The sequence below is a fragment of the Triturus cristatus genome, chromosome 7 (assembly GCF_964204655.1).
Source record: "Triturus cristatus chromosome 7, aTriCri1.1, whole genome shotgun sequence".
NCBI lineage: Eukaryota > Metazoa > Chordata > Amphibia > Caudata > Salamandridae > Triturus > Triturus cristatus.
Window position 1 is genome coordinate 1,280,953,873 of NC_140590.1, and position 57,588 is coordinate 1,281,011,460.

Consider the following 57,588-nt stretch of genomic DNA (forward strand, 5'->3'; position numbering starts at 1 on the left):
AGCGCACTGACTTTGGGGCACTTATCTTTTTTCATTCTACTTCAGTGCTGTCCATATTATGCGAGACATGCCATCCTCATTCACCTAAGGCAATACAAAACAAATAACAGCAAAAAACAGCACCTGGTATTCGGAGGCAGTCTCGCATCCAGGTACTGACCAGGCCTGACCCTGCTTAACTTCTGAAATCAGATGAGATCAGATGCTTTCAGGGCTGTTATGCATTAGGCATGAAGCGAACTGACTTTGGGACTCTTAGCTTTTTTCATTCTAATTCAGTGCTGGCCTTAGTATGCCAGACAAGCCATTCTCCTTCACCTAAAGCAAAACAAAAAAATTAAAAGCCTACAGCACCTGGCATTCCCAGATGGTCTCCCATCCAGGTACTAACCAGGACCAACCCTGCTTAACTTCAGAGATCAGACGAGATCAGATTCTTTCAGGGTGGTATGGCCTTAGGTTTGAAGGTCACTGACTTTGGGGCTCTTAGCTTTTTTCATTCTACTTCAGTGTTGGCAACAGTAAGCGAGACAAGCCACCCTCATTCACCTACAGCAAAACAAAAATAAAAAAAAGTGTAGGATTTTGAAGTTAGATGCTGGAAATAGGCTGGATTAAAGTTGCAGGTTTATTCATGAATAAAGATCCCATCTAACAGGAAAGGCAGAAGCCAACTGACACTGAGCCTCCAGTTCCACCAAGTTCTACATACAGGATCTTATGACATGTAGACATTCCAATAAGACATATGTGTAAGGGGAGACAATGCTAACAAGGATGAAGTCGTACCACACACCCCCCTTCCTTCATAAACTATATACAAACTTTAGCAAATAACATAAGCACATAACACATTAAGCATAATCATCCAGGTAACCAGGACGTTTGACCATCCTGGATGATCGTCTAACATTTTCCGCACCATTAGTGTTTTTATCCATTTTCAACAAAGAATGTTCAATGGTATGAAATTTGCCTCTTGCAACTACAACTCTGTTAAGATTCCAAATGCGATGGTCCTGTGTCTTAACAGCATAGCAGAAAACTTTAATGACCATTAGAGGCTTCATGAACTTGGAAGAACCGCCAATGAGACCAGGATGTTTGATCATGACCCAATATCCCACTTTCACCACCACTTTCTTTACAGCCTTTCTAGTATCAAAATAATGTTCCTTTCAGTAGCTTTTAACTCTTCCCTCTGTTGCACATTGCTTCCAACACATAAAGATTCTTTGCCCCTGGATAATTCATACTTGTTAACCCAAGTAGGTTCAAGACAAGCATTAGGCACTCTACCATGAAATAACAGAAAAGGAGTTTTCCCAGTAGTACCATGGGGATTCATCCTATATTCTTCTACTTTCTTAAGCACTTCTCCTTTCCATTCTAGGGACAACGACTTTGCAAAAACGATTGTCTCTTTAAGGACTCTATTGAATGTCTTGACCATCCCATTTAATTCGGGATGATAGAGAGAACATGTTTTGTGAACAATACCTCTTGCAGATAGAAAATCCTCCATCTCCTTTGAAACCAGTTGGACACCATTGTCAGTTAAAATAGTTTCAGGCACACCTTCCCTTGAAAATAACTCTTTAAGACACTGTGGCGGTAGACAAACAACCTCTGTGAGGTATTTGCTGGAATCCTTTTAATGTATAAATAATTCCTTAATACGGACCCGCAGAGGAGCGGTTTCACGCTCGATGACAAAGTCGGGTAGAATACAAAACCAGCATATACATTCTAGAACGTAGAGGGAAGGGACAGTCAATGAAAGGAGAAGAAATACTTACAGGGATGTTACAGACACTTAATAACGCGCCAAGTCGATCATAGATGTAAAGAAAACCTCAGGCCATCGAGAATACATATCAACAATGACCAACAGAAACATTTGTAAACCACTGCTGTGCATCCGACCTAAAATGTCCAATGCAATGTCTTGCCAAGGACGTGAAGGACGCCTTCTTACAATTATGGGTCGCACTAGAGTACTTCTAGATTTGTCACTCATGGTACAAGGAAGACAATCTCGCACCATGCGCTCCACAAGTTTGGCCATTCCAGGCCACCAGTAAGACATACGCAATCTTTCCTTGGTCTTTGTAATGCCCGCGTGAGTTGTATGAGCTAAGACCACCAATTCCCTTCTGAGACTACTAGGTGGAATCAACCTTGTACCTCAAAATAACAACCCACTCTCAACAGACAATTCATCAAGCAAAAGTCAAAAGGGTCTTATAAAGTCCGATCCGGCCTTAACACCAGACCAACCCTTATGTATGAAAGACATTACTTCATTGAGTGTAGAGTCGATAGGCAACTCCTCACGCCATCTTTCTTCAGTGAAGATGCTATTGTCTAACACACACACCCTTTCATTATCCACGTACCACTCAACTTCCACCAGAGTTTCTTTGGGAGTGAGTCGTGAAAGCACACCCGCAACACCATTTTCAACGCCAGGAATGTACTTCAGTGAAAAGCTATACTCTTGCAATCTATGACCCATTTAGTGATCCTACTCGAGATTAAATCAAGACCTTTCTTGATAAATATTTCAACTAGAGGTTTATGATCCGTCCGAACCTCAAACTCTACCCCCCACAGAAATTTCTTTAACTTCTTGATAGCCCAGAATACTGCAAGAGATTCTCTTTCCACCACTGAATAACGGGTTTCAGCGTCCCTTAAGCTGTGAGATATAAACATAATAGTTTGCATGCCAGAGGGGCTATACTGTTGCAGAACAGCACCCAAACCTTTTTCACTGGCATTGATAGTGAGAATAGGCTTAATCCTAGGGTAAAAGCTCTGAAGAGAAGGGGGCGTGGTTTGGACGCCGGGCAAGATGGCAGCATGACTGCGGGGCTCTGTGCCGAGGGTCTTCTCATGGCTCTGTTTTGTGCGGAGAACACCTCGTTTTGGAGTGGAGACACGAGTGTCTGACGTGGCCTTGCTGTGGGAAGCCTCTGGTTTCCTCAGGTGCCGACTTTTGCCATTTTTCTGCATTTTTGGTGAGAAGTGCCGTTTTCCTCATGTGTAGCGGCCGCCATTTTGAGCTCTGAGCTCCCTGCATTGCGCTGAAGATTCTCCTCAAGTGTGCTCATCTCTCAATTCCTGAAAACAACTTCTGGCTGGCTTTTAAAATGGGCAAGTGACCTTTCTTTAATTTTTATTTTCCTGAAGTTTTTCCTGCTACTTCAAGAAGTTTATTTTATTTATTTATTTACGGCCGCCATTTTGTGATTCCTTCTTCTTACTCCTTATCGTCTGAGTATCATTTGAATAACAACTGACATTTTTCCTCAACTGACTGTTGACCTGTGGATGCCCATTGTATTGCTGCTCTATCAACGCTGCAACAGTCTGTGGATATATTCAGAGATGTTTTAAAGCGTCTTTTTCCACATATCTGCGTTTCAGTTTTATCTCTAAATGTGCGCAGTAGGCACATCCATTCCAGTACTGTGCAAAGATGTTTTTGTGCCTTCTTTTTTCGGATTTCCTTCTTCTTATGGCTTGATCCTCCTCATTACTCTAGAAGAGCTTAGGTATCCTCATTATGTCACTTTTTATCACTATTCATGGTGTTTTTGGCTGACTAACAAGGTGGACCCTGCGACCTCTACATAGAACTGAGACTCGATTTTACTGCTCTTTGGAAGTTTAAAATTAAATTTTGCGTATTACGTTCCCTCTGTTATTTTTTTTTCTATGGGAAGATTAAGAAATCTTAAGCTTACTACTTCCTCCAAACCTACTGCACAGTCAGACTCTGACTCTCCTCTTAACGAAATGGAGGACATTTCACCTCAGAAACCTGATCAGGCGTCAGGTACCATTCCAAAATCACATTTGTCAAGTAAACTACCTGCAATTTCCACCAAGCGACCGGAAAAAGAGCCTCCTTCTCCAGTGAGCTCATCCTGGGCCTCCATGGATATAATCCTTGAGGAAATTCGTGCTCTGAAACCTTTCATTGAAGAAACCAATAAAACTTTGCAGCATTTGAATGACAAATGGTCTTCACTGGATTCGCGTATGCTTGTTGTGGAACAGAGAACGGATTCTCTTCAAGTCTCATGCTCTCGCATTTCCTTTCTAGAGTCTGAGATATCCCTGCTTAAGAAGCAGTCGTAGGATTTAGAAATCCAAAATCACAGGAATAACCTTCAAATTGATAGTCTTCCCGAGAATATTGAGGGCTCTAACCCAACCGTAGTTTTTCAAACATTTTTGCCTAGGCTCTTGGACCTCCCTACTACTTCTCTCAATATCCAAAGGGCTCATAGACTTGGACCCAAGATCTCTGCAAAACCTTGTGGAGTCAAATCAAATCAAATCAAATCAAAACAAAGCTTTTTTTCGATTGTGGTATAACAATCATAAAAAGCACATGTGACAAGAAAGTAAACATATTTAAAACGAAGATTATCATCTATGGATTTAAAAAGATAGTTTATATATGTAATAATTCCATATTAAAATACATTTCATGAATATTTACACAAGTTAAAACAGATCAACATTTGTGAAGAAAGTGTTTGCAAAGGGCCTCCTCCATGATCCTAAATAACAATGCTCTTTCTATAGTGGAGAGTTTTGTTTTTAAAACATGGATATCCTCCAGGCAACATGTTCATTTTCTAACAGCTGAAGCTTAATAAAAGCAGGGCAACATTGTCTCAGGCTCCAGTTCTGTAAAATCGGAACTATCCAAAGCTTTCTTGCCTCCGTATAAAATGTACAGAATAAAACCAGGTGCATGGATGATTGACATGACAGGTTATCACATGGGCATAGATGTAACTCACTTGCCCAGTCATTCATCTTGGGGAAGGAAACAAATCTATGTATTATCCCCAATCTGAATAGTAAGAACCTATCAAAACCAGCTGGCATGAAAGCTAAGTATGGCTGCAGAATGAAGGTTGTAAGGACCGTCTGATGGTTCAAAACACTAGGCTTACTGATTTCTCCAGATAGTCTTTTACTTTCAAGGAAAGAGAGGACCTTCTTTCTAAGATTTTTCCTGGAAACCAGGGTGATAGTACGGGGGTTAGTGAAGTATTCCGGGTTACTCCTGTCTTTTGTAAAGTCTTGGATGAACTTAATCCACGGTATCCTTCGGATACTCTCCAACCTCAGACTATCCTGTAGTAGGTCCCTATTAAATTTAGTCTCATCCCTTGACCAGATCCTGTGCCAAAGAAGAATTGGTTCCATTTTTATAAGGTCTGATATGTATGATAGACCCAACTCGGCGTGGCAGACGTAGGTGGAGGTACTAGAGGAAGCTGACAAAATATGTTTAATAAAAGAATTCTCCACTAATTGTATTGAGTTTGTGTTAACAAAACCCCAACTCCCGGCCCCATAGGTAACAGTTGCAACACATTTTGCTTTATACATTTTTAAAAGTTTCAAAGGTGGTTTACGGCCCAATTTGTTCGCGAAGCTGGATAAAGCAGTTGATGTTTTAATTAAAGCTAGCTTTTCTGCTACAACAGCTTGGGCCCAGGTGTCATTATGACTAAACAAGATGCCTAGATAAGAGAAACTATTAGATGAGGCTAGCGATTTTCCCTCCACAGAAATGTCCCTACATTTCTTAGTCCCACGACCACATCTCATTACAAAGGTTTTAGAGATGTAAATCCTAAGATCCAGCTCCTTCATGAAGTTAAAAAAATTATTTAGGGTCTTTTGTAGGCCAATCTGGGTACAGGACATAATTACAACATCGTCCGCGTAGAGTAATGCTGGACTAGGACGATTACCTACTTGGGGGAAATCTTGGACATCTTTAAGGAGGGCCTGTCCTAACCCATTGATATAATGATTAAAAAGGAAGGCGGCTAGGACACAGCCTTGCCTAACCCCACTTCCAATGGGGAAAGAGGCAGTGCACTCACCTCCTAGGCCAAATAGCACACGTGATTTCGTACCGTTATAAAGGCGACAAATAAAATGAATAATATTTTTATCGACCCCAAGAGATTCCAGGATTTCCCAAAGCTTTGAATGCCTCACGCAGTCAAAGTCTGCAGTGAGATCAACGAAAACTAGATACAGGTTTCCCTTTTTGGCCCTGACATACTTTCCCATGAGGATCGCTAGGTTTAAACTTTGCTCCACAGTCCCTAGTCCTTCGCTAAAACCGTATTGGATGTCAGATAGCATTAGGTTTTCCTCTGCCCAGAGCTGCAGGCGTTCCAAAATGATACGTCCAGCAACCTTGGCCATGGAATCCAATAGGGAAATGGGCCTGTAGCAGGTCAGGACCTGACGGTCCCCCTTCTTAAATATAGGAACTATGATGGATTCCACCCATGTTAGTGGAAAAGTGATCTTACAGCTAGCGTTAATTATTTGTGTAATGATGGGGACCCATAAGGTGACGTTGGACTTGTACAAGTCCACGGGTATCCCATCGGGACCTGAGGCTTTCCCTCCTGCGCTTAACGAGAGTGCCCTGCTTACTTCTCTAATACTAAAGCATAGGTCCAGTGGCTGACAGGTAGGGCCTATGCTATCAGTATCATGATTGTTAGTAAAACAGGGGCCGTTATATATCTTAAGAAAATATTCGATCCATTGACCCTCTGTGATCGCTACTTCAATGGTTGGGCCCCCCACCTGGGTCAGGAAAGGTGTTTTGACAGGCTTTCAGAAAGCGGTGCTATCTTTCATTTGTACAACCGAGGTAAGCAGCTCCCAGGCTTCTTTCCTGAGGGTATTCTTCCTCTCTGAAAGCGCTGATTTATAATTCTTTCTGGCTTCTCTGATTTTAATGATGTTCCTTGGGATGTTATGGAGCTCCTGTTTCAGGTGAGAATATGCACCAGTGCACATTAGGTCAAACCACCGCTGGGGGACTTGCTTTTTACCACCTTGTTTAAACATTACATCCCTAACCGCGACTGCTACATCTTGGAAAGAGGATAGAATGCTCTCAGGGGAAGCTAGTTCATTCAGGCAGGTGTCAAAAGCAGATCTACACCTTGTAATTAGTAATTTATTAACTATCTCAGGGTCCATCATGTTCCATCGAAGAGTGTACCCATTAACTTTATCAAGTCTTAAGTTAACTAGAGCCTCGTCTACCACCTGTTTGTCACTTCTCGGACTACTCGCAGGGAGTTCAACCGTAATACATAAGGGGTAATGATCTCTCACTGAATTCATGTCTGCTATAAAGGTGAGTAATCTAGAGGCACACATGTTTGACACCAAGATATAATCTATTGTTGAACTGAGGCCTCTGCCATTAAAAGTCTGCGGCATCTGAATAGGTCTAGTGCATTGGTCGTTGGCAAAACCTAAGTCTAGGTTGAACACCAGTTCATTAAAAAGTTCCCCTGCACTGGAATGACAAAAGTGAGTGCCATGTGTTCCTTCTTCCATATTAAAACCACATATCCTGTCATCCTCATAAGGGCACAGAGCGCAATTAAAATCTCCACACATGATGAGCATATTCTCGGGGCCCTTTGCATTACACGTAGTTCTTAATTCTTTATACAGTGAATCAACTACCCTAGAGACACTATCAGGTGGAATATTATTATAAAAATTACCCAGAGTCATAGATTGAGAAGCAGTTAAATACAACGTTAATACTTGATAATAGGGGGACTCAAGCTTAGGTTCAATTTTGGCAAAGTGTAACAGATTAGAGACATATATACAGAGCCCACCTTTGGCTCTGCCGTGCAGACCTCCTATCGCTTGGGTATTAAATGTTCTGTAACCATTCATATGAATGGGGTCCTTCAGCCATGTTTCTTGAAGAAAAATAATTTCGTGTTTTAAAGTGTATCCTAACCACAGGGGATTACCAAACTTGGCTCGTAAACCTGCTATATTCCATGATACAAGACTGCAGCCAGTGATTTTGTTGGTGGCGGAGATACTGGCTGCCCCTATAACTGTAGGACTATCAGCTTCACATCTTCTCTGCTGCCCTAATTCGGGCCGTATGTTAGGCGATACTGGTAAAGATATCTGAACCCCTTGAGACTGATCTGGTCTAAGTATATTCTGGTCCCCGGGGAGAAGCCCATTGCCCTTACCCTGGGCTCCAACCACTTTGCGTTCCATTGGGGGTTTAGGAGTTGGCTCCTCTAATAAGATGCAGGGTCTATTTACTTGTGTTCTCACCCACACCCTATCTCTCCACTGTTTTTTTAATGCCCGTCAATAGCGCTACAGTGATTACTCTCAATTCGTGGTCAGTCAATATGGTCCAGAGTGTTAAAAATGTCATAACGATTACTAGTTGGGACTGTATACATTGGCTGGCCTCCATGTGTATGCTCCATCTCTCTAGACGTATGCCATGGGTAAATAAATGGACGACAGTGAGATGGCGGGTAAAAATACCCTAAGGGTAATATAACCGGCTCATCTAGTCTAACTGGCGCTTTGCCCGCCCTGTCTAGTATTAAGTGGGCAAAGTCTGGGGTTCTAAAGGATAAGACAATACAATCCCCTTTTAGTGACTTCCTGGACTGGCCCACCCAACCAATTCTGCGTGCCATCTTGTATTAGGAATATGAGAGGTTGGTGTTAATTCCAGTCCTAGCACTAAGAAAGTGGAGAGATTTGTTCCGCAAGATTGACCAGTGCTCATTATTACCAGCCGGCAGCATGGGGACATTTGCCAACACCACGGTGTAAGGTTTTACGTCGGGGGTAAATGTAGGTTGGTAGCTGAGCTCTGGGCAACCTCACGAGCAGGGGACTTTCTCCTCGCCGTGTGGGAAGGCAAGCCTCTCCCCATTTGAGAACGATTATCCCTGCTTATGTTGCTACCAGATGATTCCTGCGATGATATGACCTGACTCTGCAATACACCACCCGTGGACGGAGTGGAAGATACACTTCCGTTCTCCGGGTTATCAGGACCACAACCTACAGCGGGCGTATTACCGGAACCACTACACCCTGGCTGATTACCAGATAAGGGCCCCTCACTTCCCCCATGGTTCTCCATTAACAATTGCGGAGGAGTCAATATGAATTTTTCAAGGTTAACTAGCCTTGCTTCAACGTGGTTAAGTTTTAAAATTACAGGCTCCAGAAGAGTAGATAAAATTGATTCCAGCTTACATGTAAAATCTCCTTGCATTAAATTGCTTGAGGTTTCCACAATAGTTCCCTTGTTCGGCACTAATATGTTATCTTGGGAGTGCTCGCTATTGGGTTGACAGGATTTCCCACCAGCAACTTTTAACGTGGATTTCAGTGTAGATTGGGCTGGTTTATAGCTACTCTGTCCTTTCCTTTTCTTTGGTGGAGGCGCAAGGGAGTGACCCTGCATAGACTTAGCCTTAGCCTTCTGGCCCCTTGTTGTAACTGGGGACATATGTGTTGTATCACTAATTATTGATACTGCTACAACCACTGGGGCTGGGGCCGTAACGTCTAGACCATTACAGGGAGAGAAACCTCTTCAATTTCCACCATGCTAGAAGAAAGTAAAGTGGTGGGAGGGGCATCTCGTAAGAGTGTACTCTGGATATCCAGGGATAACCACCTTTCAGCTAATTCTAACTCATGAGTTAGGACAGATTCAGCCCTTGTGAGGAAAGCGTCCAGAGTCCCAACAACACCCTGCCCTGATGTAAACTTTTTACTCATGTTAAAATTAGCGTCATAAGTCCCAAAGTGCAGTAATCTCCTAGATGAGTCAATACGGCTTTACAACAGTACCTTGTCGAAGTAATTCCACTGCAGGTCTCTGGTGACCCTGCTCATTGGTATAGCCATGCCCGGCCTCCTTCGCCCTCTGACGGGCGCAGACGGGCCTGCCCTTGGCCTGGGCTTCGCCTGGTCTCACCCGCGTGCGTCCCGCGATGCGGGATCCGCGATTGATTTTAAATGCCTCCAGGCGTGGGAAACAGGCGTCTGAGCCTCCGGGCGCGGCAGCAGGGTCTCTTGGGTCTTGAAGTCCCCACACAAAGACAGCAATAGTGGCAGAGTGGTTACCGCGATGCGGGAGCCGCGATTGATTTTAAACGCCTCCAAGCGCGGGAAACAGGCGTCGGCGCCTCTGGGCACGCCAGCAGGGTCTCTTGGGGCTTGAAGTCATCATGGAGTCATCATGTTTTTCTTGTAATATACAGACCTTCTCCAAGTCTTGTCTGCAGTCAAATACCAAAAACAAAATTTTTGGGGAGGGTCAACACCTATTTTTCTCTCAAGATATGGCTAAGGGTACAGCCGTTCGTTGGAAAAATTCCTTGATCTTCGATCTCAATTGCGATCTCTAAATGACAGATTTGGACTTATTCATCCTTGCCTTTTCAAGGTCACCTATAAGGAAAAGATTACCACATTTGATGATCCAGTCGTATTGCAGGAAATCCTTCGTCAACATGGAGCTGTCGCAATGAATACCCCAAAACCTACTTGATTTATTATTTTGCTTCACCTTGTCCGATTGTTTTCTCGTATATGTAATTCCTTGATCGTTGTTTTGCATATATGTCAGCTTTGGCTAATGTATTAAGATGTTGTACTTACCTATTGTTCTCTCTTTTCTCTTACCGCGCATGTTTTATTTCATCTATATGTTTTATCCCTTTTCTTATACAGGTGTAGTTCTTTCTCCCGTTATCGCTTCCCTTATGGTCCCCCCCCTTCTTTTGTCGAAGTTTTACCCATGGTCCCTTTGAGGGCTCGCCGGAGCTCAGATGGTGTCGTCGTCTTCTTCTTCTGGTGTAGCCATCCCCCACTTCGTGTTGTGTTGTAGGTATGTTTCTCAGTCGTCATTTGTATGACATGTACTGTCTCTTTGTTCTCTATCTTATCTTTCTCTCTTCGATATTCTTTTTTAAGGTCTCTTCTCTCCATGCTTTTTTGTATTTCTTGTTCTTTACCTTTTTCTCCCTTCTGTCTTCTCTATTGAACCATATGTTATTTTTCTCCTACTCTCTTTACTCTTATCTATCTTATTTTAATCTTGGTTTGGTTCTTGTAAGCATATTACATGTTCATTCTTTTATTAATAAGTTACATTTCGGGTTACTACCTGGAACATTAAAGGTTTAAGCAACCCTATCAAAAGAGGCAACGGGTGTCATCTCATCTAGCAAAATTAAAAACTGACGTTGCTCTACTTCAAGAATCCCATCTTTCTGTAGAGGAAGCTTCCAACTTGAAAAGATGTTGGGTGGGTCATGTGTTTAATTTTCCTGCTTTAGGCAAGTAAAATGGGGTTGTGATTCTATGTCACAAAAAGTTGCATGTTTCCCTTGTTCAACAGGAACTTGATACTAAAGGGCGTTGGGATATTGTTAAGCTTCTCATAGATAAGATTCCTTTCGTAATTTTTAATGTATATGCACCTACTTCGGTTGATAAGGTTTTCTGGACAAATGTATCTGACAAATTGCTTCGATATGATGATGATGTTTATATTATTTTTGGGGGTGATTGTCGCCAAATTCACGATCCTATATTAGATGGACTCTCTAAAGTTAAATTTGTTCCCTCTAAAATGCACTCACAATTTTCATCTACAATACTTCTTAAATCGTTAGTGGATATATGGAGACTTTGTCACCCTGACCTTCGAGAATATAGTTTGTACTCATCTACACATCATTCACAGTCTCATATTGATTACCTTTTTTTGAGTAAGTCCCTTGCCCAACATGCCATTCAGTCTCAAATTGGCTCAATTTTAATTTCGGACCACGCCCCTTTATTTGTCGATATAGATCGTATCCCTTTTTCTCCCCTCCCAGGAAGATGGCGTTTTATTAATTCCCTACTTCTAGATCCTATTTTTTGGCAAAAATGTAATTCCTTTGCCTCTGAATTCTTTATTATTAACACAACTCCGGAATCTCCCTTTATCATGATTTGAAACTCTTTTAAGGCTGCTGCCAGGGGCTTTTTCATAAAGTTCGTATCACTGAAGAAAAAATCTCTAGAAAAACAATCCACTCAATTACTTAATAAAATTAAACAGTTAGAATATACATATCATCATTCTAATAATAAATCTTCTTTAAAAAATCTTATTGACGCCAAAGTTAACTTTAATAGATTATCCAGAGATGCTGCCTCCAACTATCTACTGAAATGTAGTTCCCGCTATTATGGAGAACTCAGTGCGGAAAAATCTAGGTGCAAAGCCCTGGAGAGATGCTGGAGAACCAGTCAAACCCCTACGGACCGACTGACCTATAAACACTCATTATCTAAATATCATCAGAACATAAAATCAGCAAGGAAATCTTTCATACTAAAACAAATTGACCAAGCCACAAACTCCTCAAAATCTCTATTTAATATAGTTAAAGATTTTGTCCACCCTCAGGCGTGTAGGCTGCCTCAAATGGAGTCACAGGACCTCTGCAACTCTCTTGCAACCCACTTTGAGGAAAAAATTAACCTGATTTACGCAAATTGTTCACCTTTATTAACTTAGACCAAATTCCCCCTCATGAGCTCTGCCGAAACCAACCAAAAGACTTCGGGCAAGCTCAAACAATTTGAACCCCTATCTATAACGGAAGTTAACACCTTGCTCTTATCGGCAAAGTCTGGTTCTCCTAGTGACTTGTGCCCCCCGAGAATCATGGCCCTTATTGCCCCGTGCTGTGCCTCGGAAGTCCAAGCAATCTTCAATAGTTCCATTGAGTTGGGCATTATCCCTTCCATCTGAAGGGAAGCGTTTGTTCGCCCCATCCTGAAAAAACCGACAGCAGATCCCCTCACACTCGCTAACTATCGGCCCATATCATTATTACCCTTGTTGGGCAAATCACTTGAAGCAGCTATAAATAAACAGCTGAGCCACTAACTCGAATCAAATGATCTTTTAGACTCATCGCAATCAGGTTTTTGGCCAGGCTTCAGTACTGAAACTGCTATTCTTGCAGTTACTGACTCACTGAGGCTAGAAATGGATGCGGGAGGATCAGCCATTCTGGTTCTCTTAGATCTCTCCGCAGCATTTGACACGATATCCCATTCTAAGCTGTCGGAGAGATTGAGTTCCTGTGGCATACAAGATCAAGCTCTGAAATGGCTACAAAACTTCCTGGCAGATAGCAATCAAACAATTATGCTAGGTCCATTCCGGTCAAATAAACGTGGCCTGGATAAAGGCGTCCCTCAGGGATCATGTCTCAGCCCTACCTTATTCAATCTATACGTGTCCCCTTTAGCTAAAATAGCCGAATCCTGTGGGTTTGAGATCATCTCATATGACACCCAGTTTATCTTTAAAATCAACCCAAATGCAACATCAGAACACCTACGCTTTGCAGCAGGAATGACCACTATCTCAAACTGGATGACCGAGAATCTTCTCCAGTTGAACCCGAGTAAGACAGAGATTCTATTAGTAGGGAAAGCTTCTCTTTCTTGGTCCAAGGACTGGTGGCCGCAAGAGCTTGGGACGGCTCCAGTTCCTAAGCAAGTAGTGAAGAATCTGGGGTTCACACTTGATCAGGCCCTCTCGATGAAAGACCATGTAGCTACAATCACCAGCTCCTGTTATTTTAGCCTGCGGCTTTTACGGAAGATTCTCCCTTATCTTCCCATCAAGCACCGAAGAACTCTAGTTCAGGCAATGGTGATCTGTCGCCTCGATTACGACAACGCTATGCTCGCCGAACTTGGCCCGTCCCTGTTAAAGAAACTACAGGTCATCCAGAACACCGCTGCCCGAATGATACTCGATCGTCCGGCAGGCACGCCTTTAGCCCCTCTCCTATTAGAGCTCCATTGGCTCCCGATTGTGAAACGATCCCACTTTAAGACCTGTTGCCTTACTTACAAAGCCTTGAACGGTATAGGTCCTAAATACTTGGCAAACAAACTGATAAAAAAGACCTCCATTCTTAATTTAAGGTCTAACGTCATGGAATTTCTGAAGATTCCTAGAATCCGCCGCTCCCGTTCAGGGGCGAGGGCTTTCTCATGTCTCGCGCCGCGTTACTGGAACTCGCTTCCTATTGCCATTCGAAACTGCCCCTCTCTTACAATCTTTAGGAAAAAATTGAAAACTTTTCTATTTCTGACTCCTTAGTACTTGTCGTGGCTTCTTCTTCCTACTTTTTCCCTCTCAGTGAATAACTAAGTATAGCGCCGAGATGCCCCCGGGTGAGTCGCGCGCTCTAGAAGTGCCCCTAACATAACATGGAGGTCAAAACAAAAAGGGGACGTTATTGGCTAACTACTTAAAAATTAGGAAGGAAAGAACGAGAATAGAATCTCTGCAGAGTTCTTCTGGTACTCCTATTTTTAAAGATACTGATATTTTAAATGAATTTGTTACATTTCATAAAAACCTTTACACACCAGAATCTCTTCCTGAACAGTCTGATCTTTCTTCCTACTTTCAATCCATTCCTTCTCCTCCTTCTCCTTCTAATCACATTGATTTTGATTCTCTAGGGATTTATATTTCTTTAGCGGATATCTCCCATGCAGTCTCGGTTTTACGTCGTGGGAAAGCTCCCGGGCCAGATGGTTTTACTATTGAGTTTTATGATCATTTTGCAAATATTATTTGGCCCAATCTTTTGCTCTTGTTTAAATCTTTTTCCGACAATGGCTCATCTCAAGGTACGTTCCAAGATGCCTTGATTTGCTTAATTCCCAAGGAAGATAAGGATCATTCTTTGTATAAAAATGATTGCGCTATTTCCCTAGTTTATACAGACTATAGGATTTTTGCCAAGATCTTAGCTCTACGCATTAACCCCGTCTTACTGGACCTGATTGGTCCCGAACAATCCGGCTTTGTTAAGGGAAGACTAGCCTCCAATAACTCTTGAGTCTTTTTTAATGTTCTAAGCAAGGCCTCATCTTTAGGTCATCCCATGGCTGCTATTGCTCTAGATGCAGAAAAAGCCTTTGATAGGATTCAATGGGACTTTATGTTTCAAGCATTACATTGGGCCGGTTTTCCTCCTAAACTGATTGCCTTAATCTCTTTGTTATACTCAGGCCCTAAAGCTTCAATATTTGGTAACGGTGTGACTTCTGATTATTTCCCATTATATAGAGGTGTGCGAATAAGATGCCCCTTGTCACCATTGTTGTTCATTATTACATTAGCGCCTTTTCTAACTAAGATTAGACAGGATGATCGTATTTCAGGTTTTCAATTTGGTCCGCATCAGGTTAAAATGTCAGTTTACGCCGACGACATCCTTTTATATTGTTCCAATCCATAATCTTCTCTTCTCCCTTTTCTTCAAAAAGTTGCTTCTTTTTTCCAGATCTCAGGATACCGCCTTAATAATGACAAGTGTGAAGTTTTGCCTTTAAATGTTTTATGTCAGAAAACATCTCTTTGACCATTCTGGATTCTCCTGGCAATCATCTAAAATAAAATACTTAGGCTTATGGTTTCCTCCCTTAATCCCTGAAACAATAAGGTTAAACTTTGATTATATCACCAAAAAATTAAATGACGCCATCACACGTTGGCAACCCCTTTTTCTATCTTGGTGGGGTCGCCTAGATTCGATTAAAATTATGCTTTCTCCTCTTATTTTATATATTATTTCTATGATCCCTATACAAATTCCTGGATATTATTTGAAGAAAATTTAATCTACTTTGTCAACATTTCTTTGGAAGGGTAAGCCTCCTCGTATAGCCTTGTCCTCTTTTAAAAAAAGATAGACCTAATGGTGGTATTAGGTTTCCTGACTTCAAAACTTATCATTCTGCTTTTTCCTTAAAGCAAGCTTCTCGTTGGATCTCTACAAACCTTCCTCTATATCCCCGTTATGGATTAAAGTAGAGAAATATCTTATTACTCCTTTTAATTTTCCAGAGTCCCTCGCTTTTACCACTAATATTGCATCTGAGCGTTCCCCTGTCATTTCACATTCCCGCAAGCTTCTGACCCCTTTTTTAGCATCATCTTATCCCTCAATTAATTCCTTTCATCAACAGCCTATTTGGAATAATAAATAATTACAAATTCATAATCGTTCTATTTACTGGAAAACTTGGCATTCTAAAGGTTTACGTTGGATTGCTCAATTAGTACATAATGATCAACCCCTTTCTTTTTCTGATCTCCAAACTAAATTTTCTTTACCATCATCCTCTAAAATGCAATATAATTTTTTATGTCTTTCCTTGAATCAATATCTTTTAACTTTACCAACAGATACAAATTTTCCTGCAAATTATAAAAACTTATCTTCAATACTCGGCACATTCCCCCCATCTTCCAATATATATAAATTGCTACAATTTTCCTTGGATAGACACAAATCAAAGACTGAATTGGCTTGGGAGAAGAATTTCTCACAGGTCTGGCCAACAACTTTATGGGACAAAATATGGTTTAAACTTCATAAAACTTCTTGTGCTGCTAACACTACACAAACCCTTTACTTCGTTTATCATCGAGTATTATTGTTTCTATCAACCATAGCATCTTTTTCATCAGACTTGTCTTCTATCTGTTGGTCCTGCCCTTGCCTGTTTGCAGATATAAAACTCATGCTGTTTAAATGTCCCCCAATTCATCAATTTTAGCAGCTGGTTTGGTCCCAAATTAAAATAATTTTCAAAGTTCAGATTCCCTTTTCTTTCACTAATTTATTCCTGGGAACATTATCACCCCATTGGCCCCAATCTCCATCGAGCTCTAAACTTTTAGATTTATTGATAGCTATTGCATTTCATCTAATAACCTCAAATTGGAAGCAGGCAGATAGAGTTACCTTTAGATCCTGGTGGAATGCTGTTTGATTTCATCATCGATTAGATACTAATTATGTTTCCCCTATTTCCCTAGCTATTAAAAGAGATTTATGATGGCTCCCATTAACAACATATCTATCTCTGTCTGCCTCTTCTAGTGTTAAATCTACCAATATCTCATACGATGTAAGGAAACCACCTCAAATTCTCCAGTGCCGTTTTATTTCTAGATGATTAATAGTTTTGTAATCTTCTTATGTTATAATATGTTATTACTATTTATTCATTGTTATACTTACATTGTTGCATTATTATTTTTTAATGGTTATATAGTAATTGCATATTGCTTTCCCTCCCCTTCCCCCTGTTTTTCTTTTTTATATTGTGTATATTTCTCTTTTGTATACAGCTTGACAAACCTTATCCTTATATTTTCTTATTTTACTATATGTCTGTATGCTAACTAGGATTTGTTCTATTCATTGTAGTGCTGTTTCCTTTTCTTGTTTTTTCTTTAATAAACTCAAAATTAAAAAGAAAAATAAGCTCTGTAGAGAAGGAGCTGCACTTAAGCTTTCTATAATGCAAGAACATTCCTTCTCACACAACTCTGTCCAATAGAAATTCGCGCCCTTCCTTGGTAAACACCTCATATTTGTGGTTAGATTAGCAGCATTCTCAACAAATTTAGCATAGTACTCCACCATGCCCAAGAATTTCATGAATTCATCTTTGTTGGCTGGAGAACTCATAATATTGATAGTGGCAATCAGATCACACTTGGGCTTAACTCCATCACCTGTAATATTGTGCCCTAGATAGTTTATCGAGTCAGATCTAAACTTACATTTTGATTGTGAGATTGCAATCACACAATTTTCTCAAAACGTGTTTTAACCAAGCATCATGTTCATCAACATCATTACCAAAAACGAGAATGTCATCTTGATTAATGCAAACCCCAACAAGATCTTTAAGAACATACTCCATGGCACATTGGAATACAGTTGAAGCCGAAACTAAACCAAAATGCATTCTGATGAACCTAAAAGTGCCAATTGGTGTTATGAATGCTGAATAGTCTCTACACGATTTTTCTAACTCGATCTGATGGTACGCCGAGGTAAGATCGATGGTACTAAAAACCTTCGCTCCACCTAGTAGAACCAACAACTCAATAATGTTTGGAAGCAGATATCTATCCACTACCACACTTTTATTTAATTGGCATAGGTCAAGGCAGAGAAGCAAATCCCCATTGGGCTTCCTGGCTGCAACTACTGTGGCCAACCATTCTGTTCCCTCCACCTCTTCAATTATGCCGCAGCTCTTCAGTTTAGTTATCTCTTTTTTCATATCAACTTTGACTGAAATAGGTACATTTCTTACTTTACAACATAATGGAACAGCATCGTTCTTTACTTTAATTTTGTGTTGGTAACCCTTCAAACACCCCAATTCATCCTTGAAGACTTCAGGAAATTCTTTTTTAAGATCTTTCAAGAAATCATTCTCCACACATTTCTCTTCAGTACTTACCCTATCCTTAACTAGAATAGGAGGATCAGAATTGGGATCAAGAAACACGCCTAAGTCACCCTGATGCAGCCAACTGATGATGCTATCACCCTTTTTGGATACATATATTTTCCCTGACACCAGTCTGTTTTTATATTCAATTAAGCCAATGGAATAACCATGTAGTTTGATTGGCTCACCCCCGTAAGCCAAAGGTGTGATGTCTGGTTTCATAAGAACAACCTTGTCCTTTAATTTTGTTAGATAAAATTCATTAGAGCCAATTGTGATCTTTGCCCCAGAAACAAATAGAACATGTGTGGTTTCCCCTTCAACAGTAATACTGTCAAAGGGATAGGACTTTTAACCAACATAATTCTGGACTTGTATCACAATTTGTCCACATTCAAAGTCATCAGAAGTTGCCTCAAGATTGTCATTTTCAAACACTTCAACCCTTTTAAATCCTAGGCTCTAATCTATTCCTGCATGCTATAGAAAAATGCCCTTCCTTTTTGCACTTACTACAGGTTTGACCCAATGCAGGACATCTTTTATCATTGGCGAGATGACCAACTCTACCACATCTAAAACATTTATATTCTATAGTTCTTCCTTTAGACAATTCTTTGTTGATGACAGGTTTATTCTTTTCATTTTCAACCCATTTAGAATTTTCATCTCTAACGATTTGATTCTTATCTCTAACAACCTGTATCTTGACATCCTTATCACAGTCGTTTTTTATTACAGCCACACACTTCATAGAGTGTTCAATGTAATAGTAAAGAACTTTTCCTCTCAGAGCTGAGAGAAGACTCACAAACTCTGGCATACCTCTCAAATACATTTTTCCACTTTTGACATTTTATAGGTGGATCTCCAGGGCTTGTTAAGAAAAATGGCGCTGCTGTAACATTTTGCATTTTCTTTTCTTGGATAAATATGATGCTGTATAAGAAAATGGAATTTTCAACACTATACGATTTGTAAAATAATAACTATAATAATCTTGAGAACTAAGAAACTAACAAAACAAGAATAGAATGTGTATTATTAAAAAACACACATGGTTTCAATAAGCATGAACAGAAGTAAGACATAATAACATGTAAATTATTAACGTGCGTATCATTGGATTGACATGCAATAAAAGAAATTCAATGTAACTGTGGGTATTTCACAATGCTGTGCCTGCCAGCGCTAACAAATTCATATGAATTTCTGTATAATAATTAGCTGTGAATAATACATGAATATGATACACAAAACAAAACAATCCTGTGCGTGTCAGTGCAAACAAATATTGTCGAATGATGTGCAAAAAATAGCTGTGCGCATCAGAGCTTAATTATAAATAGCAGAGATAAACTGTGCGTGTCAGCGCAAACAAATACAGATGAACAGCTGTGGGATGAATTATATGACACACTAAAACAAAACCATGCTGTGCGTGTCAGTGCAAACAAACCTAGATGAGTTGTTGTCCAATGATTAGCTGTGTACATCAGCGTGTGGTATAGCCTTAGGCATGAAGAGCACTGACTTTGGGGCTCTTAGTTTTTCTCATTCAACTTCAGTGCTGGCCATAGTAAGCGAGACCCGCCACCCTCATTCACCTAAAGCACAACAAAAAGCCTTCAGCAACTGGTATTCCCAGGCGGTCTCCCATCCTGGTACTAATCAGGCTCGACCCTGCTTAACTTCTGAAATCAGAAAAGATCAGGTGCTTTCAGGGTGGTATGGCCAAAGGCATCTAGAGCACTGACTTAGGGGTTCTTAGCTGTTTTCATTCTACCTCAGTGCTGGCCATAGTAAGCGAGACAAGCCACCCTCATTAACCTAAAGCAAAACAAAAAGCCTATAGCAGCTGGTATTCCCAGGCGGGCTCCCAACCATGTACTAACCAGGTGGGACCCTGCTTAACTTCTGAGATCAGATGAGATCAGGTGCTTTCAGGGTGGTTTCGCCTTGTGAATGAAGAACCCTGACTTTGTGGCTCTTAGCTTTTTTCATTCTACTTCAGCGCTGGCCATTGTACCCCTCATTCAGCTAAAGCAAAACAAAAAGCCTTCAGCACCTGGTATTTCCAGGTGGTTTCCAATCCAGTTACTAACCAGGCCCAACCCTGCTTAACTTCCGAGATCAGACAAGATCAGGTGCTTTCAGGGTGGTTTGGCTTTAGGCATGAAGATCACTGACTTTGGGGACAATACCTTTTTTCATTCTACGTCAGTGCTGGCCATAGTACATGTGACAAGCCATCCTCATTCACCTAAAGCAAAAGAAAAAGCCTACAGCACCTGGTATTTCCAGGTGGTCTCCCATCCAGGTACTCACCAGGCCCGACCCTGCTTAAGTTCTGAGATCAGATGAAATCAGGTGCTTTCAGGGTGGTATGGCTATAGATATGAAGAGCACTGGCTTTGGGGCTCTTAGTTTTTTTTAATTCTGCTTTAGTACTGGCCATAGTATGCGAGATAAGCCACCCTCATTCACCTAAAGCAAAACAAAAAGCCTACAGAACGTATCATTCACAGTCGGTCTCCCATCCAGGTACTAACCAGACCCAACCCAGCCGAACTTCTGAGATCAGATGAGATCAGGTGCTTTCTAGGTGGTATGGCCATAGGCATGAAGAACACTGACTTTGGGGCTCTTAGCCTTTCTCATTCTAATTCAGTGCTGGCCTTAGTATGCGAGACAAGCCATCCTCATTCACCTAAAGCAAAAAAAAAAAAACTAAAAGCCTACAGCACCAGGTATTGCCAGGGGGTCTCCCATCCAGATAATAACAAGGCCCAACCCTACTTAACTTCTGAGATCAGACGAGAACAGGTGCTTTGAGGGTGGTATGGCCCTAGGCATGAACAGCACTGACTTTGGGGCTCTTAGATTTTCTCATTCTGCTTTAGTGTTGGCAATAGTAAGCGAGACAAGCCACTCTCATTCACTTAAAGCAAAACAAAAAGCCTAGACCACCTGGTATTCCCCGGCGGTCTCTGATCCAGGTACTAACAAGGCCCGACCCTGCTTAACTTCTGAGATCAGACGAGATCAGGTGTGTTTGTGGTGGTATGGCCATAGGTATGAAGAGCAGTGACTTTAGGGCTCTAAGATTTTTTCATTTTACTTCAGTGTGCTCAACAGTAAGCGAGACAAGCCACCCTCATTCACCTTAAGCAAAACAAAAAGCCTACAGCACCTGGAATTCCCAGGCGGTCTCTGTGGGAAGTTGTCCTGGTATATGCTGTCCACTACTTATAGTGGGCATCTTGCACCAGTTCAAACAACCCTTATTGATGATTAGGTTTAAGATTACTTTTATTGAAAGCTATCCTAGTGGTAGCTATGGAGAGCGGCCTTTAGGCTAAGTCTTGAAGGAGTGTAAAGCAGCTTCGTTTACCAGATTATAACCTCTTGAATAACTAAATTAAAGGAGAACCACACAAGGTATATATAAAATATATGTATTTATTTCTAAACACTCTCTACTAACCTCTTTATGAGATTAGAGAGCAAGGCACACAATAATACAGTTCTAAAACAACAGTAAATAGCACAATATACAATGGGCCCCAGGGGGAGACCAAACCTTATATTAAGAAAGTGGTATAAGAACCACAACTTGACTACAAACAGTGCCTTGACCACGTAGAATCGCTGGGACCCCAAGGAACCACCCAAGGAAGTGACACAGGGGACCCACGGGGGACACATGCAGTGTGAGAACACAGCCGCGAGCTCCGTACAATCCTATGGGAAAGTCGCAGTTGGAATTTTAGAGTTTAAGGACACTTAGGAGAGGACTTGGAGCTAACCCTATTTGACTTAGAAGGTTCTAAGGCCAGTACCCACGGGAGCACCAGAGTACTCGTGTTACGTAACCCAGGGAAGCTAGGTGCATAGATGTCAAATGGTGTCAGGAATCTTCGATGTCGTCAATAGGGAGTTGCTGCAAAGTGCTGCTGCCGTGGAAAGGAAAACTGTCTGGTGTGATTCAAGCCTGCATCAAAGATGTGAAGAACCTGAAAGCAGAGGGGACAGAGTCTGGGTCACTTGCCAGTAACCAGGGGCAGGATAGACGAATGCTCACCGATGTCGGGTGTTTCAGGTGCGATGATGTGAAGCTTGATTCTACTGCCACGGAGACCAGGAGGCGTCGACGATGACCACAGTCTGCAGGCGAGCTGTCCCACGAAGGATGTCGAGTGCTGGGGGGTCAGTGTCCGTATTGGAGACCAACAAGCCTTGGCAACAGCATCCCACGTGGTGAGAGTAAAACGGCTTTGGTGTGGACCAGCAAGGTCCTGTGGACTCCCCAAGTGATGGAGAATCAGGACACGTCTGGAGCAACCAGGTAAGCCCGTTGAAAGTCAAAGTACCCTTCTCAGGGACCCACAAGTCGACGGACAAGGGATTGCGAAGGGACCTTGAGAGGAATCACTAGATACCAGCCCACAGGTCCCTCAAGGAGTGTAGGCCAGCAATCTTCAGTGGAATCACTGCCTGGGGTCTGGACTACAAGTAGCCCAAAGCACAGCCTCAGGGATTGCCAAGAAGCATATGCTGCTGCAAATGTGCACGGTATCCAGGGGTTCGGGTTGCACGGTGCCCACGAGGACCTTTTATCTTAGAGTTGCTGAGAGCACGGATCGGCCTTGAGGAAGCTTGGAAATCCACCTCCTGTGTTGCAAAGTCTTCGGAGTCCTTCAGGAGCTGCGTAGATGCAAACCGGACAGATGAGTCTTTGGTGCATGCCTTGCAGGGGAGTAACTCCTTTACTCCAAGGGAGATTCTTCGGTCATCCAACGTCGTGTAGATAGTAGAAGTTCTGGGATTCTGTAGCAGAGTTTCGTCCAGGTAAATCTAAAGTCCTGTAGTCAGGGGTTCCTACTTTATACCCAAGGAAGGGGTGGGACAAACTCTGAGGACCCACCTATGGGAGGGTCAGGACAGATGGGTGGCTACACCCATATCCTTTGGACACCAAATGTGCCCCCAGTGCAGACATCAAAGCACTCTTGGAGTGCACCCACCCAGCCCCAATACACTAAAGCCTATCTGGGAGGTAGTTACACCTCCCTGTGACAGGAAACCTATTGTCCAGGCCTCCCCTGCCAGAGTTTCATCCAGCAGCAGGAGGGCAGACTCGTGTCTGTGGCTGGCAGCATCCATTTTGTGATGCAAGGGTCTGTGAAGCTGGTACCGGGTGTACCGGTGAAGTCATGGTTCTCCATCTAGTAGGGTGGAATCATACCCCCCCCCCCGTCAGTTACTGGCAGGGAGGTATGATTCCAAGGTATTTGATACCAAACACAACATGTTTCCATGCAGCCATTCCAAAGGCAGCATTTACGCAAGGTTATTATGCACTTAAGAGTATATGGTTTGGCTGCATCACAAACAACCCCGGAATAAAGGTTCCGAAGGCTGCAGAGGGGCTCTGCTCATTTATGGGCACCCTCTCACATAAAATCCAGCACCCTGCCTTCAGGATTGATAAGGCCTGCCATAGGGGTGACTGGTTTATGTGTGCAGTGATATGGATAGATATAGGGAACCTATATCTGAGTAAGAGGTGCATACACCACCTTACACACGCTGCTGTAGCAGACCTGTTGTGTCATTTTGAATGGCTTCCCAGGGGTGGCATAATACATACTGCAGCCCCTGGTAGGCCTCTGGGGTACCTATGCCCTGGGTACATAGTATACCATATACTGGGGACTTATAAGGGTACCCCAACATCCAATCTGGATCGTAATTAAAGTACATGGAATCCATTTAGAGAGGAAGCAGTTAGGCTGGGGCCCTGAATAGCAGGGTCCCTGCCAGACTAAATTCGAAAAACAGTGAAACATCAGGAAAAAGTGAGGGTAACCATAAGAAGCAGATCCTACTCTCCTACACAACCCCACCCCCCACGTAAGGACATCAAACTAAACTTGACTCGTTGAGTCTTCATGTTCTAAGTGGAAATATCTGGAGAGTTCATCTGCATTGGCATGGTTACTCCCAGGTCTATGTTCCACTGTATAGTCCATCCCCTGTAGGGAAATGGACCACCTTAAAAGTTTGGGGTTTTCATCCCTCATTTGTTTTAGCCATAAGAGGGGCTTATGGTCTGTCTGAACAATGAAGTGAGTGCCAAACAAGTTTGGCCTCATCTTCTTCAGAGCCCAAACCACAGCAAAGGCCTCCCTCTCAATAGCTGATCAACATTTCTCTCTGGGGGTCAGCCTTCTGCTACTAAAAGCTACTGGCTTATCCTGACCCGCATCATTCAATTATGATAACACAGCCCCTACCCCTAACCCAGATGCATCTGTTTGGACAATGAATTATTTGGAGTAGTTAGGACTTTGCAGAATGGGAGCAGTGCACATGGCCTGCTTCAGGTCATCAAATGCCTTTTGACAGCTGACTGTCCACTGAACTTTCTTTTGGCATTTTCTTAGAAGTTAAGTCATTCAAAGGGGTCACAATGGATCCATAACCTTTGACAAATCTTCTATAGTACCTAGTCAGGCCCAAGAAAGCTCTGACCTGAGTCTGGGTGGTTGGAGCAACCCAGTCCATTATGGTCTGGATTTTGCTCTGCAATGGTTGAACCTGGCCTCCATCCACAAGGTATCCCAGGTACACAACCTGACTTTGCCCTATCTGGCACTTAGTGGCCTTGATAGTTAGGCCTGCTTTTTGCAGGGCCTCCAAAACAGTTCTTAGGTGGACCAGGTGATCCTCCCAGGTGGAGCTAAAGACAGCAATATCATCTAGATATGCTGCACTATAGGCTTTCAGGCCTGTAAGGACTATGTTCACCAACCTTTGAAAAGTGGCAGGTGCATTTTTCAAACCAAAGGGCATCACCACAAATTGGTAGTGCCCACTAGGGGTAGACAATGCTGTCTTTGGAATCATCAGCTAGTCTGATCTGCCAGTAGCCAGCTGGTAGGTCAAATGTGCTAAGAAACCTGGCTGAGGCCAAAGTGTCTATAAGCTCATCTGCCTTAGGGATTGGATGGGCATCAGTGCTGGTGACTGCATTGAGACCCCTGTAGTCCACACAAAACTTCATCTCTCTCTTGCCATCTTTGGTGCGAGGTTTAGGCACTAAGACTACTGGACTAGCCCAAGGGCTATCTGGGGGTTCAATATCTCCCAATTCAGACATCTTCTGGACTTCAGCCCTGATATAGTCCCTGACATGGTCAGGTTGCCTGTAAATCATATTTTTAACAGGCAGACTGTCCCCAGTGTCCACTTCATGAGTGCACCAGGTAATCTGACTTGGAGTCAGTAAAAACATATGTCTAAACTGGCTGAGAAATCTTCTGCAGTCAGTTTGTTGCTGGACAGTGAGGCTGCCTGCCAAGGCTACACCATCTACTGATCCATCATCAGGGTTCTGAGAGAGCAGGTCAGAGAGTGGGTCACTCTTCTCCTCCTGTCCCTCATCAGTAGCCATGAGCAAGCCCATGTCAGCCCTGTCAACATATGGTTTGAGCCTATTGATATGGAGCACCCTGTGGGGGCTCCTGGGAGTTCCAAGGCCCACCAAGTAGGTAACCTCTCCCTTTTGCTCAATTATGGTATGGGGGCCACTCCACTTATCTTGGAGGGCTGCTGGGGCCACAGGCTCCAACACCCATACTTTCCGCCCTGGCTGGTAAACAGTCAGCACAGCCTTTTGGTCATGCCAGGCCTTTTGTAATTCCTGGCTAGCCTCAAGGTTTTTAGTTGCCTTCTTTATGTACTCAGCCATCCTGGAGCGGAGACCAAGTACAAAGTCCACAATATCCTGTTTAGGGGTCTGACAGGTAACTCCCATCCCTCCTTCACTAGACATAATGGACCCCTCACTGGATGTCCAAACAGAAGCTCAAATGGGCTGTAACCAACACCCTTCTGTGGAACCTCTCTGTAGGCAAAGAGAAGGCAGGGCAAACGTATGTCCCATCTGCGCCTAAGTTTTTCTGGGAGACCTTTGATAATACCCTTGAGGGTTTTGTTGAACCTTTCAACTAACCTATTGCATTGTGGGTGATAAGGGGTGGTAAATTTATCATTTGCACCACACTCCTTCCACATAGCAGTCAAGGAACTAGACATGAAATTTGCATCTCTGTCTGATACTACCTTCTTAGGGAAACCCACTCTGGAAAAGATTCCAAGTAGGGCCCTTGCCACCACAGGTGCAGTGGTGGTCCTAAGGGGAATAGCCTCTGGATAACTAGTGGCTTGGTCCACCACCACCAGTATAAACCTGTGCCCAGATGCTGTTTGAGGATCCATGGGACCAACTATGTCAATCCCAACCCTCTCAAAGGGAACCCCCACCACAGGTAGTGGTATCAGGGGAGCCTTTGTGGTGCCACCTGCCTTACCACTGGCTTGACAGGTGATACAGGAGCGACTAAACTCCTTGGTGTCCTCAGACATGTGAGGCCAATGAAAGTGAGGGACAATTCTGTCCCAAGTCTTGTTTTGGCCTAGGGGTCCTGCTAAGGGAATATCATGGGCTAATGTTAATAGGAGCCCCCTGAACTTCAGATGTATAACCAACCTCCTAGTAGCACCAGGCTTGGGGTCGCTACACTCTGAGTACAGGAGTTCATCCTCCCAATAGATCCTATGGGTTCCACTAGCATTCTCAACAGCCTCATCAGCAGCTTGCTTTCTGAGGGGTTCAAGAGAAGGGCAGCTCAGTTGCTCCTGGCTCAGATCTGCCCTGGAGGGGCCCCCTGTCCCCAAGAACTCAACCTGGTCAGGTTCAAGCTCCTCTAGGACAATTCCTTCTTCAGGACTGAGATCATCTCCCTCAAGAGGCTGATCTGCTTTCTGAGTCAGGGGGAAGACACACTGCCTTACCCCGACTGCTCATTTTCTTGGGAGGCACCTGGTCCATTCTTCCAGGATCCAGGGCCTGTTCAGTGTTAGACATTTTTGTCTGTGACCTCTGCAGGGATTCCCAACATTTCTGCATGGGTCCTAAGCTCCACTTCAGCCCATGCTGAAGTCTCTAAATCATTGCCAAGCAAGCATTCAACAGGGAGGTCTGCACTTAACATAACCTTTTTAGGGCCAGTTACCCCTGCTGAGGTGAAATTAACAACTGCTAAGGAATGGTCTGTCCTGATATTGCTAGCATTGGTCACTTGGTACATTTCCCCCAATTATGATTTTTTCAGGAGCCACAAGATCTTTTGTCACCATTGTGACACTTGCTCCTGTGTCCCTGAATGCCAAGGCCTCTTTTCCATTTGTTAAAGCTGCTGTCTGTATTTGCCCAGATTACTGTGACTGACAAATAAGGAGGCCATATCCATGCCTCCATCACAGATCAGTACAGCCTGAGTAGGAACTCTGACTAGGCCAGAGTCCATCTCAGATCCCATGGTTAACCTTACTACACCCTTATTCTGAGTACCACCACTTGGAGCTGAACTAGGGGGAACAGTTGCCTTAGGGACAATGGTGGCTGGGGTTGAGTCCTTGGACTTGGTACAATCACTAGTCCAATGGGTTTTCTGTTTACAGATTTTACACCATGGTTTCTTTTGGCCTTTTCCATTGTTAGATTAGGAATCCCCACCAGATGCAGATTTTTGGGGCCCCTGAGAAGACTTCTGGTCTTTAAACTTTTCCCCACCCTTATCAGAGTTCTTAGAATCTTGCTTCTTGGAGTCACCACCTTGGTTCTGAACCTTCTGCCTCACCCTGGTTCTGACCCATTTGTCTGCCTTCTGGCCCAATTCTGGGGGAGAGGTCAAATCAGAGTCCGCCAGGGACTGATGCAACAGCTGATTTTGACAATTATTAAGGATCTGATCCCTCATAATCAAATTGTACAATCATTTAAAATCACACACTTTACTGCCAAGTAACCAGCCTTCCAGAGCCTTAGTAGCACAATCTACAAAGTCAACCCAGTCTTGAGTCTGTGCCTTTTGGGTATCTCTGAACTTTATCCTGTATTGTTCAGTGGTTAGGCCAAACCCATCAATCAGTGCACTCTTCAAGACTTTGTAATTGTCAGCATCCTCTTCTCTAACAGTGAGGAGCTTGTCTCTACCTTTGTCTGCAAAGGAGAGCCACAAGATTGCTGCCCACTGCTCCTGAGGGACCCTCTGTACTTTACAGGCCCTCTCAAGTGCAGTTATCCATTTGTGGATGTCATTCCCACTCTGGTAGGGATGGACAATCTTGTTCATGAGTATGATCTCTACCTATAGGGACACTGTTGCTGCCACCATGGGGCTCTAGCCCCCATCTTTATGAAGCTATCTGGAGCTCCAGGGATTCCCGATCTAATGCCAACTGCTCTCTCTTGATCCTAAGCTTAGCTTTCTCAAACTCAAGCAGTCTGCATTTCCTCTCATAAGAGGACTCCCTTTTCTGAGAAATAGAGGTCCCTACAGATGTACCAGAATGATTACATTACTGAGAAGGAGATCTAGACCTTCTAGGTACACTGTTAACCCTTCCAGGTGGAGTAAAGAGGGGAACCCTTGGGTCCCCTCCCCCACCCTCAGGAAAGATTGGATTGTCCAGGTTAGAATCATCTTGATCCTCCTGGTCAGCTTCAGATTCTAGGTCCTGGATGTTTTCACTTCCAGGTCTGTCCTCATCTGCTGCCCCACACAACTTGCCTGCCTTTCAGACCCTGCGGTCTTTCTGAGGTCATCTAAAAGCAAGGCCTCTATGAGGCGTTGAGTCCTAGGGTTCTTCCCTGTCTTCAATTTTCTAGATGCACACATATTTCTCAATTCTTGAAATGAGAGATGGTCATACTTAGTCAGCAAGGAGCCACTGGCTTCTGCTCTTGAAGACATACTAGTGTAGTGAGGTGTTGCACCTACCTAACCTAGTGGGAACTATTAAACTGTCTTGTGTTGTAGAAAGGGTGTGCTAAGCCCTTGACACACAACTCTATGTGCAGTAGAACTTACTGTATTCTAAACTTGATTTATATGTACTTATGTACCTATAGTGGTTTTCAGTTAGTCACTCAAAGAGATTACCTGGTAAATCAATAGCAAGCTTGAATCCAACAGCTGCACACCAATGTGGGACGTTGGCCTGGTATATCCTGTCCACTAGTTATAGTGGGCACCTTGCACCAGTCCAAACAACCCTTATTTATGATTAGGTTTAAGATAACCTTTATTGAAAGCTATCCTAGTGGTAGCTATGGAGAGCAGCCTTCAGGCTTAGTCTTGAAGGAATGTGAAGCAGCTTGGTTTACCAGATTATAACCTCTTGAATAACTAAATGAAAGGAGAACCACACAACATATATATAAAATATATGTATTTATTTCTAAACACTCTCTACTAACCTCTTTATTAGATTAGAGAGCAAGGCACACAATAATACAGTTCTAAAACGACAGTAAATAGCACAATATACAATGGGCCCCAGGGGGAGACCAAACCATATATTTAGAAAGTAGTATAAGAACCACAACTTCACTAGACACAGTGCCTAGAGCACATAGAATCGTTGGGACCCCAAGGAAGCACCCAAGGTAGTGACACGGGGGACCCACAGGGGATGCGTGCAGTGTGAGAACACAGCCGCGAAGACCGTACAATACTATGGGAAAGTCACGGTTGGATATTTAGAGTTTAAGGACACTTAGGAGAGGACTTGGAGCAAACCCTACTTGACTTAGAAGGTTCTAAGGGCAGCACCATGGGAGTACCAGAGTACTTGTGTTACCTAACTTAGGGAAGCCTGGTGCATAGGTGTCAAATGGTGTCGGGAATCTTCGATGTCGTCAATGGAGAGTTGCTGTAAAGTGCTGCTGCCATGGAAAGGAAAAGTGACCAGTGTGATCCAAATCTGGATTGATGATGTACAGAACCTTAAAGCAGAGGTGACAGAGTCTGGGTCACTTGCCAGTGACCAGGGGCATGATAGACGAATGCCCACCGATGTCGGGTGTTTCAGGTGCGATGAGGTAAAGATTGACTCCACTGCTACGGAGACCAGGAGGCATTGACGACAACCACAGTCTGCAGGTGAGCTGTCCCACGAAGGATGTCGAGTGCTGGGGGGTCGGTGTCCGGATTGGAGACCAACAAGCCTTGGCAACGGCAACCCACGTGGTGAGAGTAAAACGGCTTCGCTGTGGACCAGCAAGGTTCTGTGGACTCCCCAAGCCATGGAGAGTCAAGGCACGTCTGGAGCAACTAGGTAAGCCCTTTGAAAGTCAAAGTACCCTTCTCAGGGACCCACAAGTCGACGGACAAGGGATCGTGAAGGGACCTCGAGTGGAATCACTAGATACCAGACCACGGGTCACTCAAGAAGTGTAGGCCAGCAACCTTCGGTGGAATCACTGCTCGGGGTCTTGTCTACAAGTAGCCCAAAGCAGAGCCTCAGGGATCACAAAGAAGCATATGCTGCTGCAAATGTGCACAGTGTCCAGGGGTTCGAGTTGCACGGTCCCTACGAGGGCTTTGGATCCCAGAGTTGCTGAGAGCAGGGACCGGCATTTGGGGAAGCTTGGAAACCCACCTGCTGTGTTGCAAAGTCTTCGGAGTCCTTCAGGAGTTGCGTAGATGCAAACCGGAGAGATGCGTCTTTGGTGCCTGCCTTGCAGGGGAGTAACTCCTTGTCAAGAATTCCTGTCATACGAGGGGAGGAAAACGGTAACCAGCGAAAACGGACTACATCTCCCAGGACGCTTAGCGGTTGAGAGGTTATGTAAACAGGAGAGCTGTTACATAACTCAAGGGAAACACGCCCTTATGTAAACAGGAGAGCGGTTACATAACTCAAGGAAAACCACGCCCTATAAAGGGAGGAACCGGGAGGTACAAGGCTGTCGGATATTGTGTTTACACCGACGTACCTGCTTCGTGAAGAGCAGTGTTCCGGAGTGGTGCTCCAGTAAGGCAAGAACGGAGGTAGGTCGAGTCGTTACTCCCTGGGCCGTGTCTTGCCCCATCGTCACCTGTGAAGGACCCGGAAGCTCTACCGGTCAACCATTGAGCTTCGCTTTTTGACTCGGCTGAGTCCAAGCGCAGTGGCGCTTTTGCTGGTTGGAGTCGTAACTCCCAGCCCGACCAGAGACACAGGGACTGCCAGCTGTAACGCACACCAGGAGGTGTTTGCAGCGTTACAGACTCGGAAGTCCACAGGATCGATCGAGCGGCTGCTCTCGGTTCAGTCGTCTTGCTTGTGATTGGGGTATCGGTGACGCATCACCAGGAGGTGACTCCGCGTCCCGGTGCAGTCTGAGGAAGAGGTTGAGCGGCTGCTCCCTTCAGGTAGAGACCCCGGCTGGGTGTTTCCCTGACTCCTCGATTCTCCCCAACACTCTTCGTGCCCCTCACAGCCTACCGATTGGCATTGTCGGCCATTTCATTTCTGCCCTCTGTTGGCATACGCCGGGATCGGCGTATATGCAGAGGACGGTTAGGACCATCCGTGCTGTGGGCTGGTAACGTACTTAGCCTGGAGGATTCCAGTGACTATAACTTTTGTTTGTTCTTTGTATGTTATTTGCCTTCATTAAAAGAACTAACCCTTCACAAGTGGTTGCGTCCTCATTGTCGTGTCTGTTAAACGATCCTGAGACGTTCAGGGCGTTACAAAATATCCGACCTTAATAACACTAACTGTCTCCCGGTCGATAACAGACATGGCAACACTTGATGATGTGCTGGCTGCTTTAGCGGCCATGCAAGTTGAAGTGGCTGCCTCTAGGCAAGAAACAGCCGATGTAAAAGCCAGACTGGATGCTATCCAATTGGACCCGCTCACGCCCAGCACCTCCCTCACGAACCAGACCCCTGCGGTAGTAGTGGAAATGCCGGTAGCCATCCCCTTGGCAACACCAGAGAGGTACAGTGGGGATCCTAACACAGTGCAGGTATTCCTCACACAAGTGGCGCTACATTTATCGTGCAAACCAAAGGCGTTCCCCACGAGTCAGGCTCGTGTGGCTTTCCTTATATCCTATTTGGCTGGAAACGCGGCACAATGGGCCGTACCTCTGGTGAGCAGGGACGACCCCCTCTTATGTGATTGGGGTGCTTTTCGCGAGGAATTCCTGAAGGTATTCGACAGAAGGGCTGACTCGTACACGGCGGACCGTGAAATGCTTGAGTTGAGACAGGGATCCAACGACCTGGTGCAGTATCTCAACGCGTTCCGAAGGCTGGTTGCGGAAACCAAGTGGCCTGTTGCTAAACAGACGGCGCTCTTCCATCAAGGGCTGTGCGATGAGCTCAAGGACGCCGTGGCTCATATTGACCCTCAACCCAAGACATGTGAGGGCCTTATCAACCTGGTATTACGGCTGGAACATAGGCTAAGTGAAAGAAAGGGGGATCATGGGAGAAAAGGAAAATCCCTTCCATCCTATGTGACGGTGGGAAGTCCTGAAACTTCCACCGCATCCAAGGGAGAACCCATGGACATCGGCGCAATACGAGCGAGCCTCACAGCCACGGAGAAAGAGTCACGCCGTAAACAAGGATTGTGCCTATATTGTGGCAAAAAAGGCCACTACGTACGTGAATGCCCTGCCAAACCGAAGACGTCACGTTATCGGGCCAACCGGTCGGTAACAGCCGTGGTGGACATACCGGCGGAAAACTAGAGGACTCCAAGACCAGAGAAGGGGCATCTCGGAGTCACTCATCCATCCCTTCACTTTCCAACTCGGTCACTAAGGGACAACGACACCTGTTTATCACGGTGCACGTGGGAGTGCATGACCAGTGGATACCCGTTGTGGCCATGGTGGATTCAGGGGCCACTGGCATGTTTATGGACCACAACGAGGCATGCAGGCTAGGGCTAGTGCTTCTTCCCAAAGCAGTACCCGAAGACGTCTATGCGGTAGACGGAAGGCGATTGGTGACGGGGCCCATCGGACAGCACACGGGGGTCCTTCCGATGAGATATGGGAGGAACCATTTGGAACAAATCGATTTTAACATCATCCGAGCGCCCCAATATGGCGTCATATTGGGATTGCCGTGGCTACAGAAACACAACCCCTTTGTGGATTGGCCAACACATCGCATCGAAATGACGTCACCGTATTGCATCCTGCATTGTGGAATAAGAACGGAATCCCTTGACGCAGATGAGAGCGGGAGTCAGACGGTGGCTACAGCGGCAGAAAAAGATGTGGCTCTCCCCCAGGCTTATCACAGTTTTGAGGATGTATTTGATGAGGTGAAGGCGGAAGTGCTACCACCACATAGACAGTTTGACTGCCAGATCGACCTGGTGCCAGGGGCCAGCGTTCCCAGCGGCAGGCTGTATGCCCTGACGGAGCCTGAAAACGTGCATCTCCGGGGGTACCTGGATAAACTCCTCAAGCTAGGATTCATCCGCCCGTCCAAGTCTCCGGCCGCCTCGCCACTCTTCTTCATCCCGAAGGCTAATGGGGAGCTGAGAGCCTGTGTGGACTTTAGGGCATTGAATGCGATAACCATAAAAAATCGGTACCCCTTGCCTCTCATCAGTGTACTTCTGGAACAGGTCAAGAAAGCTCGTATCTACACCAAGTTGGATTTGAAAGGGGCCTACCATCTGGTGCGCATGAGGGACGGAGACGAGTGGAAGACCGCCTTTAAGACCAGGTTCGGCCTTTTTGAGTACCTCGTCATGCCGTTCGGTCTGTGCAACGCCCCGGCAGCCTTTCAGTACTTTTTGAATGAGGTATTCAGAGAGGAGTTGGATATCTACGTGGTCGTATATATCGACGACATCCTCATCTATTCGTCCAGTGTGGAGGAGCACGTACACCACGTCAAAGCTGTGCTCCAAAATCTGAGGGAAAACATGCTGTTTTGTAAACTCAGCAAGTGTGACTTCCACGTCACATCCGTGGAATTCCTCGGAGTGATGCTGAGTCCAGAGGGACAGGAGATGGCAGAACGAAAGATCAAGGCGGTGAAAGAATGGCCGGTGCCCCAAAGCGTGAAGGACGTCCAAAGTTTCATTGGCTTCGCCAACTTTTACAGGCGGTTTATAGATGGATTTTCAGGAGTGGTGGCCCCAATCACACAGCTACTGAGGAAGTCCAAGGAGTTTGTCTGGTCCCCTGAAGCGAACAAAGCCTTTGAGGCCCTGAAAAGCGCCTTTGGTAAGGCGCCGGTGTTGGCTCACCCCGATCCGGATCTCCCCTACGTGGTGGAAGCGGACGCGTCGGATGTGGCGCTGGGGGCTATCTTGTCCCAACGCAACCACGACACAGGGGTGCTTCATCCCGTTGCGTACATGTCCCGCAAACTCAACGACGCCGAACGCAACTACCATATTGCGGAGAAGGAGCTTCTCGCAATCAAGGACGCCTTCACCGAATGGAGGCATTGGTTGATGGGGGCAAGACATGTGGTATCGGTGTACACGGACCATCGGAACCTACAGTTCATGACGGCCACTAGACACCTTTCTCCCAGGCAGCTGCGGTGGATGATCTTCTTTGCGGGGTTCAACTTCCGCATCACATATCGGCCGGGGACGGAAAACCGGAAGGCGGACGCCCTGTCCCGTCAATCTGCAGTTAAGGAACCATTGCCTGCGACCGAGCGTTCCATCATTTCCCCGAGGATGGTATTGGGGGTTATCCAACCGGATACTTTCCTGAGGGGAATAAAGAGAGGGATCAGGTCATTCGCATGGCGGAGGTGGCTCCTCAGTCACAGAGAATGGCAGCTGAAGGACGGGATACCCCTGAAGGGCAGGTGCCTATTGATACCCACGCCTAGGCTAAGGAAACAAGCATTCATCTGGTGCCATGACTCTCCATGCGCAGGTCATTTGGGCTTTGAAAAAACGGTGGCTAGCATGGGACGGCATTTCTGGTGGCCAACCATGAGAGCGGATGTCAGGAGGTGGGGACAGGAGTGTCCTACGTGTGCTACCATGAAGGCCGACCATGGCCGAACCCAAGGGCTCTTACATCCACTTCCGACCCCGGATAGACCATGGGATAGCATATCACTGGACTTCGTGGTGGGCCTACCGGTAGACCAGGGGATGACGGCAATACTGGTGGTGGTGGATTACTTGACGAAAATGGGGCACTTCATCCCCTGCAAGAGAGTCCCTACGGCCGGGGAATTGGCGTCACTACTCCTAAAGAATGTGGTACGACTGCATGGATTACCTGGGGTGATCGTGTCGGACCGGGGGTCGCAGTTTACTGCGCAATTCTGGAAGACTTGGTGCACTGCGCTGCATGTTAAGACCGCCCTGTCCACCAGCTACCACCCTCAAACGGACGGCCAAACCGAGCGCCTGAACCAAACGCTCAAACAGTATCTGCGATGTTTTGTGGACCAGGGCAGGGAAGAATGGGTCGACTTGCTATGGGTTGCAGAGATAGCCTATAACAACGCCACTCCACACAGTCATCTCCGTTCTATAGCAACTATGGCCAACATCCCAGGTTCTTGCCATTTCTACATCCGTTCAGAGAGGACAGGATTCCCGCCACAGCGGACAGGGTGGCACACATAAAAGACACGTTGATGCGCTCAAGGGCTGTCCTAATAGAGGCCAAGAGAAGATACAAGGCTGCGGCAGATAGGAAGAGAAGGCCCGGGCCACTGTACCGCACTGGAGACTACGTCTGGATATCCACAAGAAACATGAGGTTTCGAAAGAACAGTGTGTTCCATCCCAAGTACATGGGCCCCTATCGAATTACCAAGTGTATGGGTCCCGTGAACGTGAAGGTGTGCTTGCCCCAGTCATTGCGGATACACCCTGTCTTTCATGTATCATTGCTCAAACCAGCACCCTCCAAGCCGTCTGGGACACCTAGGCCGGTATGCGTGGAGTCGGAGGTGGAGTATGAAGTGTCGGGCATACGGGCGTCCAAATGGCGCAGGGGGGAGCTGTGGTACCTGGTTGCGTGGAAAGGCTATGGCCCGGAGGAGCATTCATGGGAACCGGCTGAAGGGGTTCATGCTCCGCGCTTGGTCTCCTTGTTCCATCGGCGTTTTCCTGCCAGCGCTGGACCCGTGGGGAGCCGCTGAGAGGGAGGATGTACTGTCAAGAATTCCTGTCATACGAGGGGAGGAAAACGGTAACCAGCGAAAACGGACTACATCTCCCAGGACGCTTAGCGGTTGAGAGGTTATGTAAACAGGAGAGCTGTTACATAACTCAAGGGAAACACGCCCTTATGTAAACAGGAGAGCGGTTACATAACTCAAGGGAAAACACGCCCTATAAAGGGAGGAACCGGGAGGTACAAGGCTGTCGGATATTGTGTTTACACCGACGTACCTGCTTCGTGAAGAGCAGTGTTCCGGAGTGGTGCTCCAGTAAGGCAAGAACGGAGGTAGGTCGAGTCGTTACTCCCTGGGCCGTGTCTTGCCCCATCGTCACCTGTGAAGGACCCGGAAGCTCTACCGGTCAACCATTGAGCTTCGCTTTTTGACTCGGCTGAGTCCAAGCGCAGTGGCGCTTTTGCTGGTTGGAGTCGTAACTCCCAGCCCGACCAGAGACACAGGGACTGCCAGCTGTAACGCACACCAGGAGGTGTTTGCCGCGTTACAGACTCGGAAGTCCACAGGATCGATCGAGCGGCTGCTCTCGGTTCAGTCGTCTTGCTTGTGATTGGGGTATCGGTGACGCATCACCAGGAGGTGACTCCGCGTCCCGGTGCAGTCTGAGGAAGAGGTTGAGCGGCTGCTCCCTTCAGGTAGAGACCCCGGCTGGGTGTTTCCCTGACTCCTCGATTCTCCCCAACACTCTTCGTGCCCCTCACAGCCTACCGATTGGCATTGTCGGCCATTTCATTTCTGCCCTCTGTTGGCATACGCCGGGATCGGCGTATATGCAGAGGACGGTTAGGACCATCCGTGCTGTGGGCTGGTAACGTACTTAGCCTGGAGGATTCCAGTGACTATAACTTTTGTTTGTTCTTTGTATGTTATTTGCCTTCATTAAAAGAACTAACCCTTCACAAGTGGTTGCGTCCTCATTGTCGTGTCTGTTAAACGATCCTGAGACGTTCAGGGCGTTACACTCCTTTACTCCAAGGAAGATTCTTCGGTCATCCAACGTGGTGTAGATAGTAGAAGTTCTGGGATTCTGTAGCAGAGTTTCGTCCAGGTAAATCTAAAGTCCTGTAGTCAGGGGTTCCTACTTTATACCCAAGGAAAGGGTGGGACAAACTCTGGGGACCCACCTATGGGAGGGTCAGGACAGAGGGGTGGCTACACCCATATCCTTTGTCCAGTTTCGCGCCAGAGCAGGGGCTGAGTGCCCCTGCAACCGGTTTGAGCTGGACTATGCACAGGGACACCAAATGTGCCCCCAGTGCAGACATCAAAGCACTCTTGGAGTGCACCCACCCACCCCCAATAAACTAAAGCCTGTCTGGGAGGTAGTTACACCTCCCTGTAACAGGAAACCTATTGGCCAGGCCTCCCCTGCCGGAGTTTCGTCCAGCAGCAGGAGGGCAGACTCATTTCTGTGGCTGGCAGCATCCATTTTGTGATACCAGGGTCTGTGAAGCTGGTACCGGGTGTACCGGTGAAGTCATGGTTCTCCCTCTAATAGGGTGGGATCATAACTCCCCCGCCAGTTACTGGCGAGGAGGTATGATTCCAAGGTGTTTGACACCAAACACGACATGTTTCCATGCAGCCATTCAAAAGTTAGCATTTACAGCGAGGTTATTATGCACTTAAGAGTATATGGTTTGGCTGCATCACAAACAACCCCGGAATAAAGGTTCAGAAGGCTGCAGAGGGGCTCTGCTCATGCATGGGCACCCTCTCACATAAAACTCAGCACCATGCCTTCAGGATTGATAAGGCCTGCCATAGGGGTGTCTGACTGGTTTATATGTGCAGTGATATGGATAGATATAGGGAACCTATATCTGAGTAAGGGCTGCATACACCACCTTACACAGGCTGTTGTAGCAGACCTGTTTTGTAATTTTTAATGGGTTCCCAGGGGTGGCATAATACATGCTGCAGCCCCTGGTAGGCCTCTGGGGTACCTATGCCCTGGGTACATAGTTTACCATATACTAGGGTCTTATAAGGGTACCCTAGAATCCAATCTGGAGTGTACCTAAAGTACATGGAATCCATTTAGAGAGGAAGCAGCTAGGCTGGGGCCCTGAATAGCAGGGTCCCAGCCAGACTAAAGTCTAAAAACAGTGAAACATCAACAAAAAGTAGGGGTAACCATAAGAAGCAGATCTTACTCTCCTACAGTCTCCTATCCAGGTACTAACCAGGCCCGACCCTGCTTAACTTCTGAGATCAGTTGCTTTCAGGGTGGTATGGCCATAGACATGAAAAGCACTGACTTTGGGGCTCTTAGCTTTTTTCATTCTACTTCAGTGCTGGCCATAGAACCCAAGACAATCCACCCTCATTCACCTAGAGCAAAACAAAAAAAAACAAAATAGCCTAGAGCAGCTGGTATTCTCAGGCAGTTTTCCAGCCAGTTACTAGCCAGGCAAGACGCTGCATAACTTCTGAGATCAGACGAGATCAGGTGCTTTCCGAGTGGTATGGCCACAGGCTTTAAGAGCACTGACTATGGGGCTCTTAGCTTTTTTCATTCTTCTTCGGTGCTGGCCATAGTGAGTGAGAGAAGCCACCCTCATTCACCTAAAAAAAAAAAATACAACAAAAATATAAAGCTTACTGCACCTGGTATTCCCAGGCGGTCTCCCATCCAGGTACTAGCTAGGCAAGACCTTGCTTAACTTCTGGGATCAGACAAGATCAGGTGCTTTCAGGGTGGTATAACCATAGGCATGGAGAGCACAGACTTTGGGGCTCTTAGCTTTTTTCATTCTACTTCAGTGCTAGCCATAGAAGGTGGGACGAGTTATACTCATTTACCTAAAGCAAAACAAAAAACAGCACCTGATATTCCCAGGCGGTCTCCCATCCAGGTACTAACCAGGGGTGACCCTTCCTGACTTCTGAGATCAGACAAGTTTAGATGCTTTCAGGGTCATTTAGCAGTATCATCAAGAGCACTGACTTTGGGGTTCTTAGCTTTTTTCATTCTACTTCAGTGCTAGACATAGTGAAGAAAGTGGCCCAATTAGGGTCACCCGGTCATTCACACCACCTCTTAGCCTTCCATACCAAATGAAGAGTCGGTCAGACAGTAGAGAATACAAACCAATATCTGTTTATTCAGGTACACTTAGAGCAGATCCTGGTCTGCCCAGTCACTTAGGAGTGCTGCAGAGGGACTGACATCAGCAAGCATAAAGATACATTATATTCATCCCAGAACCAATGAAGGCTCGCCCATTGTGGAATTTTCCAAACAGATGCAGCAAAACAGTGAAGTACAAAGAATACTTTTTGATTCTGAGACCGGGCACACATTATCTTCTACTCAAGGTCACTTTGCCCGTGCCCGCCACTAGACAATGGGGAGAAGGCCTCTGTCTGAAGGGAAACGTGTGCGCTAATAAGAACAGTATATTCATTAGTGAACCAAAACTTAGCTTTGGAGAGACGCAACTCAGCAGAGGCCTTTTCTCAGATTTAGCAAAGTATCGATCATGATTCAAAATGGTACCCAAATAGAAAACGGTGCTGCTAATGCTAACTTACATACGATAATACATGAACGAAATCATTTCTATACTAACAGACCCTCCTTTTAGCATGAGCTAAAACATTTTCCAATAATAGCAAAGAACAGACAAAATAATAAAACAGGAAGTCATGCGTACATTATTTATGAATACTCCATACTGTCAACATCAGGAAGGGAAACTAAGGAGGGAAGAAGTCTAAAAAATGCCCTCATCTATCTGCATCATGTAATCTATCTCCTTTTGAACCATAATTGCAGCATTGGTATCATTAATCAATATTTTCCTCTTAGGAGTGAGAAAAGTGATGCAATAAGAACAACAGATGGGAAGGCATTAAAGAAGGACACAGCAAGAGACCAAGATCGCAATTAAATAATCACTTTTTCAATAATCCAACCCCAGCTGCCAAAAAGAGACCAACTCCAGTTCCCACTTCCCATTCCTTTAACATTTTCTAAGATGTCTAAAATGTGTTGTGTAACATTCCTTTCCATATTTGTGATCCAGACTACACACTGGTCTCCCACGTCCGCGCACACACCACCACTCTTAGCTAGGATTAAAACGACTGCATATCTAGTCTGCTCGGAATATATTCACATACTTTCTAATTGGGAGTTAGACAATATTTGCAGCTTACATCCAAAATATTCTCTGGCTTTCTCACCTCTGGCCCCTGGCCAAAGGTAATACCATTACTATAGTTATTAACTTCGAGATCTGTCCCTCCTTCACAAAATTCTTTGGTCGATGTACTTTTAACCCATCTTAATTTAGGCTTCACATGTTTGCAAGGTACACCCAAAGGCAGTACCATCCCAAGTGCCACATCATCCGTACCATTATGGACATTCAAATAAGTCCCTTTAGACAAAAAGAAGAACCCTGGGTGTGCATACACCGGTCTATTGTAATCTACTGCAGAATACCTGGAATTCCTTACAAAGGTACTGGGGTCCTTTCTGTTTACCAAAGAGTAAGTATCCTTGTGCAATACTATCCCTGAACAATTGACATCCAATATAGTTTCAGTAAAATTGATAATTGGACAACAAGCAGAGTCATAACCAGCTTCTCGGGGAACTGTCAATTCCTTCTACTAGTAAACCACCAGAGTTAAATTCAGTTTTTTCATATAGAAGTTGTCGCGATAAGTGTTGTTGTCAACCCCCCCCCCCGATAATCAATGCCCGTGGCTTTCTATGATACAGAAAAGGACGTGGGTAGCCAAACCCAAATACTCCTCGCAGTCAAGAGGCCGAGCATAGGTATAATTGACAATTGACAATGGATATGCTGTCAATAGACTAGTGACAGATTCAGAGGGGTAACAAGCAGTCCCTTCTCGAAAGAACCTCTTGTGTGTATCTAGAAACACATTGCTTGGGGCTGTCCTTTTTTTCAGACTTGAGGAACAACCTTATCCTTACTATTCAAAGGTACACTTTGATCACGTTTCAAAACCCATGGTACCCAACATAACAGGATAAACAGCAAAATCACAAGGGCAATAATATTACCTTTTGTGTACGGGTCCACATTGCATTGTGCTGGGCAACAAGAATCACTGGCTGCTCTTCATCCGCAACCATTCTACCAAAGGGATGCATGTTGAATGATGAAATGGGGCAAAATGCAAAGGTAATATACAAGTTCCCAGTGTCCTTCAGAGCCTCACTTATACAGGCTCCTATTGTTCATTAAATACGTCGGCACTCTTGAGCACTGATGTTGGAGCTTGCTCTGTCCTAAGCTCGTATCCCACGTCAGCCAAGATGGTATACCTTCAGGTTATACTTTTAGTCATCTCGACCTAATGCTCAAGCATTTAAACTAAGATAAGCAAATATTCTTCACAAAGCTCAATAAATCTCCGTTGGTACTATAACATCAGTACAACCTATCTTACACAGTTCATCCCTAATCGCTTTTCTCCTTAGATGCAATTTCCCTCAGCCGAGGGCGCAAATTGTACCTGGCAGCCCCAGGCTCTGTAGGATCAACAAACAACGGCTCTTTGGTAAGTCGTATTTCCAGAGGAACAGCCGCATTCAGCACATTTTCATTTTCCTGATCCGTTTGAGTCCAAATCAGCTGGGTATTGCTGAACGGAACAAACCAAGGCACCTGCTCAGTCTCGGAGTCCCCAATGCCGTCCTACACCCACTGATCATAGGGCAAAGTCAGAGGGACCCTGCGACAATGAGTCGTGTGTATCCAGTTCTTACAGCGAGCAACTTTTACTGAGGTGCGGGTTGCTAACAGGACCTGTTCTAGTCCCCTCTAACGTGGCTCCAAACTTTTCTTCCTCTGGAAACTTTTCACCAACAGATAGTCTCCAGGCTGAATGTCATGGCCCGGCCCCTCTGGTATTGGTGGCAGAGAGTCCCGAACCTGTTGGTGAATAGAACGCAAACTGTCTGTTAACTGACAAAGATAATCAAGCAACAATGGGTACTCAATTTCAGAAAACCGCCGAGGGTGCGGGACATCCCAGATATTTGCTGGGAGTCCAAATACGACCTCATATGGTGACAATCTTGTTCTAGAATGTGCTGTCGTTCTCGTTGACAAAAGACCTAACGGTAAAGCCTCTTGCCACTTTAACCCTGTGGTCTCCTGAATTTTTGGCCAGTTTAAGCTTGAGAGTACAATTGTACTTCTCAACCAAACCGGATGACTGTGGGTAATTGGCAGCATTGAACTTTTGCTTTATGTCTAAACCATCACAAATCAATTGGATCACTTTTGCATTAAAATTACTTCCGTTATCAATCCAAATCTATCGAACCAAGCCGAAACAAGGAAATAATTCCTTCAGAAGTATCTTTGCAGTCATAATGGCTGTATTGTCTTTAGTGGGATAAGCCTCAACCCATTTACTAAATGCACATACAACCAAAAATACATACTTCAAATTATTGCATCTCTCTAGTTCAATGTAGTCCATTTGAAGGACTTCAAAAGGAAAGGTGGGCGGTGCAAAGTTACCAGGCTGTGTAGGGGTACGCTTTCTAGGATTGTACATCATGCACACCATACAGTACTTCACTAAATGTGCAGCTGTCTTAGGGATATTGTCATTCTGCCATACAGGGTTCAACAACTTGCAAATACCCTTAGCACTGATATGGGCTGGACCATGGACCATCGTAACCACAGGGAGAACATATGCATCAGCAACATCAATCTCTGCTTCTCTGACTTATCAATCCAACATCCCTCATCATTCAATTGTGCTGTACTTTCCTGCCACACTGCTAACTCTTCTACCGTGGCTTCACTTTGTATCTCTTTTACATTCTCAAGAGTGCCTTCCAACATAACTTCAGGAACCCACGTAGTTGGACCTGCTACAAACATTCTTTTCATCTTTGTCCGAGCCATTTCCTTAGCTGTCTGATCTGCAAAAGCATTTTCCCTACCTACGTCATCAGTAACCTTCCTGTGGGCACTACACCTCACAATTGCCAGTTTCTTCAGGAGTGTCAAAGCAGACAAAAGCCTCAATATAAGGTGCCCATGCTGAATCTCGGTACCATGAAAAGTAAGGACCTCTGCCCAGAGTCGCCCAAAATTATTCGCGACCCCGAAGGCATACTGGCTATCAGTATAACTACTGAGAACCAGTGCCTCACTCAATTCGCAAGCTTGAATAAGGGCAGCTAATTCAGCAGCTTGAGCTGACTGATAAATGTCCCGTGATGTCTCTACTTCTGTGTACAGTGTGGTGATAGCGTAAGCTGCAGTGGTAGTGCCATCAGGTAATTTAAAACAAGAGTCATCGACATATAGTTCTGCTTGTGGGTCTGATAAGGGAACATCAGTCAAGTCTACCCGTCCTTTCGTCTCTTCTTCCGTCCGGAAGATACAATCATGTTTTCCGACTTCATCATTCTCAGAAGGGAGGGGCAGTAACGTGGCTGGATTCAGAGTAACACATCTTGTGATTTTTATATGTTTAGCAAACAATGTCAATATATAGCCAGTAAGACATGCACTGGAGAGGTGCTGTGTCTTTGTCTTATTTAAAAGCGTGTCCACAGAATGGAGTACCATAACTGTAAGGTCAGTATCCAGCACAAGTCCAGCCGATTGTCTGATCAAAGTGGCCATGACCACGACCGCTCTTAGACAACTCGGGAGGGCTCTTGCGACTGGATCAAGGACAGCAGAGAAATAAGCACACAGTTGTTGCTTTTCTCCAACCGTCTCATGCAGGTTACAACACAAATGGTTTGCCGTAATTGGGGGTGCCAAGTACTGGAGCCGAACAAAGCACAGTTTTTAATTGCTCAAAAGACTGCTGACATCAAGGTATCCAAGGCAAAGGCTTATGCACTTCTTTTGTTGTTAAGGCAAGCAAGGGTTTGATAGTAGGGAGTAGTTAGGTATTCGCTGCCGATAGTAGGTAGTGATACGTATAAAAGCGCACACATCTTTCTGAGTCTGTGGAATAGGAATTTTATCAATGGTACTGATGCGCTCAGGGGTTAACCTCCTACCCTCCTTCGACAGTAGGTGACCTAAGTAGGCGACCTCCTGTCAACAATACTGAAATTTAGAAAGGGAAACTTATGTCCATGATGAGCTAAATGCAACAATAACTGAACTGTACTGTCTTTACAACCTTGTTCGGTATCAGAAGCAATAAGGAGGTCATCGACATATTGCATCAATATATTACCTGTAGGAAGCTTAAGGGAATCCAATTGACCTTTTAATGCTTGGCTATAAATGCTTGGACTCTCTGTATAGCCCTAAGGAGCTTGCTAGAATCTAAAGCTCCTACCAGCTAGGGTAAAACCAAACAGATACCTACTATTGGGATGAATAGGAATACTAAAGAATGCATTTTTTAAATCAAAGAAGGTAGCAGTAGAAGGAATCATGGTCAGAAGCGTAGTGATATCAGGAACCACCAGAAACCGAAGAACCACAATGTTGTTAACTTCGCGCAGGTCAATCACAAAACGGTGAAACTTCCTCATGATCATCAGAGGAACCTGAGGGTGTCCATTTAAGAATCGGAAGAATAGGATTATTATAAATATTGGCAGATGTCTCTTCAACTACACCTTTTTGTATTAAAACCGCGCCACTCAATGCTAAATTTGAAGCCCTTAATGCGCATCCACATCAAGGTAATAGCCAGAACTATAGACTTTCACCACATTCAAAGATGGCCTCCATGGTTACACTGTAGATGATGTCATGCCGACACATCACACCACACACCTGGTGCGGCTGATTTACCATGCTTAACGGCACCAGAAGAGGTATTTAAGACCGAAACCGGCAACCTGTCTTTTCCTTCCTGATGCAGCGGAGCGGGTAGGTGAGCCGGACTGCTCTGAGCGGGAGCAGGTGAGTATGGATTACACGTTGAGACTATGCCTGGTCACAAGCTATTAAGAGAGGTAAGAGGCGCTGGGAATGGCTGACAAGTTACCGCTGGTCTTTGGAAAGGGTACGCTGACTCTGATGTTCTGTAGAGCTCTGCACTAAGATATAGCTTGGGCGCTGTAGGCGCTCTTAACACAGCGCACGATTGGCATAATTTCGGAGCGCATGGTGAAGGCGCCAGCAGCTACGCAGGCAGGTCTGGGGCACTTTTGAGTCTGTTGAATAAACTTGTCAATGATACCAATTTCACGACAATGGGCTTACTTTAACCATGCCCACTTTCAGTTTTAATGCTCTAGAGTCATGGCTTTAGCAACTAAACATTGTGCCTTCAAGCCCACACCCAGCATACCTTGTTTTTTGTTTTTGTTTTTTCCTTTTAAAAAACATTGACACTACGTTGAGTGTCCATATACCCCGCTGCGGTTTGATGAAGCAGCACTTGAATCCTTAAGAGGTGAGCTGATACACCATCACCATGATGTTCAATGACTCTAATTGGTTACACAGAGGTTTTTAATTTTTATTTGTTATATTCTAAATACAAATGAAGGCACACTTAGAATGTGATATGCATGAGATCACGTTGTTTTTATCACTTGTATTGATTCAAAGAGGTTGTGTACGGTGAAATACACCCACTGGAATTAATAGGACCATGTACGAATATCTCCATTTGGTTTTTTGATCCTTTTTATTTGTACTCTATGTTGGCTGCTTTTCTCCGGGAGAACATCCTACCGAGAGAAGAAGTGGTATGTAGAACCACACCACACACTGTAGATAGTTTTCATTTAGTCACTAGGTCCTGAGGAATCGCCAACTGATCTATTAGAGACATTTTATAGGCGAGAAACATGTTGACCTCTAAGGGGTAGAGCGTAATTTTTGTCAGATTAAAACAAAATAGTCGCCCTCCTTCTTCTTTTTACTTTTTAATCAGGTTGAGACCTCTCCAGAATAAAAATAATTATAGAGGATTCCCTTACCTGTTTTAACCCACTCACCACATCTACATCTTACCAGGCCCCTCACACCCACAGCACCTATACGGCAAGAAACAAAAGATCTCCGATAAAGAGCCCCTTTATGGGTGCCCGTCGAGCACTGCAGCGCCGGCTCGACGAGGAGCAAACCCATATGGTGAAGCATAACACCTAGCTTGCTGGGTGCGTGAGGGCCCTAGTTCCGAAAGGATGTATTTCCCACCTCCCCACCACTCTGAGTAATCACCAGGTGGCCAACTTGCCACCCAGGAACACCGTACCTCTTTTGTCTTCTAGCTGTAAGACATTCCTGTCACTTCATCCATATAATAGTCATCATGGTAGTATTGCCCATCATGAGGGTCATCAAAATAATTATTATCAGAACGACCCTGTGAAGCCGCAGCACCTTGACCTCTATCAGGACCATGACCTCGTCTACGAGAACCTCGTCCTTTTGGGACCACCACCTTTTGCAAAAGAACTGGACACTCGCTACGCCAAAGGCCCTCTTCCTTACAATAGGCACACTGATTCGGCCCAAAGGTGTTGTTGCAGACTGTCTACTAGTGCGAGGAACCTGCCTGGCAGGACCACCATGTCCACTACCATTGCCTCTAAACGCTTGCTGCAACAATACCTTTGTCTTTAAATCCTTATGTTTTTTATCAACCGTTTCTTTCTCTTCCTGATCACAGTGCTCATAATATTGAGCCATATTCAAAATAACAGAAGGGGGAAGAGGTGGGCCAGGCACTCTTATCGCGCTGATAATTGTTTTAAAAGTTTTAAATAGTATTAAAATCGCAGTTTTCTTACCCGCATGTTAAAATTATACTCCACATCTCGCTGCTTTTAGCGGGAATCAGGGGCATTCGTTTTCCTTCCCAGCGCCATCTTTGTTAGCACTCTAGTGTTTGGGCTGCTTAGCATATGCCTGCCTATTTAGGACGGGCAATGCAAGCACGCACCACCTACACTTCTAATACTTTACATCACGCGCTGTCTGTTTGACACATCACACGCTGACTGTTGATTGTGGGGGAAAGCATTTTGTATAACCATTAGTATTTTGCCTTCAGAACTGCTTCCCTATGCTATCGGGAACAGGAGGGGGCTGACAATACTGTTTATCGCGCTGATAATTGTTTTAGAAGTTTTAAATAGTATTAAAATCGCAGTTTTCTTACCCGCACTTTAACATTATACTCCACATCTCGCTGCTTTTAGCGGGAATCAGGGGCTTTCGTTTTCCTACCCAGTGCCATCTTTGTTAGCGCTCTAGTGTTTGGGCTGCTTAGCATATCCCTGCCTATTTAGGACGGGCAAAGCAAGAGCGCAGTGCGCGCACCGATGGCCTGCCGGAGGGCGCCAGAGGCAAGCCCATCTGTGCCCGTCTGCGCCCCGGTCGCGCTCAGTGCCAGCCATGCTGTTTGTTCGATCCAAAATCAAGATAGGAGAAGATACACCAGGGAACAACTGCTTAATATCGGGTAGAAGGATGTGTGGGGGAAACATCAAGCTGCCCCTGCTTATGATAATAACACCTTAAACTGAGGGCTGATTAATAGCAGGTCTTTGGTAAAGCACCATTAAGAGATATTGAATATGTTAGAGGACATGGATTTGGATGCCCTCTTTCTAACAGAGACCTGGACTAATATTGATTCCTCCATAGAAATGGGCTTTGCTTGTCCAGATGGATATAAAATGTTCCATAAACCAAGGGCTGCTGGGAGAGGAGGGGGGGTTGGGGTGATTTTTAAAGAAAAATGGGACTTTGCACCATTATGGGTAGACGATATTGCAGGGATCGAACTTCTGGGCTTCTCGTTGCAAGAGGCCAAAGGTAGGCTATTAACTGGAATGATCTGCTATAGGCCTACAATATCAAGCATTATTTGATACCATCACCAACCTGACCCTAACACATTCAAGAATGATTTTATTGGGGGGTTTCAACTTATGGGACAATGGGAATCTAGGAAACCATCTGAGAGATCTAAGGCAAACATGCGAGAATCTCAGTCTGTACCAATTGGTGCAATAGCCAACCCATCAAGGAGGGCCTGCTTTAAACCTCCGGTTTGCCAATCAGACTGAGACAGAGGTGTTGGATATACTGCCTCAAAGCTGGACCGATCATTTTTTAATTCATTTTAGGATTATGTTGTCTGGTACAGTGAAAAACAATAATCAGTCAGTGACTTATCGAAAGGGAAGAGAATGGACCGAGGTAATCAGAAACAGAACAGACCTAACATTTTTTAATCAGAACCTCTTCGCCCCTAATGATTCAGTGGGAAATAACTATCAAACGTACTGTAATCACATAATTGGAACCTTGGACCTGCTAGCTCCAGTAAAAAGGCTTAAGAATAGGAGGAAAGTCTCAGCCCCTTGGTATAGTGAGGAGCTGAAACTAATGCGGGTTACATGTAAGAAGGCTGAGAGGAAATGGAGAAGGTCATATTTAGAGCTGGATAAGCAAGAATTAAAATTGTCACAGGCCCGGTACAAGGAGTCTATCTCCAGGTCAAAAGCAGATTTCTATGCCAAGTTTATTCTGCAAGCACCTAACAGTACGAAAGCACTCTTTAATATCTTCAGGGACCTCTCCAGTCCTGCCTGTACGAGCAATAAGGTGGTCGCATTGCAAAAACTTTGCGATGAGATTGCTACCCATTTTAGAGAAAAGATCTCCAAAATTGTTGGAGGTCTTGATCCCAGCAATATTAGCGATCAGGATGATTTACCTCAGACGCCAGGCGAAGAATCTCGGGTAGAAACCTCTCTGGAGCACTTTCAACCCCTCTCGGAGGATCACTTTAATAGCATTGCCCAAAGTGTTTTCTCGGGCTCGCCCCTAGACCCTCTTCCACACAGAATTTAGAAGGAATTCAAGCAAGAAATCTTCCCTTGGCTGCGGCAGATTTGCTGTCAGTCCCTGGAAGAAGGAGTGATTCCAGAGGTATGGAAGCAGGCAGTGGTGACCCCCCTGCTTAAGAAATCATCTCTGGACTCTACAATTCCAGCACATTTTAGACCCATCTCTCTCCTGCCATATCCGGTTAAAATTCTGGAAAAAGCAGTTAGCAAAACCCTATCTTGCTATCTTGAGGATAACCATCTGCTGGATAGGGACCAGTTTGGCTTTCGCCCAGGCCACGGTACTGAAACAGCTCTGGCAACCGTAATGGACAATCTACGAATACGTGCGGACAATGGAAATCCCTCTGTGTTAGTGTTATTGGATATGTCGGCCGTATTCGATACGGTGAGCCATACGGTACTGGTGGAAAGACTGGAAAATATAGGAGTGAAAGGGCGGGTTTTGAAGTGGCTGAAATCTTATCTATCAGTGAGACAACAGGTCGTGACCATGACACCGTTCACCTCCAGTAAGTCCCCGGTGCGCCACGGGGTGGCGCAGGGTTCTGCGATTAGCCCCATCCTGTTCAATATCTACCTGCATCCTATGATTCCTGTTATCAAGTCCTTTGGAATTGACTTGGTCAACTACGCTAATGACACCCAATTGGTGTTTTCCCTGGAAGGGAAACAAGCGGTGTCCATGGACACGTTCCAGGAATGTATGCATCAGACCGCCAGCTGGCTTAAGAAGACCTCTCTACAAACCAAGGGGGAAAAACAGAGGTGATATATTGCTCCACTATTAGAATGCCCCAACACCTTCCATTGGAGTTTAAACTCACCCCGAGCATGAACCCTTGGCACCGGTTAAAATGGTGCGTAACTTAGGGGTCTTGGTAAATGATAACCTCCAGATGGAGTCACAGGCTAATAAAACAGCCAAAGTCTGTTTTTCCCTGCTGCACGTACTTCTGCAGATTCTCCCGCTACTGCCTTATGATACTAGACCTCTTGTAGTAAGGAGCATAATTCTGAGTAGACTGGATTACTGCACTCCCTGTATTTGGGAGCAACACAATACATCTTGCAGAGGTTGCAGAGAGTCCAGTCTACAACAGCAAAACTGGTGCTGAATAGACAGTGCTGGTCCTCTACGGCAGAGGCCTTGAGGGATCTTCACTGATTGCCGATTAAGGAAAGGGTCTGCTTTAAATCTCTTTGTATTGTGTTTAGAGCAGTACATGGACTGGGCCCAGTACTGCTGAAGGAGAAATGTACTTGGTATAAGCCCAAGAGACAGCTACGCTTCCTCCAGTGCAAATCTGGTAGTGACTACCAGATTCAAGAAGTCCAGGACGGGAGGCAGAGCATTTGGTGTTGTGGCCGCATGCCTGTGGAACGAGCTGCCCCAGAACATCAGACAGGCTGAGTCCTTGATATGTTTCAGGAAAAGTCTGAAAACCTGGCTGTTCCCAAAGGTTAAACATTTTGCTTCCCATTGATAAACCGTTCATCGCTGTGGGGGGATCTATTTTAAGTCTCAGCCCAGGATACCCGTAGGGTTACAGTTCGCGCTATATAAATTTCTTATACAATACAATACTCTCAGACGCCTTCAAATGAGTCGCAATTTCAGGAAGTAAGTTAGAAACAAACCTATGGACAAACAATCTGTTAGAAATGGGATTTCTGGTTGGCTAGGGCATGCACCTAAGTCAGGCAGAAACAATAACTCTAGTCAGGGCTAGGGAGTTACACACCAAAGATAACCCCTATCCACCCCCTTAGTAGCGTGGCAGAGCAGTCAGGCGTATCCCATGTGTTAAGTGTTTGTGCAACACACACACAGCAGCGACACACTAGGCACACCACAAAAGAAACTCACCACAAGGTTATATAAAAAATAGCCTTTGCATTACTCATAAAACACATTAGAACGCAATCACATATGTACACTGTGCCACCTGGTACTTTACAGGGATTATATACACGGCAGGGCCAATCGGGCCCCTGTCAAAACCATTATATGTCACCGTTAGTGCAGACAACCAGTAACTACAGGAAACATTACACTTAGCATGAACACATTAGGCATGCATCATAGCATTACCTAGCAGAGCATATTACACCTATACAGCCTCAGTGCACCATAGTAAACACTGGTCACAGTACACCTCTAATGAGCATATCTCAGGCGTAAACATAACTGCTCATAGGGGGCACACCTTGCCAAAATAGCATAAGCACATTAAGCATAGACAACATTACTGCACACCCAGGTGCTGCTTCCTGTCAATTGCACGATTTGTTCCCCAACAGCACATTATAATGTCACGGCACGCCTATGGCACCATTAGAGGGAGGTCTTTGCCATGAAATCCCCTCAGCAGTGTACCTCAGAGCACAACACAGTCCAGTGATGCAGTACTTTTCCACCGAAAGATGCCCTCAATACCCGGTGAGGGTGCAACTGCCCGCAACCATGCGGTGCAGCAGGGGCTCACTGTAAAACTGGCAGGGCTCGTCACCCCATGGCCTCGGTTTAAGCACAAGAAAAGGAGGCTCAGCCCCACTCATCACTCTTTGGAGGGCTGAGTGAGATAAGGCGCTGCTGTCCGGATCAACCAGCGGTCATGGGCTCCCAGCGTAAGGCAGTCCCTGGCGGTGCTCGGATTCTGTCCAGTGGGGCCGGGTCGACTCGGGCGCGGCCTCTGTCCTCCTTTCCTCTGGCTGCTGCGGGAGTCGGGACACGGAGAGAGGTCTCTGCTTGCTCCTTCTGTAGAAGGCAGCCCGCCCACATCCAGGTTTCGGTGCTGCCTGGCTTCCGGGGTGTTGCTGGGCAACGCTGGGTGGGGGCTCCTTCCAGTCACACCTCTACCAACCAACTCTTTCTGCTGAGGCTACAACAGGCTCTCCTGCCAGCCCAACCCACAACCAGGCGACGTCACGCCTGACTTCTGGCGGCCCTGGCAACGAGCTGTAACACCTTCTGGAGACCAAGTGCGGGGTTGGCTCCCTCCCCGCCTTGGGAATCGGCAATGTTTCTGTCAGAGGGGGGCTCAGAGGTACACGGCACATCGCTGCTCTACCCATCGTAGAGCGCTCACAGCTTGCTGGCTTCTATCGAGGGAGCACTTCGTTCTGTCCACGAGAGTGCTGCACAACTCGGATTGCAGGGCAGGGGAAAGCACTCCTATCTGGCCACTCGTGGGCAGCAGGATCACTGGCTGTGCTCCCCCCAGGGCCACAACAAAAAGAATAGCACTCACCATGCGCTGTATGCAGATGGCTGGTACAGGCAGGCCAGCACGAGGGGCCCTCTTGATAGAATTGAAACGTAGTTTTACTTTTTACTCGTGTTTTACTTTATATTATGTTAGCATTTATATGGCTAATACATTATATTTACGTATTGTGTGTAAGATGTAATGAGCTGATACAGATATCATGCCAGTTAGGTTGACATCTGTGCCGCCTTTTATAGTTAGAGAAGACTCCATGTTCAGATGCAATCGAAACTGTTACTTGCATACACAAAACTGTATTTTGCTCATTTATGAGAAATGGTCCTTGGTAAGTTTTGTTTCTTGAATGCCCATGTTAGCTCATAAGCGCATGCCTTTCCTCTTAGACCAAAGCCCTCTCCCACCTGCCTAGAGGGGAGGATAGGCCAGATAACCTTGAGATGTAGATAGCTTGTACCAGGCTGCGGAATCAAGACTTATGTTCTGTACCCTCATTGTAATACGACACCCACCAGTGTTTTTCCATAGTAGGCGGGTCTTAGTGGACTCTGCAACATACATAATGTAACTTTATGCTTGTAAAAGTCAGTCCCTCATCAGCCATCATAGGAGGCTGGTCTGATTGGACTCCACTGCAGAGTATTTGGTGAATAAACTAGTTTGCTTGTATCCTCTACTGCATCATTGTCTCTTCATTCTTGGAAGGCTAGAGGAGGTCGGGAGTGACCTGGGTGACCCTAAGCGGGTCACTTCCTTCAGTTGGCGCCCGAAGAGGCACCCCCACAAGTGACCTGTCTCTCCCTTAGCCAGGTTGTAGAAGTCGGGGTTGCGTCTGGTCAGATGGGTGGATCGGGGATCCCACACGATTGAGCCTGGTTCTCGCAGCTGCCCTGCGTGTCTGACCGGACTGGTCCTCGTCTAGTGGTCGCGTTGGCTGGGGTCCTAAAAAGTCAAAACCCTTGGTTCTGTCCGTTTGGTCGGAAGTGTCGGCAGTGGAGAATAGTCTTGTCTGACCTGTGTGCACCAGGTGAGTTAATTTTGAATTCCTGTCTTGGTTAATTTGGTAGGTCTGTGGACCCTTGTGATACAGAGAGTTGTTGAACGTTCTGCCAGGCCACTTGTTGAATTCAGCTTATTCTTGAAAAGGCCTGGGGTAGAGCCTATCTTGTCTTGGTGCAGTTGGAGAACTGACTTGTCTTGACACAGTCTGTGGAATGTTTTTGAGAGCTCTTTGTTTATGTGTGTTTCGTTCGCTGTGTGTGGGTTGATTGAAACTCAAGCCGAGGGATAATCAGAAAATAAGGCAGTGCAGATTGGTATATAAGAATGAGGTCCAAAAGAGGAAACTTGCACTGCAGGGAGCAGCATGGGCAGACCTAAGGGAGGCGGCTGAAAAAAAGGATATCACCAAGTTTTGGAGCTTAATAAATAACCCATGCTTTCAAGACAACGCCCCTGAGATCGGACCAAACATCTTGCCTGAGCAGTGGCTGGCACACTTTCAGGGTCTGTATAACCACTGCAAGGACCCCATTATAGAGGAAGAGATGGCGACCCCAGATATACAGATAGTGGACTTTACCTTAACCGAAATTAGAGTGGCCATTGAGGGCTTGACCAAAAATAAAGCTCAGGGCCCAGATGGGACCCCCCCGGATCTATTTTTGAGTAATGTAGACCTATGGGCTCCAATGATTACAAGGGTTATAAATACAGCAGTTATATGTGGTTTACCCCGGTCCTGGTCTACAGCAGTTATAGTACCTATTTTTAAAAAGGGTAATAGGGACAACCCCCAATGTTATAGGCTAATTTCGCTGATTGATGTAACAGCCAAAATTTTAGGAAGGGTCATTTTGAACCGACTTATTGAATGGTCTGAAGACAATAATATTGTCTCAGACATACAATACGGTTTCAGATCTGGTAGATCTACTAGTAACCAATGTCTGAACGTATACATGCTGGCCGCAAAGTATACCAAAACGAGCAATGAAACTATTTATCTAGGGTTCATGGATCTTGCGGCTGCATTTGATCACGTAAACAGGAGGAAACTTTGGTCAATATTGAGCAAGTTGGGAATAGACCCAGGGCTGATTAACATACTGAGAGAACTACACCGAGACACTACAGCCAGGGTACGTCACAACACTGATGGGGGGTTAACATAAGCCTTCGCATGTACCAGTGGAGTGAGGCAGGGGTGTATCCTTGCCCCCTTTTTATTTTCCCTCTACATCAACAACCTAGAGCAGTGTCAAATCACTTCAGAGCGAGGCAAGATGGCGGTCGCTTGAGACCGTTGGTGCACACCGAGCGCTGAGCGCTGAGAGCTAAGGACACTATGAGACATGGTTTCCGCTAGGCAAGGAAAATGAATGCTGCACTGGCCAGGCATGATACACATAGCCCTCCCAAAACGGGCAACGAGTATCTGCGGATTCTGGGAACCATCATTGGGCTCTCCCTTATACGACATTTTATAAAGATTACCATACACAGTTTCAAAGAGAGCTCATACCTTTCAGGGTCCGTGGGCGATTCTGGATTCGTGGAGAGGATTGAGAAGGTCGGGACTGTCACGATGGGTCCTAAGACGGCGGCGGGCGCTGCCAAAGTGAAGACCACTGGAACGGTAGGAGCTTCAGCGGTACCAGGAGGTGCTGTTGTGGAGCCCCCGACGATAGCGATGGAAACTCCGGCTCAGACTCGAGGCCGCCGTGGGATTGCTGACCCGGATCCGGAAAAGAAGGGAAGAGGCGGAGCGATTCCGCGAGGACGCCCGGCCGGCCCCACAGTCGTAGATCTGCTGAGAGGCCCGGCTGCTGGATTAGTTCCGGGTCGCAATGGGAAGAGTAAGAGCAAACCTCGCCTGGACCCCGCGGTAAGCGCTGCTGGTAACACTCGTCAGGATGGTGAGTCCTCACAGGATGCCACAGCTGCAATCGAGCTGGGACAGCAGGACCGTAGCGGGGGCCCAGAGGTGGAGGTGGAGATTGGGCATAGCAATGGAGGTAAGACCCCAATACCTCAAAGCTTGATAGAGGGTTCGCAAGACTTATTGTCAGTTGCTGTAGCAGGGCCAGTGGCTGAAGGGTCCTCGCAGTCTGTGGAAAATACTTCAAAGATACCAAAGGACAGAGTGGGGGCCGACACTCAAGCTGTTGATCAGCTTATTGAGGCCCCGCAAGTACTAAAAGGCGATTTCAACCCTATATGTGCGATTCACCTACAAGGTAACCACTCCAGCAGCCAAATCGAGCTGGAGAAGGAGCCCAGTGACTTTTTTTTTTCAGTATCAGACGGGGATGACGGAGACTGGTCAGAGGGGTCATCAACAGATAGCACTGATCTGAGCTATAATGGCTGTGAGGAGACAGGAGGTGCTAAGAGCAAAACGGTGCAGAGAAAGAAAAAGAAAATACAGGGGGGAAAGGACCTGGCCTGGGATTATACCCCGACAAACCAACTTACTCACTCTTTGTCCATGTCCCAATCAGGCACTGACCCCCCCCGAACCGGCTGCACCTCCCTCCCCAACCCTGGGGGCTATCTTCCAAGCTATTTCGATGCACCGTGAAGAAACCCGGCAGGACAGTCGCAAGGCGCAGATCGCCATGCGGAAGATGCAGAGGGTAGTGCGGAAGCTAACTAAAACATGTAGCTCATTTGGGGAGCGCTTAACGGAACTTGAGTCCAGAACTGTCACTACAGAATCTGATCTTGCTGCGAACCAAGTATTGGTCGAGGCGCACGCGGCACAACTGGTTGACCTAAGATGGAAGTTGGAGGAGTTCGAGAACCGCCAACAGAGGAATAACCTGCGGGTCCTTGGGATCCCGGAGGGAGCCGAGAAGGCCGATACACGTTCATTTATTGTTGAACTACTGCAAGAATCACTGCCTGAGATTAATGGTTGGAACTGGTCGCTGGAGATTCAGCAGGCCCATCGGGTCCCCTTTGTTCAAAAACAACCAGTAAAAGAGGCGACTTTGCCTAGAGCCATTTTGGTATATTTTGGTAATTTTTTGTTACGTCAGGCAGTTTTCGAAAAGGCAAGGCCAGACGCAAAAAGGTCCATTAACGGGATATCCTATTTTGTTCGCCCTGACTTCTGCCATTCCACCGTTGAAAGATGGTGGCGGCTGCGGCAACTCATTAAATCATTTCAGGATAAAAAGGCGCAAGCCTTTCTTAACAATCCTGCTACACTAAAAGTGATTTTTGAGGGGCAAACAAAGTTCTTTACCTCAGAAATAAAAGCCAATGAATACTTGGAAGGGCTACCCCGTTAGGAGTAGGCCCGATTCTAGCATTCTCTAGCAGTATCTAGCTTGGGTACATGTGGAAGTCACTAAGGGGAAATTACTATGGAGTTAACTGTAAAAAGAAGTGGGGAGCACGGCTCTAGGATGTAGCAGGGCCGGATATATAGTAGCTCTCAGCCTCACTATGTGGTGCACGTCCATTGCGATCAGACTCATGATTGAGTCTGCAAGCCTCATGTGGGGAAGTGGGGGTTCTCAAGGGGTGGGTGGGCAGCTCAGTGGGTGGGATGGGTGCGGGAGGGGTTGGGGAAGGTGGGCGTTGAACTGGGGGAAAAACAACATATCTAGAAACGTTAAGAAAGGACTGGAACTGTTAAGGAAGGTAAATAGAGAGCAACAAGAGAAACAAGAATTTAATGTGGGAAAGAATCCGAATAGGAGTCAGGGAGGTATCTGGGAATGTGAGCTCAAGTTAAGATGGGGAGGTTCACTATATGTTCATGGAACATTGCTGGGTTGAACGATAGGGTAAAGAGAGCTAGATATGCTGAATTGGTAAAGCTTAGCCATGCTGATGTAATATGCTTGCAGGAAACGCACATCCCCTGGGGCAGGAGAGATTTACTACGAATAGCAGGCTATAGCCTACTTGTCTGCACAACCCAGACATCCAATATTCGGGGTGTGGCAATTCTAGCAAAGACCTCTTTGGGCGTCATCAAGCGTAAGTTAGCAGATACCCTGGGGAGATGGGTGATTGTAGAACTTCCTATGGGTGGTACGGTCTGCGCAATTTATGGATCCAATCAAGACGATCCCCAGATAATGGAGGCCCTGGAGGTTGAGCTGGCCTCTTGGCCAACCCCTTTGATTCTCTGTGGGGATCTCAACATTTCCCTGGATCATACTATTGGCAACTGGGGGCCAGGGGGGTATATTGGTAGAAAGCCTCGAGTCTATAGGGCATTTAACTCTTTAAAAGTCAGCTTTGGTCTAGTGGA

General features: G+C 45.6%; 7 pseudogenes; all 7 read right to left on the reverse strand.

Annotated features, from left to right (window-relative positions):
- Positions 1-342: 342 nt before the first annotated feature.
- Positions 343-461, reverse strand: LOC146811861 (5S ribosomal RNA; annotated as a pseudogene).
- A 19,399-nt stretch (positions 462-19,860) lies between these two features.
- Positions 19,861-19,979, reverse strand: LOC146811862 (5S ribosomal RNA; annotated as a pseudogene).
- Positions 19,980-20,293: 314 nt separating this feature from the next.
- Positions 20,294-20,412, reverse strand: LOC146811863 (5S ribosomal RNA; annotated as a pseudogene).
- A 104-nt stretch (positions 20,413-20,516) lies between these two features.
- On the reverse strand, positions 20,517-20,635 carry LOC146811864 (5S ribosomal RNA; annotated as a pseudogene).
- A 105-nt stretch (positions 20,636-20,740) lies between these two features.
- On the reverse strand, positions 20,741-20,859 carry LOC146811865 (5S ribosomal RNA; annotated as a pseudogene).
- A 113-nt stretch (positions 20,860-20,972) lies between these two features.
- Positions 20,973-21,091, reverse strand: LOC146811866 (5S ribosomal RNA; annotated as a pseudogene).
- A 17,788-nt stretch (positions 21,092-38,879) lies between these two features.
- On the reverse strand, positions 38,880-38,998 carry LOC146811867 (5S ribosomal RNA; annotated as a pseudogene).
- Positions 38,999-57,588: the final 18,590 nt, after the last annotated feature.